We start from the raw sequence: 56,803 nt of genomic DNA, 5'->3' as shown, positions 1-56,803 counted from the left end.
TCATGTCAGAGGTTGGTGTCAGGTATAAAAGTGTCATGGTTATGTCAGAGTTTGGTGTTGGGTATAAGAGGGACATTGTTATGTCAGAGGTTGGTGTTGGGTATAAGAGGGACATTGTCATGTCAGAGGTTGGTGTCGGGTATAAGAGGGACATTGTTATGTCACATGCTGGTGTTGGGTATAAGAGTGTCATGGTTATGTCAGAGTTTGGTGTTGGGTATAAGAGGGACATTGTCATGTCAGAGGTTGGTGTCGGGTATAAGAGGGACATTGTTATGTCACATGCTGGTGTTGGGTATAAGAGTGTCATGGTTATGTCAGAGTTTGGTGTTGGGTATAAGAGGGACATTGTTATGTCACATGCTGGTGTTGGGTATAAGAGGGACATTGTTATGTCAGAGGTTGGTGTTGGGTATAAGAGGGACATTGTCATGTCAGAGGTTGGTGTCAGGTATAAGAGGGACATTTTTATGTCACATGCTGGTGTTGGGTATAAGAGGGACATTGTTATGTCAGAGGTTGGTGTTGGGTATAAGAGGGACATTGTCATGTCAGAGGTTGGTGTCAGGTATAAGAGGGACATTGTTATGTCACATGCTGGTGTTGGGTATAAGAGTGTCATGGTTATGTCAGAGTTTGTTGTTGGGTATAAGAGGGACATTGTTATGTCAGAGGTCAGGATTGGTAAATTCATATTGTATGATCAGGTGTCACATGTCATGTTCAGCACAGGAGTGGTTAATGAATGGTGTATGATCAGGTGTCACATGTCATATTCAGTTCTGGAGTGGTGAATGAATGGTGTATGATCAGGTGTCACATGTCATGTTTAGTACTGGAGTGGTAAATTAAAGTTGTATGATCAGGTGTCACATGTCATGTTCAGTACAAGAGTGGTAAATGCAGGTTGTATGATCAGGTGTCACATGTCATGTTTAGTACTGGAGTGGTAAATGCATGTTGTATAATCAGGTGTTACATGTCATGTTCAGTACAAGAGTGGTAAATTAATGTTGTATAATCAGGTGTTACATGTCATGTTCAGTACAAGAGTGGTAAATGCAGGTTGTATGATCAAGTGTCACATGTTATGTTCAGTACAGAAGTGGTAAATGAATTTTGTATAATCAGGTGTTACATTTCATGTTCAGTACAAGAGTGGTAAATGAATGTTGTATAATCAGGTGTTACATGTCATGTTCAGTACAAGAGTGGTAAATGCAGGTTGTATGATCAAGTGTCACATGTTATGTTCAGTACAGAAGTGGTTAATGAATATTGTAGAATCAGGTGTCACATGGCATGTTTAGAACAGGAGTGGTCAATGAAAGTTGTATGATCAGGTGGTAGTCTCAAGTCATGGTCATGCAAGATTTTTTTTTTAACCAAAGTAATGTTTTTTGTGTAGAATACTATGTTACGTGTAATAAAGTAAATCACAATATTTCCAGTTACGAAGTATCAGACAGCAACTCTTTGACTAACAAGGGCAATGTTTAACTGATCCACATTATATTATATAATAAATATCTGTAAAAGTGTTAAACATTTTACTTTACTTACAGAATTTCTACATTCCAAGTTAGCTCCGTTCTTTACACATAATTCTACCTCTTTTATATTCCCATCCACTGCAGCTTTAAGAAGTTTCTGTAAGCAAAACAAATCTTTTACATTTTCCTCTAGAACATACAAATGTATTATAAATGTAATAATTGAATTTAACAAGCATTATGCATCAGTTTTGAGATCAGCCTAAGTTTTTGTTGAGGTTTGTGTTGCTCGGTCTTTAGTTTTCTATGTAATGTTTTGAATATAAAAAGAAGACTAGGTATGATTGCCAATGAGACAATTCTACAAAATAGACAAAATGACACAGAAAATAACAACTATAGGTCACTGTACAGCCTTCAACAATGATCAAAGCCCATATGGCATAGTCAGCTATAAACAGTCAGAGCTCAGACATAAATAAGTCTGAATCTGCTTTTTACTCATAGAGGTCTAAATTTGTAAGTTTTAGGATTTGTCTCCCTTTAATGTAAGACAAAATATGACTTGAATAAGTCAAATATTGTTAAGCAAGAAATAATTGACCAGAATCAAAAAGTTCCAAATATCGACTCCTACAAGTCGATAAGTTATCAAAATTGGTTAACTTCAAGACCCACGCATCTTTATAACTAGAGGCTCCAAAGAGCCTGTGTCGCTCACCTTGGTCTATGTGAATATTAAACCAAGGAAGCAGATGGATTCATGACAAAATTTTGTTTTGGTGATGGTGATGTGTTTGTAAATCTTACTTTACTAAACAGTCTTGCTGCTTACATTTATCTCTATCTATAATGAACTTGGGCCAGTAGTTTCAGTGGAAAATGTTAATAAAAATTTACAAATTTTATGAAAATTGTTAAAAATTAACTATAAAGGACAATAACTCCTTAGGGGGTCAATTGACCATTTAAGTCATGTTGACTTATTTGTAAATCTTACATTGCTGAACATAATTGCTGTTTACAGATTATCTCTTTCTGTAATAATATTCAAGATAATAACCAAAAACAGCAAAATTTCCTTAAAATTACCGATTCAGGGGCAGCAACCCAACAATGGGTTGTCAGATTAATCTGAAAATTATAGGGCAGAAAGATCTTGATCTGATAAACAATTTTACACTGTGTCGGATTTGCTCTAAATGCTTTGGTTTTTGAGTTATAAGCCAAAAACTGCATTTTACCCCTATGTTCTATTTTTAGCTGTGGTGGCCATCTTGATTTTAAAGTCGGGTCACCGGACACATTTTTAAGACTAGATACCCCAGAGATGATTGTTGCCAAGTCTGGATTAATTTGGCCAAGTAGTTTCAGAGGAGAAGATTTTTGTAAAAGATAACTAAGATTTACGAAAAATGGTTAAAAATTGACTATAAAGGGCAATAACTCCTAAAGGGGTCAACTGACCATTTCGGTCATGTTGACTTATTTGTAAATCCTACTTTGCTAAACATTATTGCAGTTTACAGTTTATCTCTATCTATAATAATATTCAAGATAATAACCAAAAACAGCAAAATTTCCTTAAAATTACCAATTCAGGGGCAGCAACCCAACAAAGGGTGGCCTAATTCGTATGGAAATTTCAGGGCAGATAGATCTTGATCTGATAAACAATTGTACCCCCATGTCAAATTAGCTCTAAATGCTTTGATTTTTGAGTTATAAGCCAAAAACTGTATTTTACCCCTATGTTCTATTTTTGGCCATGGCGGCCATTTTGGTTGGTGGACCGGGTCACCGGACACATCTTTTAAACTAGATACCCCAATAACAATTGTGGCCAAGTTTGATTGAATTTGGCCCAGTAGTTTCAGAGGAGAAGATTTTTGTACAAGATTACTTTAATTTAAGAAAAATGGTTAAAAATTGACTATAAAGGACAATAACTCCTTAACGGGTCAACTGACCATTTCGGTCATGATGACTTATTTGTAAATCTAACTTTGCTGAACATTATTGCTGTTTACAGTTTATCTCTATCTATAATAATATTCAAGATAATAACCTAAAACTGCAAAATTTCAACAAAATTACCAATTCAGGGGCAGCAACCCAACAACGGGTTGACCGATTCATCTGAAAATTTCAGGACAGATAGATCTTGACCTAATTAACATTTTAACCCGGTCAGATTTCCTCTAAATGCTTTGGTTTTTGAGTTATAAGCCAAAAACTGCATTTTACCCCTATGTTCTATTTTTAGCCGTGGCGGCCATCTTGGTTGGTTGACCGGGTCACGCCACACATTTTTTAAACTAGATACCCCAATGATGATTGTGACCAAGTTTGGTTCAATTTGGCCCAGTAGTTTCAGAGGAGAAGATTTTTGTAAAAGTTAACAACGACGACGGACGAAAAGTGATGGGAAAAGCTCACTTGGCCCTTCTGGCCAGGTGAGCTAAAAAGGTCATGCATCTAAATCTAATAAAGACAACATTGAAAGACAATGCTTTGTCTTCTTAAGAAAAATATGAATGCGAGTCTAAAAAATCAGAGATAATGTTAATTTACCTTACAATGCAACCACCTGGAATCACACTTAATGAGGTAAAACATCTGTGTTTAGTAAGGATGGTCAATTAGATAATTAAATAAGGATAACTCAAGTCGTTGTGAACTCTCATACAGGTTTTTGCTGTCATAGGTGGTGTAGTTTGGCCACAAAGTAACATTAAGTTTTTTCACCAACATAAATAGACCTAAACAAGTCTGTCGTTTTCTGACTTAGATAAGTCTAAAGTTGAACTACATTTTTATAATAAATACATGTTCTGACTTATTTTTTAGTCAAAAACAAAAATCGACTTGTTTATGTCTGAGCTCTGACTGATAAATGGCACTGAAATGACTAATGTAGACCGTTGAATTTTGATTGTTTTTCATTTTGTTCCATGGCGTTGTCAGATTTTCTTCGACTTAAAAGAGTTGTGAATGTCCTACATGACATTGTCCTACAATATCTTACGTTTCTTTTTTTTTTGTCTCCTGGAATTTTGTATATTGAAATTCTGTTCACTGTAGTCATTTTGATTTCTCCTGTTCTCCCCCTGAGAATACTGCATGCCTGTATCTTTATAACATAGGTCACATGACATAGGTCACATGACATAGGTCACATGACACTGACTGACTCTGAGAATATTACACACCTGTATCTTTATGTACATTTTATAGACAACATAAGTCACATGACATATGTCACATGACATATGTCACATGACACTGACTGACTGAGAATACTGCACGCCTGTATCTTTATGTATAGTTTGTAGACAACATAGATCACATGACACATTTTATTGGTCACATGACACTGACTGACTCTGAGAATACTACACACCTGTATCTTTATGTACAGTTTATAGACAACATGGGACACATGACATAGGTCACATGACAATGACTTTTAAGAAGAAAAACTTACCTCATCCCAACTTGCCATTATATCCTGTAAAAGAAAATGAAATCATTGTATATGTATAAAAATAAGGAGATATGATTACCAATGAGACAACTATGAACTTAAGTTCAAATGAAGTGGATGTAAGCAATTATAGGCATGATAGGCAACGGTACGGCTTCAACAATAAGAACAAGAGGCTGTCAAGTGACAGCAAACCAGATTTTCCTGCATAGGTCGAACCCTGAACAGTTGAACAAGTATGGACACAACATTTAAGCTTAAAACAGCTCTGAATTTGGATTCTGATTGAATATTTATAATAGATTATTTTTTAATTAAGAGGGAATGCCACGAACCATCAAGCTTCCTCCCTAAAATTTATTGAAACTACATTTTTAATTAATAATGAAAATGATATTTGCAAATCTGAAACACAAACAGGATCATGTAAAAAAATAAACATTAACACACACAGCAAAAATGAATTACCACATAACAACTGTGACATCTACCTTCATAACACACATGACTTTAAAAAAAAGTCAAAAAGAAATGTTGATGTTATCATTATATAATTACTCAGGTCAGGAACACTACCTTATATGGAAATGCATGAATTAGCATACTTATGTTCTCGCACGTGTAATTGTTTATTTACGTGTGACGCAATTTATTGTTACCTGTTTTTTTTACGAATCCACTAAATGAGCAACAATGCATTATGGACTACTACGTGTTTACAATCAACCAAGAACACATGCTACTAACTTAAATACAACACATTTTGTCGTGCAATGCGGGATTAACAATTTCGCTTAGTTTTTCATTTTTTGTATCCACATTTATAGTTCGTGATATAAAGTATTCGTTCCATGCTCAGATTAATGAAGAGTTCTTTCTATGCGAAGCAAAAGTGTTTGATTTACCAGATATATAGCTATTCACGTGTTTGATGATGACATGCAGAATTCATGTATTTGTCCACCAGACAGCAACGAAACAAAGTTACAGTGAAAAACACAATAACACATCAGACAAACATACAAGTGTAAAGTTAGCCGTCTATTACAGCCGATGCTAATATTCATGAGTGCAGAAACTTTTGTATAGATAGTTAAAGAGAAATGTGTGATCCATGAATTTTGTGTTCATACAAAAGACGAAGACTAAGAGTTTGTCAAGGATCTGATCACGCTGATGGGGTCACTAAACTTTTTGAGTTTAAAAATATATATTGCACCTACTTTTATGTTTAAAAAGTAATTTAAATCGAGGACATAATGTGTTTATATATTTGTCTTTAAGAGACAATAGCGTATAATCATCAATCGTGGCCATTAATAGCCGACTTATAATACGGTATGGGGTTTTCCCATTGTTGAAGGAGTTACAGTTGCCTATCATTACTTACATCCACTTTATTTGTGCTTAAGTGGATAGTTGTCCCATTTGGCAATCATACCCCGTCTCCTTATTTTTGTATATAAATATCCCTCAGAAGTTCAGGTTTCCATTATAAAGTATTTACATACATGACAGTGTTTACAAAAAAGTATTGATTTTTGACATATTTCATTATTTGGCACTTTCAAACTGTTCCCTTTGCTCTGACGGTAGTGGAAAACAACTGTTGTTTCATATGGTTTTCGTCTTTGCTAAGATTTTTTTTCAAATGGAGATATTAGATTTTTTTAATTTTTAACGGACTCGTACTCAAACATTTGTCAATCTTAATAAAATCATTAATGATGTTATCCATGTTTATGTTCGACAACGTGGGAAATGTGATATGTTTTGTGAAAATTGCACCTTTACACCTAAACCTACTATATTTCTTTTATGCATTGGATATAAAAATTTCTATTTTTGTATATAAAATAAGGCCGATTTTTTTTATGTTATTTTACACAAATAATTTTTGGTCACTTTATAGCTTACTGATCGGAGATATTGCACAGGACAGCAGCCGAACAATAAAAATACCTATGACGGACTCTGCTGTTGTCTGTTCTATAGTCGGGTTGTTGTCTCTTTGACACATTCCCAATTTCCATTCTCAATTTTATGCATCGAGTGATGAAACTATACAAATTATGTTAAGCTATTTACCGTCTGAGCTTTCATGGCTTTAATAACACTTATTATTAGCATACTGAATATTATGATGTTCAGATCCTGATAAAAAGTTTACACATCCAGACTCCAGTACATATAGAAGTGTTTCTGTGCCAGTTTTTGTGTTTTTCGAGGCAGAAATGTTTTTGGAATGACATTATATATGTTTTAAAGAGATTACAAAATTTTCATACTTGACAGTAATCATTTCATACGAAAATTCACGGTTTCAAGTCGTGAAATTATTGCACAGGTACAATGCATAACAATGGAAAAAAACCTGTTTAACTACTTTTACAAGGCGAGAAAGAAAGTTGAACAGTGAAGCTCGTAAGCAATACTTTTTCAATCTGAGCATGCAAACTGAAGATTATGTGATTTTAAAGAAACGTGTTAAAGTAAAGTCCCTTACTTATTACAATACAATTAAATACCCAAAGTGAAATCTGTTGGTACGTGTTCTACAACCGTCAATATGGGATTACATGTGGGTCTTCGTCAAACTGTTATTGCAACTTCAGCATGTTATTGTTAAGTCTGTCTGCAAGGCCTTAATGCCACTTTATATTCATACCCCTTCTGCCACCAGTCAATCAGAATCTGAAAAAAAGTTTTAAAATTTAAAACATGTAAACAGATTAAACAGAATAGAGAATGGAAACAAGGAATGTGTCAAAGAGACAACAACCAAACCAGAGAGCAGAGACAGCCAAAGGCCAACAATGGGTCATCAACACAGCGAGAAAATTCCGCACCCAGAGGCACACTTGATCTGGCCCCTAAAGGGTAATCATTATCTGCTCAGCAAAGTAAAGGCAAATATGTTTGTTATTTGTAAAATAAATCATAACTATTTTAATTTTCAGTGGCCTCTAGGGAACGCTTGAAACTGTGCGCGGAAACTAAATGCATAGCCATGAATTTTTGAATCAAATTAATACATTATAATTCATTAACCATGGTAAATCAATGAGACGAGGCTTTTAAGGGATAAACTTAGCTGTTATAACAAGGCTTAGTTATTTAAGGCATGTAACTTACTATATATGAGAATCTTGGGAATTACTGGGAAGCTTGCGCAGAACCTCATTACATGCTCTGATCATATTTCTTACAATAAATTAAAATACATTGTAATTAAGCATGTATATGTCTGAGCAAATGCTTTGGAGTGATGAAGAGAAGCTGTAATAACACCCTTTAGTAATTACAGACATACATGTACTTTTTCTGTAATAACATAGGTGTACTATGCATGATTGGAAACTATGAACTGTTATATCTTTCTTTAGTTGAGTATACATAAAGACAATAGTAATATCAGAACTTGTATACATTTATACAAAACTAATGATGTATATTGTTCCTTTGAAACATGTAACATACATATGTTATCACAGTTCTTTGATTTTTTAGTCCACAATAACACATGTAAGTTATTTTTTCTGTAATAACTCTATATAGTTATATCCTTGACTGACTGAACCATGAAAATGAGGTCAACGTCGGGTGACAGCTGCCAGTTGGACATGTACATCTTATAATGATTCCATATACAAATAAATTGGGAATGTTTCCATGGGACACAGAAGTTGCCCCCGCTTGCATATCATATAAAGTTATAAAGGGACATAACTGAAGAACGGTAAAGGTCACTATCAAAATTTGGTTGAGGCTAACTTAAGTCAGAGAACGGGAACGAAATATTCAACACCTTAAAGGCTTTATCATTTTAAAGGGGCATAACTCTAGAACGGTTTAAGTGAAGCACCAAAATTCAAACTTGATCTGTGCTTTGTGGAAATTTAAGCATTGTGTATAAGTTTCATAACATTTGGTTGAGGCAAACTAAAGTTAGAGAATGGATACCACCTTTGGGACGCACAGACAATTGAAAATACTTGCTATTGCACAATACTGTGCAATTGAAGATTTCTTGCTATTGCACAATACTGTACAATTGAAGATGTCTTGCTATTGCTGAATGCTGAATACTGTGCAATTGAAAATTTCTTGCTATTGCACAATACTTAATATAATAATTTTGAATCCTGATTTGGACCAACTTGAAAACTAGGCCCATAATCAAAAATCTAAGTACATGCTTAGATTCAGCATATCAAAGCTGCCCTAGAATTTAATTTTTGTTAAAATCAAACTTAGTTTAATTTTGAACCCTTTGGACCTTAATGTAGACCAGTTTGAAAACGGGACCAAAAATTTAGAATCTACATACACAGTTAGATTTGGCATATCAAAGAACCCCAATTATTCAATTTTTGATGAAATCAAACAAAGTTTAATTTTGGACCCTGATTTGGATTAACTTAAAAAATGGGTTAATCTCGTCCTTTTTCTAAAAAAGTTCATCGGAAGGTACCAAGACCTTGTTGATAAATATTCCGTATCAACTTCTCAAATAATACACGATGGTCTTGATGTATAGATTCTGCGTACTGATGTTGTGTATCATCTTAACAACATGTTTTATTGTTCTTTTATTTGTTTTTGTTCTATTATTAAGATTACTTTTACTGTTGAATGGTTTTATGTGATATCCGTTTGACGTGGCTCGGTACTTATACATCTCGTCAATGTGTTTGTATTGGCTTTCATTTTTTGGTGATTTGTTTTGTATATGTGACTCTTTGTATTTCTTTTGTGCTTATAACGTGACTCTGTACTTTAAAAGATCCCGTCAGTATGATATTTGTCTATAATATGTCATTATGAAATATTTCTATTATGAATTACTATATACGTTGAACCACAAACGTCAAAATCAAACAATGGCGTAGTGGAATTGACAATTTTTGGATTCTCATAAATTCTATGTATAACTTTTGAACTAGTTTGAATCTCGGTCTATTTCTGTAATTTATTCTTACATACTTTTGATTTTTTAACTCTGTGTGCGTACATTGCCTATGAAAAAAATTTAAAATTGTTTGTATGCACATTGAACAACAAATTTATGTGACATATATAATTTTTCTTACGTCAGACACTCAAATCAATCCATGTGTTCTTAGACAGTAGATGTTATTGTGTCCTGTTAAATTGTTCCCTTTAAAAAGTTTTGGATTCTCATATATTCTATGTATAATTTTTGGACTAGTTTGAATCTCGGTCTATTTCTGTAATTTATTCTTACATACTTTTGATTTTTTAACCCTGTATGCGTACATTGCCTATGTAAATTTTAAAATTGTTTGTATGCACATTGAACGACAAATTTATGTGACGTATATAATTTTTCTGACGTCGGACACTCGAGTAGATCCATGTGTTCGTGGATAGGTTTTTGTGTCCTGTTAAATTGTTCCCTTTTAAAAAGTTTTGGATTCTCATAAATTCTATGTATAACTTTTGGACTAGTTTGATTTCTGTAATTTATTCTTACATACTTTTGATTTTTTAACCCTGTCTGCGCTCATTGCCTATGTAAAATTTAAAATTGTTTATAATCCAGGTACTTTTGATAACTATTGTATGCACATTGAACGACAAATTTATGTGACGTATATAATTTTTCTGACGTCAGACACTCAAATCAATCCATGTGTTCGTAGATAGTAGATGTTGTTGTGTCCTGTTAAATTGTTATACGATGATGACTGATGTTCCCATATTTTGACTATTTTATTGATTGTGACTGTTTATTTAACGCATCATGTAAATGTAACGGAATTTGATGAGACTGTTATTAAAGTGAGAGGGTTAGCGCTATAGAACCAGGTTTAATCCACCATTTTCTACATTTGAAAATGCCTGTACCAAGTCAGGAATATGACAGTTCTTGTCCATTCGTTTTTGATGCGTTTTGTTTTTTGATTTTGCCATGTGATTGTGGACTTTCCAAATTGATTTTCCTCTGAGTTCAGTATTTTTGTGATTTTACTTTTTAATAATCAAAAATCTAAATACATTTTTAGATTCAGCATATCAAAGAACCCCAAGGATTCAATTTTTGTTAAAATCAAACTAAGTTTAATTTTGGACCCTTCTGTTGGGACCAAAACTCCCAAAATCAATCCCAACCTTCCTTTTATGGTCATAAACCTTGTGTTTAAATTTCATAGATTTCTATTTACTTATACATGTTATACTAAAGTTATGGTGCAAAAACCAAGAAAAATGCTTATTTGGGCCCCTTTTTCCTAAACTATTGGGATGCTCAACTCCCAAAATCAATCCCAACCTTCCTTTTGTGTTCATAAACCTTGTGTTTAAATTTCATTGATTTCTATTAACTAATACTAAAGTTATTGTGCAAAAACCAAGAATAATGCTTATTTGGACCCTTTTTTGGCCACTAATTCCTAAACAGTTAGAACCAAAACTCCAAAAAATCAATCCCAACCTGCCTTTTGTGGTCATAAACCTTGTGTAAAATTTTGATAGATTTCTATTTACTTAAACTTAAGTTATAGTGCGAAAACCAAGAAAATGCTTATTTGGGCCCTTTTTGGCCCCTTATTTCTAAATTGTTGGGACCAAAACTTACAAAATCAATCCCAACCTTCCTTTTATGGTCATAAACCTTGTGTTTAAATTTTAGATTTCTATTTACTTAAACTAAAGTTATAGTGCGAAAACCAAAAATAATTCGGACAACGACGACGACAACGACTACGACGCCAGCGTGATACCAATATACGACCAAAAATTAAAATTTTTGCGGTCGTATAAAAATCGACTTGTTTATGTCTGAGCTCTGACTGTATAAAAGGCAATAACTCTGTAAGGGTCAACTGACCATTTTGGTCATGTTGACTTTTTTGTAGATCTTACTTTGCTGAACATTATAATTGCTGTTTACATTTTATCTCTATCTACATGTATAATAATATTCAAGATAATAACCAAAAACGGCAAAATTTCCATAAAATTACCAATTCAGGGGCAGCAACCCAACAACGGGTTGTCCGATAAATTTCAAGACAGATAGATCTTGACCTGATAAACAATTTTACCCCATGTTAGATTTGCTCTAAATTCTTTGTTGTGCTTGAAATTGCGGACCAGATGCTTAAAGTGGTATTTTTGTAATCCAAAAAATATAGAAATAAACTGTTTCTGAAAATGTCATTTTTATAATTTTTCTGCATAAACTGCATTTTGTCATGCTTTCTCCAAATATCAAATAAAAAATATATATCACTGTGCTGGATTCTATAATAAAGGAGATTTATCCTAATAATTGCGTTCCCCCTTTGTAACCTCAACGTTAACGCTAAAGTGCAAGACATCGCTGGCAGACTTTTTCGACGTAATCGCTGCAAATTACCGGCGACATTTTTCATATACATATAAATATTGCTTGTGAAGAGCTAACTAAAAATTGGTTATATTGTTTTTCGGAAATAAAATCATGTGAATCATAAATACATCTCTTTGTTTGTGGTCTAAGTGAGAAACATCTCAAGAAAAATGATTACGGACTGTGGATAATTTTTACGGCTTTTAAAATTAAAGACTCTGCAATTCAGAACTTGACATACAGGTTCATGTACTGTACACACTCGTGTATTAACTTATGTATTAATTTATACTATATCATTGCTATATGTTGTCCTTTAGATGTTGTTTTTTGTTTTGTTTTGTTTTGTTTGGTTGGCTGATGTTTCATTATAATACTCCTTTAAATCCCTCTATTCACGTTAAATCACTATTTAGAATTTCACATTTATTCATAAAATTAAACTTTTATTCGGGTCAATGATTACAATTGAATAAAATTGGAAGGCTCCTTAACAGTTTCAATGTTCACACAGTTTTTATAGTTGACAATGCAGTATGGGCTTTGCTCATTGTTGAAGACCGTACGGTGACCTATAGTTGTTATTCTGTGTCATGTTTGTCTTTTGTGGAGAGTTGTCTCATTGGCAATTGCAATTATACCACATCTTCTTTTTTATGTTGTCAGAAAACAAAAACAAAATCTTATAAAGTAGAATCTTCAATATGCTAATGGATGCTTTTGTTCAGAGAGAGAGAATCTATACCATACTCTTGAAATTATTCATTGGCAAAAACGATTGAAATTAAAGCAAGAGGACTGGACATAGCCTATGCGTAATAATTCATTGGTAAATAACTATATATATATATTTTTCTTTTCACCAAAGAGCAACGCATTGCGGGGTACATAAAATATCGCACCTTCATTCCTTTGTTTGTCCTTTCTGTCCTTATGCATGTTATAGTTAATTAGATTTTTTAAGTGTACAATTCTTGCCAAATTTCTTTAAAACTGATATCGTATTGACACGTTCGAAAATCAGTGCATGTTAAAAGAGATATATAAATGTATGCCATTTGGAAATATTAATTATATTGGAAATTGCATTCTATTTGCTGTCATACCGTAATTTCTCTAATATATTTGTAAAAACTTAAAGAACAAACTAAACAGCATGATACGCCCGTCGTCTTATGAAAAAAAAACCATAATACATATTTTTAAAATAACACTGGGCATGTACAGGAAGCATATCCTGACTCATTCCTTATTCTTGCATGTCTTGGGAGTTTGTATATCACAACATGTTTTCTATGATACCAAATTGAAGCTCAATAAATATTCAAAAACTCAAAAATGAATTAAAGAATCATCACGAAAAAGTAAACAGATCTTAAGAATAATTTAACTAACAAGTCTGTGAAATTGAATGCAATAATTATCGATAGTTTCTGAGATATGGAGTGACATGTGAAAACCCCCTCTTTTTTTCATAAACTCAATAACTCTAAAATAAAATTTGAATCATCACAAAAAAGTATACAGATCTTCAGATTCATATAACTAAGAAGTGTGTAAATTTTTACTATTATTTATCTATAAACATAAATAAATTGAATAAAATTGTTCAGTTAGAAAAATTCCTTCTTCGTGTACCTAAATTTTCGGTATTAGTTTTAAATGATCATTGTTGGTTTTCTGTGCAGTAAAAAAATAACAGAAAATCAGAGCCGGACTATATCATTGAAATAATTATGACAGTAAGGAAGGGTATATTAATGTTTCGCTTTGGCAACCCGCCTCCCTGCGACGCATGAAAGAAAAAAATATAATAGCCTTCCAAGACGTTTGGACTAGAAAAATATCATACCCCTCCAGCCTTTTGAAGTGCAAAGATCTTTCCATAAACATTTTTCTTCTAAAGTTATTATTTCATTTTAGACAAAAACTATATCATATGTAGGACATACATCCTGAACATGCATGAAATGTTTGTCACTGGACGTTAATTAAGAAACCAACAATCAATCAATATATTAGACATAGTCTTGGTATAAAGCTGTAATTTAAGGTAGCACCTTCCTTATATTAAAAATGATAATTGACATGCATTATATTAGTAACACCAAAAGGGTCAGTCATCTTCAGATTACTAATTATACGATATTTTGTTGAAGATCTCACAGAAACAGTAAATGTGTTTTATTTCTTATGATTTTATTAGACTGTTATTCTAGTAGAATAAAATGCACTAATATTAATGGTGTAGAAGTTAGCATGCGGGAGAAACAGAAATTTGAGCATCGAAAAATCCACAAACCTTTTCTTATTACGGAAAATTACACGCATAGTGATGTTTTTCGGGAATTCAAACGCGTAACGTCGCGCCAAGAGTAAACCCCCCTAGAAACTGTATCGGATGCCCTTTCTACAAAATTGTCAATATTTTGAGTTAGAGCTGGTAGAAGTTTCTATAATGTTCATATTATTTGTCCCAATAGTAGTACACTACACTGTAAAAAGGTGCAATTTTTTTAATTTGAATTTATTGTCTAAAAGAAATGCAATACGAAATAACTGTGTTCTCGGGCCATATATTATAGGTGAACAACTTGCATGTGAACGGAATATGCACCTGTACTACATCGCATGCAAATTATGCATTGACTCAATTTGTATGATCAAACCCCTTGATGCAAAGCTGTAATTGTATCATGTATATAATATGCAAACTTACGCTTTGTCTTTTTTGTAAATATGAACTCAAAATAATATAAGCATGTGATAAGAATACTACATTGTTTTATAGCTCCAATCTACATGATCTACGAAGTAGTGGTAAATAGTTATGTATCTCTCTATCTGTCTGTCTGTCTGTCCATTCTTCCGTAAGTATTCTTGGTTTTCGTATACTTAATCAAATACTTTAATCATGTTACATGTAATATTGTATTGCAACCTTCTTTGGATATATGATTACAAATTTATGAGAGGAAGGACTTCTGATCATGTTCATACATTTATATTTTTTAATATTGTCTTGTACCTGCGGAAAAGGAACCAAACTTAAGTCTAGTGCTATATATGTCTATATGTCATTTTAATTTATTGTGTCTGGCAAATTCATGAAATTCATGTCTTTTATCTTGAATAAATATAAATAATCAGTGAATACATTGTAACTGTTTTTAAATTTTCCATGGATTTTATCAATGTTTATAAGGTCTGGAAAAACCATTAATTGATGGATTATACCTCAATTTGACATATAGTGCGATAGACCAATTGAGGTACATGTATACAGGTATAATGCAGTTTTTATCATAAAAAAAATTTACAGAGATATTCAAGCATCTTTTTTCAGATATGGACTATAATTTGGTATTCGGCCTTTGGTTTCTTCATGTTCTTTTTGTATCCTTTTTTGTAAGTTCTAAAACTTTAACTTTTATTCTGTGGGTTGTGTTGGTGTTAGCAAATGGTTAGAATAGTGATAATGGAACAATTGGGTTTTTTCGAGAAAAAATTAATACATTTTGATTCACCGTTTACCTGACAGGAAACCAATCAGGAAACCAAACTTTATTTTCTTTATTTTGCACAATATCTTTCAAAAGACATACATGAACACCATTACTGGTGTTACTTACTTCATGTTTATATTTAAAATCTATTTTCAATGTTAAATTAAAGTTTTTTTTAAACGCGACAGGAAACCATAAGAAACCGAAAGCATTATTTTAGTTTTATTTTATTGCAAAATCTGCTTAAAATAATCTGAACAGTATACTTTTTCTTAAAATCCATCTTAAATGTAACAGTATTATAAAACTTCTAAATATGTCATGTCAGTCAGGGGTACTACTTGTACAAGTACTTTTTATTTACTTGAAGAAGTAAAAAAAATAAACTTATATAAGTAAATTTGTAGGATACTTATACAAGTGAATTTTATTTACTTGTACAGTCAGAGCTCAGACATAAATAAGTCTGAATCTGCTTTTGACTCATAGAGGTCTAAATTTGTAAGTTTAGGATTTATCTCCCTTTAATGCAAGACAAAATACGACTTTAATAAGTAAAATATTGTTAAGCAAGAAATAATTGACCAGAATCAAAAAGTTGCAAATATCGACTCCTACAAGTCGATAAGTTATCAAAATTGGTTAACTTCAAGACCCACGCATATTTATAAAAAGTTCATGCGTCTAAATCAAATAATGACAACATTGAAAGACAATGCTTTGTCTTCTAAAGAAAAATATGAATGTGAGTCTAAAAAATCGGAGATAATGTTAGTTAACCTTGCAATGCAACCACCTGGAACCACACTTAATGAGGTAAAAAATCTGTGTTTAGTAAGGATGTTCAATTAGATAATTAAATATAGATAGCTCATCAAGTCCTTGTGAACTCTCAGACAGGTTTTTGCTGTCATAGATGGTGTACTTTGGCCACCAAGTAAAATTAAGTATTTTCATCAACATAAATAGACCTAAACAAGTCTGTCATTTTCTGACTTAGATAAGTCTAAAATTGAAAACAAATTTTTATAATAAATACATGTTTTGACTTCTTCAAGTCAAAAACAAAACTTGACTTGTTTATGTCTGAGCTCTGACTGTTGTATAGGTAAAAAAAAAAATGACTTAGTTATGTCCCTTAGACATTCAGATTTTTTTACTTGTAGAAGTAAAAAAGTCATCTTATCTTCATTTCTTAAATTCTCAGGATTTCTTTGCTCTAATAGAATTTTAATTTGTCTGCCCATTGCAGATGTCTTTACTAATCATTTAAATGTAATTTCATGGACAATGAAAATCCCATTTGTCTGTTATCTTCAAAACACTGCTCATTTACAAGCCCCAAAGGAGCAATTTTTGAAGGCTTTGCTATAATACTAAAGATCTTTGCGCAATCAGGTTCTTTGTTGAATTAATGAGATGAAACATTGAACTCTAATCAAAAATTATGAGCTAACCTGGGAAAAATCATTAAAGGCATGATTTTTCATCTCAAAACTTGAGAATTTTGGTGGGTTTGTAATTTTTTTTTACTTGTATAAGTAAATTTTTGAGAAAATTAAGGGGAGATTATTCAAACATTATAATTTACTTATATGTATATTTTTTTATACTTTTTCAAGTAAATAAAAATTACTTGTACAAATAGTACCCCTGACTGCATGTATGTGCTTGTTTTGAAAACAATTAGTACAATTTATTCAGAAATATTTTCTTCATTGATACAGGATACCATAATCGTTGTATCTTGATGTTTTAGCCAAAAAAATGTATTCATATTGGTTTGGAAATTCCAGTTTTATACAATTTATTCCAAATCATTGGCAATGTCAAAATCCTATAAATCCAGTAAAGTAAAAAACTTTTAACTTGGAATTAAAATCTTAAAATAGGCATCATGTGATATTTTTGACCAGACACCTGTACACCATCTACATGGTTTCCACATTTTAACCTAATTGAGTGGGCTAAAATAATAAAGTACTTCCTTCCAAGTCATGCATGGTAAAAGTTTACTTCTCCTTTGACAAGTTTATTGCATTTCTGAAAAGTATTTTCAGCACAGGATTAAAAAAAAAAAAATTGTGACAAAGATACCAACTTTGTACATTCATGACATTCCAAGTGTAACGATATATTAACATGTAATCTTTATTAAATTATCTGTATTCACCTAAAATATCCAGTAATATTTACTGCTGAAGCAAAATCAATTCAACTAGCATTGGCACAATGATAAGAGACGTAATGTCGATTGAATTTTCCAAGGACCCTTTACATGTTATCCGGAAACAAAGTGTGTTACGTTATCACGTCCGTCAAATCTGAAATCGATTTTTTCAAGTCATTGGGCATTTATTTTCACTCAAGATCGTATGTAATATTATGCACATAGGAAAAATAATAGACCCCATTGCGCGATCTCTTTGAAAATTGTATTTTCCTTTTTTAAACAATATGAAACAAGTCTACAGAATATGCTTGCTGACATCCTGTTGGAAACAAAAACAATGTTTAGACCTAGTATTTTATATATCCGGCCGTAAGCGCGTGATCACATGTTAGTCACATGTTTCACGTATGACCGGAAATGATTAGAACGAAAAAAACTATTTAAATAAAAAACAAGAATGTGTCCAAAGTACACGAATGCCCCACTCGCACTATCATTTTCCATGTTCAATGGACAGTGAAATTGGATAAAAAATATAATTAGGCATTAAAATTAGAAAGATAATATCATAAGGAACATGTGTACTAAGTTTCAAGTTGATTGGACTTCAACTTCATCAAAAACTACCTTGACCAAAAACTTTAACCTGAAGCGGGACAGACGGACGAACAGACGGACGAAGAACGGACAGACAGACGGACGAACGAACAGACAGACAGACAGACGAACAGACGCACAGACTAGAAAACATAATGCCCCTCTACTATCGTAGGTGGGGCATAAAAAGGAATTAACTGGACTTCTGTTTCGTGTGAAATGTAACGCATAACGATAACGTCATTTTCTAACTTAATTATTACGAAGAACAAAACTAGAATGTAAATCATCTCTGATTTACTTGTTTGAACATCTCGCGAGAGTTTGTATTTGCATATTGTTATAAATAGTTCTATTACAACAAAGCAGATTACACCATCTAAAATTTGCGTTACGAAATTGGAAACCAAAGTAACGCTAGTGTTTTTACACCTGCTACAGAAATACTTATAGTTCTCTGCATTTTCTTCTGACTATTCTTATTTGTCGATGTTCTTTATTATTTGAAAGCAAAAGTTACGATTTTGCAGGCGACGACTATCTTTAAATGGCCAGAGTTACGCACTTCGGAAGCGAAAAGAACGCTAATAAAGGACACAGAAAAGCGGCCGGATAATCTGAAACATTTGTTTATTTCAAATTCTCTCTGGGGGAGAGTAGAAAGCACCTTTAATTTAATAGAAATAATAGCATTTGATGGTGGAGCAACAACTTCTCTCACCAAAATACAATATTTTATCACTTTTCCTATCGTTATCCGAAACGGTCCAAATACCAAATTATGGTCCATATATAGTATATATATTATATACCATCTTAAGCTTTGATGAGTACTCATTAGCAGTCTTCACGCTTAACCACAAGTCCTACGGCATTGGCTGGTAATTGAAATTGCTTTCAGACTTGTAAAATTCTTCTCTACAAGCCAACAGAATCCAACTAAAAAAAAATTAAATTGAGCTTGGGGCTTGTGAACTCTAAAAGTTAATCGTGAAGGCTGCATTAGTGACATGTAATTGCTTCTGACTTCCTCTGCTATGTTTTAAAAAATGTGGATTATAATCCACCAATTGACGGATATTCACAATTGGTTTCCTTAAGTCTGCATCAGTTCTAACTTTAAAATTTGTTAGTCGAAATGGACAGGAAGAGACTACAGAACAAAAATGAGATTTAATAGATGAAAACTCAGAATTTATCAGTAGGAAAAGGAGGGTTGCATTAGTTTTTAGGTTTCTCTAACAAATTGCAGCACGAAGTGTCAGAATCAATTACATGTCATCACTATAATGTGGTCACTATCATGATTATAATGTCAAATGGTAGATTATGTATACCTGAATTGAGTTATAATCCACCAATTAATGGTAATCCTGACCTGTTTATATTGATGCACAATTTTGATTTTAAATGCATTTATAAAAGTCTAAATGACAGGTTCACGACAAGCTTTTTATAAAAAAAATACTTGTCACAAAAAAAGTGACAAACATCAGCGCCGCCTGGTGGCTAAAAACTCTTCAACAGTTCAAATGCAACGCACCAAGTTTTACTGTCTTTCAACTTTCAAATTTGGTTTCATAAATACTTTAACCTTGAAAAAATAAAAATACTCATTTAAATGTACAATTGAAAATTTCTTCTCAGTCATCATTTAGAAAGTTTCGTCCAAATGCAAAGAAGAAGAGATATGGAAACCCGGAAATGTGTCCATCGACCTGCTACCAGGTTACTGTGTTCAAAATGTAAATAATATTTCTAAAATGAGATAAATTGAGTAGGGCCTATGTCATTTCTTCACGTGAGTCAGATATAACAGAAATATTTAAAACTTACCCTTTAAAGTCATTGAATTAACGTCTTCTTGGTCAAAAAGAATTGTTTGTAGTTTGTCGATAACAGGAACAGGAAGCTTTGTCAAAACGAGACACTGAATGACGGGATTGGGACAAGTCGTACCAGGAAAACTCAGACCGGTTTTTAAGAAACTCGGATTAGATTGAAAGATCTGACCAGTTTGAAATACTGATTGGGCCCATTTAAGGACGATACAATTTCAAAGACACCTTTGAACAATGTGAAACACTGATTGGGCCTATTTAAGAACGCTTCTCAGTGGTTGATTCTAAGGAAAAAAAGGGGGCGTAGAGGACGTAAGACGCGGCCTCCCGTTTGATCGCCAAATAAATAAGTTAATAATTTTTCACGGTATATATATAGATTTTTAGTATGAAAACGTCCAAACAGTTTTTTTATTTAATTGTCTTAAAAACTGTTCCAAGTTGTCTTAAAATTATTTTGACAAAATTTCGTTGTTTTATTCATAACACGTTCTCATCTAAAATTAGACGACACCAATGAACAACACCTGACCTTTTGCTGTTCCTGCTAATAAAGTAAAAATGGCTTCACTAGAAAAGGATGACACCTAGAAAAAGCATCAATTATTGAGTGTATATGTCATTATACACAATTTTTACCATAGTATAATGCTATAAATTCACAAATTTTCATGTCTAAGCTAGTCCAGTTAGAAACCGACTTATGATATGATAAAAAAGAAGATGTGGTTTGATTTCCAATGAGACAACTTTCCACAAGAGACCAAAATGACACAGTTATTAACAATTATAGGTAACCGTACAACCTTCAACAATGAACAAAGCCCATACCGCATAGTCAGCTATAAAAGGACCCGAAATGACAATGAAAAAAAAATCAAACGAGAAAACTAACTGCCTTATTTATATAAAGAATGAACGAAAAACAAATATGTAACACATAAACAAACGACAACCACTGAATTCCAGGCCACTGACTTGGGACAGGCACCTGCATGCATATATATATGATAATGTGGCGGGGTGAAGACAGATCATTGCAAATTGTTTAAATTACCGATAATTAAGATGCATGTACAGTACTGTACGCATGTTTGGCATGCATCTTTGTAAAGCAAATTGTCCCCCTAAAAGAATTTAAAGAAAACAAGAACTTTGGCATATACCATGTTGACAGGCAGAGATGCAAACACAATGACTTCAAAACTTTGCTGTATCACTATCTATTTAGTATGCATATTGCCATTGAATTATATCAGATTTTAAGACAGTTTCCTTTTTTCTCCATCAATTTCTAACCAAGAGTTCAAAAAGGTGAAGGTAAAATCATCCAATTGTAAATTTTACGGACAGCAATGCCATCACGAGTAGGTTGACCGTTATGCAGTGGGCGAACTCACGGGTATCATTCGGTTTAACGAGAGAAATAATCGTGAAAGAATATCTAACGGCGGTCAAGTATTGAGAGACGATCGTGAAAACTCTGGTAACGGATCGTGAAAGACATTTCATGTAAATTCTAGGTCAGAATCTTAGAAAAAATCGCTTAATTTTCAAATCCGAACAAAAAATTATGTCTGTCAAAATGGTTTAACTTTCTCATCATAACTGTGAAATAAGATAAAGAAAATATGAAGTACTTTATGAAAAAACACAAAAGGCGCAATGCATGTCTATGAAATTAATTACAAATAACACGCTTTATGTACCTATGTCATATTTCAGTTTATTATGATATATTTGAAATTTAATCTTTGGTGTATCTGATTGTACAGTAAAATTAAAGTATGTTCTTCCCTTAAAAGCATTAATTTGTATATGAAAATCTTGAATTTGTTGAATTTCCATCAAACTTGATCGTGAAAGATCAGGCAACGCATTATTTTGATCGTGAAAGATAATGCGTGACCAGACTTAATACTAGTAATCAGAAAGTTGTATTTCTTTTACCATTTGATAAACCTGCAACTGGTTGAAGCCTGTAACTATTTTGAAAAGGATGAACATTAAAACTTTTTTTTTTCTATTCAACACTTTACCCCGAAAGTTAAAAAAAACAACACCTAAAAACGTGTCTAAAGAAGTGTGAAAGATTCAGCTCTGAGAATCGATCAAGTGCAATTCAGGCAGACCGACACTATTTAGCCAATAATATGGATATGCAACGTTTAAACCAAAATGATATCCATCAAACAAAAAATTACAGCAAAACAGCATCTTTCATGAGTAATTTGAGATTGAACGATAACCAACATTTTGTGCAACAGTACTTTCTTAAGTTCTTTGTATACAACGCAGATGTGGATCAATTTAACTATATACTACAGACTATAGAATATCAGAGCGCAAATGCGTTAATGTCTCGTCTGCTTTACTAATGATAGTATATTTGTTGAACGTCTATAATATCAAGGGTTTTAATAGAAGTGTCAAATGCGCTTAAGATTGTCAATGGTTCATAAAAAGAGTTCAAGGTCAGAATAACATGCCATACAGATCTCTACAAATATCCTGTACACCAAATAAATGTGTTCCGATTCTTACAGTGCTTTAGAAACTGAAATAAAGGGAGGTAAATTAAAGTAAAAGAAGGCGCGCTTTTTCAAATAGTCAACAATTTAATTCAGATGCATAGTATTTTCTCAAATGATAAAGAATATCGTAGAAACTTACTAGAAATTCATCTAATTTATAAAAGATATCATGACATGACATTCTGAAATCTGAAAAGGGGTAAAACCACCATAGTTTGAACAAATTCAGTTAAAGGAGAAGGGGGGGGGGGGGGGGGAGGAAAACTGCTACGAAAATTTAGATATATTTATCTGGGGTCGACAACCAAAAGATGATGAGACATGCAACTAACTACTTTTTCAATTTCATTGTAAAGTAAAATGGCTGTTTTTTTGGTGGTTTTTTTTTTTGCATCTCTGTTCAAACGTTGGTCTAATATTTTCAGGTTCTCTTTGGATTGCCAAATAATATTATAATCACCTAATTGAATGTTCAAATTATTTTGCAGCGATGTTCTGTATGGAAGGAAGACTGTCATAAAATCCACCAGTTCCGGATGGTCCTTTCAACTAATTGCTTAACATCAATAACGATGTAAGATTCAAGTGTCTGATCCAGCACAAGTTTAGCCAGGTTTTCCTTGTATTTGTGGCAGAAAAACGACTAGACAGTGTCTGACATTGAAAGGGTACCAAATGGATGTTTTATGGAATGATTTTCAAGTACATATGACAATCATATGCATAGGAATGTGGAGCTAGTCTCTTTCATGCAACAATTTTTAATTTCCAATATAAACTCCGAAAAGACAAGAGCATAGAAATGTACATCAATGAGAAACATTCTTTGTGAATAAAATCATTCCAAAACTTAAATGTGTTATTAGTGTTACATTATTTATCAGTAGAGATAATTAGATTCCAGTAAGATTGCCCAACTGAAGGTTTTTGTTGGTAATGTTTTGTAAATCTTGGCTGTTTTGCAAGACAAGCTGGGCCGTGCAGGTTGCCCGGCTGCCCCTTTTAGTGTGAGACAATATTTTGTTTATTATATACGAAATCACTATCGCAAGACTGGAGCGGGCCCACTTTTAGGCAGGTAGCGCGAATCCCCTTAGGTTTCATCCATTACAGAGGGGGGGCAAGGGGTTAATAAGTTCTGTTATGCTGTTATGGGGTAATTAAATTCTTTGTTACTAGTATCTGTTATTCTGAAAATATATTTGCTGTAAACTGTTATTGTCTTATTCCTTGTTAGCTGTTATAGGACTATTATTTTTATTGTTATCTGTTATTGTGAGATTGTATTTGCTGTAAACTGTTATTGAAAATTGGAATGTTAGCATTTTGACAGCCAATTTTAAGTAGAAATTGACGAAAATTGAACATTGTGACTTGGATGGAGAGTTGTCTCTTTGGCTCTCATATCACATCTTACATCTATTGGGGTCTTTCCACTGGTGATATGGGGGTCATGTATTTGCAGAAGGATTCCAGTAACCTACATCACATAAACATATTAAAAACAGTCGGGTCTAGGACCATTTCAGTCTACATTATTATTATTCTTTGTAATAAATTCCATTGTCTGTGAACATGTTTTTAGATGTCTAATTTTGTACAAATTATAATATGTACAAAAAATGTGTTCAAATTGAAGTTTGTATTTTGACTTTGTACACATTTTGCTTACGAACTATTTATTGTATTTTGACTTTTTACACAGTTTTTGTACACATTATAATTCACTTATAACTTTTACAATAACTTATCGTATGGATTTTGTTATAAAAAAGCATTGGTACACCGCATTAAATTATAATTCAATGAGCACATAATATACCTTATGTTATACTGTTACACCACTGTCCAAGGTGAGGGGAGGGTCGGGCGCCAACTAACATGTTTAACGCCACCACACTCTGTATGTGCCTGTCCCAAGTCAGGAGCCTGTAATTCAGTGGTTGTTATTTGTTGCTAAGTTTTTCGTTCAGTAATTTGTAGATAAATTAGGCCGTTAGTTTCTCGTTTGAATTGTTTTCCGTTTGTCATATCAAGGCCTTTTATATCTGACTATGCTGTATGGGTTTGCTCATAGTTGAAGGCAGTATGATGAGCTATAATTTGTACATTTTTTTTGGTACAAATCATCATTATTTGTACAAAATCAAAACTTGTCCACAAAATATATAAAAGGTGTTCCTGTTAAGGTCGTAAAGACGTATGGACCTAGGCCTATCCTCATCCTAGCCATAGGTTTTTCTTTTTTGTGATTTTGAGAATTGTTCAAATCTGAATTTAACATATAATTATGGATAATGTTCCTTGTACCCCCATGCGTACATGTATATTTAATTCAAATCAATTATTAAAATAACTAAAAGGAAAACATATGACCAAGGATACCTGATGAGGATAATAATTAAAATGAATATATATGTCTACTCTGTTAATGCATAAATAGGTCCATACAACCAGTTATATAATAAAATTTACTGTATTGGTCCTGTATCGGACTGATTTTAAGATTTTATTTACTGTTAACTGTTATTGTCCCTATTCAATTCCTTGTTATCTGTTTTAAGCTAAATCAATTTACCGTTTTGCTGTTATTGGAACCCCTCTTGCCCCCTCATTACATGCAAAACGGGGGGAGGAAGAAGGTTTTTTTTTTTTTACCGAGCCAAACATTTTTCATAATAATAATACATTGAGATTTAACATATACTTTCCTATATGTAGTGTTTTTATTAAAGTATGCCAACAAAATTCATCAAATTTGGGATCATAATATTGTTTTAGATAAAAATCTTACATCCTGTACATTATAAAAGTACAAAGTCTTCTTTAACACACAAAATCCAATTAAAACGTTGAATGTAAATGATATGAATCTTTAAAATCTTTTATAATAGGACTCATGTTTTTCAAACATAATGTGTTGATCAATTATGTTATGATGATTTTAATAAACTTCACATTGGGTAATTTGTCACGTATATTGATTACATTATATCGAGTTGTCCCAACGATACACTTGTCGGTGTGCTCGATCAAACTTATTTACCGACATTCATATAGACAAAATCACCCAACTTTGAAAAACTTCTTGTGACGAAACTACATTTCGGAACACGGTAAAAATTGGATACTCAGAAAGCTACATTATTAAGGTTTGATATTTTTTTTTTTCAAAAAAAAAGATAAATATGCAGTCAAATCTGGCAGTTTTTTTACACACCCCTATGTTGAACAATAGATTGTTCAATTAACAGCGTGTTTGGCAATTAAAAAATCATATATTAACAAATTTAGCTTAAACATATACTTTACTTATAGTGGTTGTACAAAAGTTATATAATGGTTTTGTGTTTTAAGAGATATTCATCCCTATGCATATCGGTTTTTATGCGTAAATTGTCTCTCTTTTTTTTTACCTTTTCTTTCTCTTTCATAAGAAGAGTGACTTTTCTATTGTTCTTGTGTCATTGGAAATTCCACTGTATGGAATAACCGCTTCACAGATGATATCAGATATGTTTCTTACGTCGTAACTACAATCCCCTTCCCTTTTCATAAATGTGACTTACTGAATTAGACTATTTACTGGATTTGTAATAACATAAGCAACACGACGGGTGCCACATGAGGAGCATGATCCGCTTACCCTTCCGGAGCACCTGCGATCACTCCAGTTTTTGGCGGGGTTCGTGTTTTTCATGTCATGGTTGCTGTCAGTTTATTTTCGATTATGAGTTTGACTGTTCCTCTGGTATCTTTCGCCCCTCTAGAAGTTACTAACTTAGAGCATGATGAAAAATAATAGTTTTACAATTTAAAATATGATTACAACATACGGCTGGTTAGAATGCAAATCGTTCAGCTTGCAAAATAGCCAATAAATGCCACCAAATATGCAGAAATTTTAGACTGGAGGAAAAACCTAACACAATCACACTAGCTCATTGAACACCAGCTTGGTTTGACAATACTAACATGTATGTAAGACTATAATTCAATAGAACATAGGTGGATATACAGGCAATCAAATCTTGTATATATCCAAGTTCAAAAACAAAAAGTGTTCACTGTAAACCAGTGTTGTATGTCCTGGGTTAGGAACCACCCTTTTTAAAATGGTTGGATCCGCCCCTGTTTTCAATGTGAATACGACCATAGGTCGGTATGCCGACATTCAAACCTATGAATTCCATTTTTTACAAGAGTTTATTGAAAAGCGGGAATTTCTCGCTGCATTGAAGACCTGTTGGTGACCTTCTGCTGTTGTCTTCTCTATGGTCGAGTTGTTGTCTCTTTGACACATTCCCCACTTCCATTCTCAATTTTATTGATATACAGGAATAAACCCCTGAGTGTTGTAGTTAAGAATTGAGAGCTTTCTTTCAAATTCAAATGAAGTACTAGTATACGCATACAGTGAGAGTTTAGCACACACCAAGTCAGTATGCTGACATACTGATCTGACAACTTATAGTATACATAGATTAAGAGTTTAGCATACATCAGGTCGGTATGCAGGCAAACACACCTGAAAAATACTAGTATTTTAATAGAGTGAGAGTTTAGCATACACCAGGTCGGTATGCTGGCATACAGACCTGACAAATACTAGTATATGCATAGAATGAGGGTTTAGCATACACCAGGTTTGTATGCAGGCATACACACCTGACAAATACTAGTATATTAATAGAGTGAGAGTTTAGCATACACCTGGTCGGTATGATGGCATACAGACCTGACAAATACTAGTATATGCATAGAGTGAGAGTTTAGCATACACCAGGTATACTAGCATACCGACCTGACAAATTCTAGAATACACAGAATGAGAGTTTAGCATAAACCAGGTTGGTATGAAGGCATACAGACCTGACAAATCCAAGTCAGACACTGAATTTAGCATTCTTTTCATTGAAACATCTGAAATAAAGATGGGTGAATGCTTTGTTATGTACATACTTCAAAAATGGCATGACAGTATAACAAAAATGCAGAATGAGTATTTTTTTTTAAGGTTTATTTGCTTCAACTATTTCCTTGGTGTTGAAATAGTTTATTCTAGCATCCTATGAAAAAGGTTTATGATAAAATGATGTAGTTTTGGATTCGCATTTACAAAAAAAGACCACAAATCTTGCCAAAAAATGACACACAAATAATAATAATGCTATAAAGTGACTTTTTAACGCGAAATATATCAATCATCCCAGAAGATGTAGCTTTTTCGCTCAAAAATGAGTGAAGTGTCATATGAGAATTTCTAATTTTAGATGAGAACGTGTTCCATGAATCATGTGAATGTCTATAAAAAATAAGTCAAATGGAGCCATTGATTCACATAAATTTGCCAATGAAATTGACTGAATGCTACCATTTCCCCAATAGAAGGATCTTTTCCTTTATCTCCTCAGTGAGGGTCTGGAATTGGGAGGAGGGGTGTCGTATCTACAAATTTTAAACTGATTCACCTCAGTGACACATGCATGTAATTCAGTAAAAGGAGTCACATTTCCCTTCGTCAACTTTGTGACACATGTAATTTCAGAAAGTCAATTGGCAATGTTTTTTTTGTGTAGAATAGTTCATTTGGTTTGTACAAGTTCAACTTGTATGCGAACACAGGCATGTGCACTTTCTTGTTGGCTTTATTTCAAGAAAAAATAACTAACCTGCTCCCTTGGGAAATGCCGCAGAAATTTTCACTTCTGCATTCAAAAGTCTTAACACTTTCTGATACGTCAAATCATCTGTTTCTTATAAATTATCTTCCGGTAAAGGCTTGAAGCCTTCGATAATTTTCAGTTATTTTCTTGTTACTTGATCGTCCAACCTCGCGTGCACCCAACCCTTAGACAGTATATTTAACTGCGGAGGGTCACAGTATGGATGGGGTATATAGAATATAGAATAATTGGGGGAACAACATTGTGTCCGGGGATACAGAGGCCCGTATGTGTGGTTTAAACAAATCAGTACTAATCTGAACACAATCTTATATCTTTATATAACAAGTTGCTTTCTTTAAAAAAAAAAAAGAAAAGAAATGCATGCACCTTAGACCGCTGACTGGTCACCAACAGATTATTGCTGAATTTGTGTTTGCTTAGACGTGAAATAATTGACTTTGAATAGAAGAAGCCAGTTGAAAGTGTATATTTACATCTACTATTTGAATATACATTTTAAAGTTCGACTGTTTTATTCAATACTTGGGAATGTACATAATGTTTCCGATGATACAAACCGGTTGACTTATGCAAATTGCACAAACCAATCGCAATTTAAATTTATGCACTAAGTTTGCTTTATAATCTGGAATTCTGGATACATTTATTTTATCTATCATATCTTTTATTTTGTTTCCTGTATTGATGCCTTCATATTCTCAACTCCGCGTTATTGAAGCTGTCTGTACTCATGGTAGATGTGGTATAGATAAATTTAAAGTCCAATTTCCATGTGCGGTGAAACATGCGGCATGGAATTAATTGGGACATCTTATAAAGAGACTTTTTTTGGTCTAATAAATTAAGTAAGTAATTATGACCGTGCATGCAGGTAACATGTCAATCTCTTACAGCCGTGTCCTAAATTTAGATAAGAAAAACGAAAATGCGCATTCACGAGTGAAATTAGTATAATTGTTTTTTTGAGAACGCAAACCGATAGTGTGCGTTTGAAATGCGCACTATAACGTGAATGAATCAAGACGTGAAGGATAGGTGGGCAACACAGTGAATACAATTTTCAAAACTGTACCATAGTACACATATATATGTAGATGTTATAAGGTAATACTATTAAGTGTCAGTCTTTGTAAGAATCAGGCAATTTAGGTTAAAATCAAAACATGGTCAGAAAAAACCCACCGAGCTAATCATGCTATTTAAAACTAACCATCATTATAAGTTAAAAATAATTGGTCTTTTGTTTGTGTGTGTCTGGTAATATCAAATAACTTGGTTTGAAAATTGGTTAGAATGATAGCAAATCACAGAGTTATCTCCCCTTATTCGTTAATTTCTAGTGCATTTCAACCAAATTGTATCTTCTATTACCAGAACAGAAAAAGGAAATGAATGTTATTTTTGTGCATAACTACATTTTATGAACTTAAATCAATGCCAAATTGGGTGGTTTTTTTTTTTTGTCATGTTTTCACCACTGCCTGATTCTTAGGCAGACTGGCACTTAAAACAAACAAACAAAAATAGGGTTGAAATTTTATAATAAACATACATTCTTGTCAGTCATTTTTTTCCGAAAATTTTGAATAGATATACATGTAGTATCAATAAACACAAGCGTCAAGTATTTAAGGACGGACATGTTGTTATTCAAATGAATCTATTTTTAAATTCTACCATTCCACTATAAGAACAGATTACTATACAAAATATCAGCAAAGACTTATAAATCCATACTTAAACAGTACAAAATAATAGCAATCAGAGATCAGACGGAGATCGACGGAATATAACGACTGACATTTTTCGGGTTAGTACTCTTTTTAAATTTTGTTATGATTATTGTAAATTATTACTGGGACTATTATACTATTGTTACGTTTTTTTGTGAGCTGCAAGATTTAAAATCTTTGTGAATTGAAAACACATAAGTATTTTTATTCACGACCGTTTAAAATTTAAATATTGAATTAATTTATCTTACTTTCCATTTTATGGATATATTACAATACAAAAAAAAAATAACAATTACTTATCAAACCTTACTAAAACGATAGAAAATAGAAACATAGAAACATAAATATTATTGTTTATCAACATTTGTTTGGTATGATGCGAGGTTTTATTTAGATTTTATTATTATGCATGTTACATTACACATGAATATTTAAAGATACTAAAGCAGAGTATCTTGTGATATACATAATTATTTCTTAATTGCAACAAATATTCTGACTTCAATTTAATATTTAGTTTCTACAGAAACATAGGTACATGTAGAGTATATATTTTGTAAATATTTCTTTGATTTCTAATGAATTAATTAAATTGAATACTTTTGATAATAATGTTATCCTTCTGTTTTCCGATCTAATATAATACACATTTAAACCAGCCGAATGTTTTCTCCTTAGTCTATAATGAAAATACACACGTGGTTAAATCTTCAGATATAGTTAGTTTACATGTTATCATGACAATGCATAATACTGACACGTTATAATTGACCTAGATACACACAGTGTACAGGGCTCGTTTTAAAACAAATATAATTGTGTTGTCATAATACTTGTTTAGAAACTTTCACATCAAAGCGCTTATCAACATACACATTATTATAAACACATATGTTTTGTGAAAAATAAAAAAGGTTCTTATATGTATACGATTTATTCGCTGCAACCTAGCCTTATGGTTTACTTTCCAATTTACTTTGATTGTGTAATGTCACGTGGCAGCCTAGCCACAGAGGGACCCTTCAACGACGTAGATAACTACCTGTATAAATGATTTAAAACTTTCGAGACGTTCCGAGAATTTTATTCCGACTTCCGGCCGAAAGATATCGAGCGACCCATAGACACATCCAAAACTCGCCAATATATAACCGTGAACCCCTCAGGAGGTTCACGCACAAAACCTGTACATTTACCCCGTATTTGAACCCTCCCTTTTTCCATGCCTAAAAATTGTCAAGTCCCCCCTTATTTTGCTCCTCCCTTTTCAGGTTACAAATGACCAGTCCCTTAGTACGTATTTGCAAAAAAATTGTTTACTCATAATCAATACGGTATTGGTCTTCGGACTAGTAGTTGGAAAAGATTGGTGAAAGGTTGGTGCATACTGTGACCACATGACATTTTCTTTCTCGTTTTTTCACATGAAGACATTTGTCTCAGCCTCTCGATACATGTTTACTTTTAGAGATATGTATGCTAGAGATTAAAAGGTGTGTACAGATGAAGATATTTGACAGCCTCTCTAAACATGTTAAACTTCAGATAGATACTAGAGATTAAAAGGTGTGTGCAGATGGAGACATGTGTCAGCCTCTCGATACATGTTTACCTTTAGAGATATGGATGCTAGAGATCAAAAGGTGTACAGATGAAGACATTGGTCAGCCTCTCGATACATGTTTAACTTTAGAGATATGGATGCTAGAGATATAAGGTGTATACAGATGAAGACATTTGTCAGCCTTTTGATACATGTTTAACTTTAGAGATATGGATGCTAGAGATATAAGGTGTATACAGATGAAGACATTTGTCAGCCTCTCGATACATGTTAAACTTTAGAGTTATGGATGCTAGAGATCAAAAGGTGTGTGCAGATGAAGACATATGTCAGCCTCTCGATATATGTTTAACTTTAGAGATATGACTGCTAGAGATTTAGTGGGACGTACAGATGAAGACATTTGTCAGCCTCTTGATACATGTTTAATTTTAGAGATATGAATGCTAGAGATTAAAAGGTGTGTACAGATGAAGACATTTGCCATCCTCTTGGTACATGTTTAACTTTAGAGATATTGATGCTAGAGATTAAAAGGTATGCGCAGATGAAGACATGTGTCAGCCTCTCGATACATGTTTAACTTTAAAGATATTGATGCTAAAGATTAAAAGGTGTTTACAGATGAAGACATTTGTGAGCCTCTCGATACATGTTTAACTTTAGAGATATGGATGCTAGAGATATAAGGTGTATACAGATGAAGACATGTGTCAGCCTCTCGATACATGTTTAACTTTAGATATATAGATACTAGAGATTAAAAGGTGTGTGCAGATGAAGACATGTGTCAGCCTCTCGATACATGTTTAACTTTAGAGATATGGATGCTAGAGATATAAGGTGTATACAGATGAAGACATTTGTCAGCCTTTTGATACATGTTTAACTTTAGAGATATGGATGCTAGAGATTAAAGGTGTATACAGATGAAGACATTGGTCAGCCTCTCGATACATGTTTAACTTTAGAGATATGGATGCTAGAGATATAAGGTGTATACAGATGAAGACATTGGTCAGCCTCTCGATACATGTTTAACTTTAGAGTTATGGATGCTAGAGATAAAAAGGTGTGTGCAGATGAAGACATTTGTCAGCCTCTCGATATTTGTTTAACTTTAGAGATATGACTGCTAGAGATTTAGGGGGACGTACAGATGAAGACATTTGTCAGCCTCTCGATACATGTTTAACTTTAGAGATATGGATGCTAGAGATATAAGGTGTATACAGATGAAGACATTTGTCATCCTCTTGGTACATGTTTAACTTTAGAGATATTGATGCTAGAGATTAAAAGGTGTGTACAGATGAAGACATTTGTCAGCCTCTCCATACATGTTTAACTTTAGAGATAGGGATGCTAGAGATGTAAGGTGTATACAGATGAAGACATTTGTCAACCTCTCGATACATGTTTAACTTTAGAGATATGGATGCTAGAGATTAAAAGGTGTGTACAGATGAAGACATTTGTCAGCCTCTCGATACATGTTTAACTTTCGAGATATGGATGCTAGAGATTAAAAGGTGTGTACAGATGAAGACATGTGTCAGCCTCTCGATACATGTTTAACTTTAGAGATATGGATGCTAGAGATTAAAAGGTGTGTACAGATGAAGACATTTGTCAGCCTCTCGATACATGTTTAACTTTAGAGATATGGATGCTAGAGATATAAGGTGTATACAGATGAAGACATTTGTCAGCCTCTCGATACATGTTTAACTTTAGAGATATGGATGCTAGAGATATAAGGTGTATACAGATGAAGACATTTGTCAGCCTCTCGATACATGTTTAACTTTAGAGATATGGATGCTAGAGATTAAAGGTGTGTACAGATGAAGACATTGGTCAGCCTCTCAATACATGTTTAACTTTAGAGATATGGATGCTGGAGATTAAAGGTGTGCATAGATGAAGACATGTGTCAGTCTCTTGATACATGTTTAACTTTAGAGATATGGATGCTAGAGATTAAAAGGTGTGTGCAGATGAAGACATTTGTCAGCCGCTCGATACATGTTTAACTTTAGAGATATGGATGCTAGAGATTAAAAGGTGTGTGCAGATGAAGACATTTGTCAGCCTCTTGATACATGTTTAACTTTAGAGATATGGATGCTAGAGATTAAAAGGTATGTGCAGATGAAGACATTTGTCAGCCTCTTGATACATGTTTAACTTTAGAGATATTGATGCTGGAGAGTAAAAGGTGTGTACAGATGAAGACATGTGTCAGCCGCTCGATAGATGTTTAACTTTAGAGATATGGATGCTAGAGATTAAAAGGTGTGTGCAGATGAAGACATTTGTCAGCCTCTCGATACACGTTTAACTTTAGAGATATGGATGCTAGAGATTAAAAGGTATGTGCAGATGAAGACATGTGTCAGCCTCTCGATACATGTTTAACTTTAGAGATATTGATGCTAGAGATAAAAAGGTGTGTACAGATGAAGACATATGTGAGCATCTCGATACATGTTTAACCTTAGAGATAGGGATGCTAGAGATATAAGGTGTATACAGATGAAGACATTTGTCAGCCTCTCGATACATGTTTAACTTTAGAGATACGGATGCTAGAGATTAAAAGGTGTATGCAGATGGAGACATTTGCCAGCTTGTCTATACGTGTTTAACTTTAGAGATATTGATGCTACAAATTAGAGATATGGATGCTAGAGATTAAAAGGTGTATACAGATGAAGACATGTGTCAGCCGCTTGATATATGTTTAACTTTAGAGATGTGGATGCTAGAGATATAAGGTGTATACAGATGAAGACATTTGCCAGCCTCTCGATATTTGTTTAACTTTAGAGATATGGATGCTAGAGATTAAAAGGTGTGTACAGATGAAGACATTTGTCAGCCTATATATGCCTCTTATAGTTATCAATAGACGTTAAAAACCGACTTTGAATTCATCCATTGTTATAGTAGTAAGGAGGCTAAAATAAATGTACACGTAAAACATTAAATCATATCCTTGCGCCACGATCACCTAGCTTATCAGATACAAAAACATTAATTTCATAAGAAAAGGGGTGAACTTAAAATCAAGAGTTTACTTTCTTGATAAAATGCAAACTTCCTTTTACAGTAAAAGTTCAACGGCAAGTCAATATTGACATTAAAAGACTTCCGAACAAGAAGGGATTTTCAGAAACCCGATCCCGAAGGGCGGGGTAATTTCAATAGCCTATTTTGTGAGGAGGTCTTTTATTGTCAATATTAACTGATCATTGAACTTTCACTGACTTGCAATCCTTCAAATATTCAAGAAAATTACAGAAACAACACTTGCATTATAAAGGACAAGTTTAAATAGGATTCAATTCATATGACGGATAAACAGTACTTAGTATAAAGATTCGGGGAAGTGGGTTGATTGCCAGTGAGACAAATATCAACCAGAGTTTAAAAGAAGTGAAGGTTCAAAATTATAGGCAACCGTGTGGCCCTCGTCAATGAGAAAAAACCATACCGTATAGTCGGCTGTAAAAGGCCAAGACATGACAAATGTGAAACAATTCAAGCATACTAATAACAAAGCCATTTATTAAAACAAATACGGAAGACATGAAATAACGACAACCACCGAACTGCAGGCTCATGAATTGGCTTGGGACAGGCACATACAGATTGTGACAGGGTTAAAAATGTTTTTTTAGCGCTCAACTTTTCCATTACCTAGTATATACAAATGATAGTTAACTAATTGCATAGAAAACGGAACGATTACATAATATACTTATTCAATAGTTTAGCTCCAAATCAACACCGTGGGATGTTTCTTTTTAAAATATGAAGGGTAATTTTATATTTTTGAACATGTATGTGAAGTAAGCAGCCGGTTCGTTATTCGTTATTCGATATTCAATATCCAACCGGCTGCTAGCAGCCGGTTGGATATTCAAAATTAAGTTGAAAAAAAAAATTACTTAATAACATTAAAAGCATGATTTTCATAGTTAAAAGGACTGATATATTCTAATATTATTCAGACATTTTATTCAATAGGTAGATACAAACGTGATTAAAAGGAATTGGCGTACACTTCCTGTCTTTCATGTTTACGGAGCGCCCAAAGTGCCAGTTGGATATTCAAAGTGTATTGGGAAAACCTACCTGGGACCGCTAAAATGAGGTTGAGACCCCCTGGTCTTTCAATGTCCACACAATTTAATAAATCATAAACTCTGTACATATAAAGGTTGTATTAGAAGGATTTTCCAGAATACTGTCATATTCAATATCTATGGAGGGCTTATATTGTCACTTTTCAGGTAAAAATTATCAAAATTTTAGGACAAAGGGTACAGGGCAATGGTGAGAGCCCCCTAATCTCTCAATCGTTCTTATATTATTCAGAAATTTATTCAATAGGTAGATACAAACTGACTAAAAGGAATTTGGGTACACTACCTATTGTCTATGACAGGAAGTGTACCCAAATTCATTTAAGTCACGTTTGTATCTTCCTATCAACTAATTGTCTACTTAATATTAAGCAGATTGAGAGATAAGGGGGATCTTAACATTGCAATGCGCTCTTTGTCCTGAAATGTTGATATTTTTTTGCTGAAAAATCTAAGCCCTCCGTAGAAATTGAAGATGACATTATTCTTGGAGATCCTTTTATACAATCTTTATACATACAGAGTCTATGATTTCGTCGAAATTTATGGACAATGACAGAACAGGGGGGTCTCATCGTCCTTTAAGCTGTGTCACTATATTTTGTTTTTTTTGGGGAGGGGGCTTTTAATATATATTTTATTCATATTTCTAAATGTTTCTAAATTCTTCTCTTATCCCATCACAAGAGATCACTTACATAGGGGCATTGTTCAATTTCAAGAAGGAGATAGTTTCTCCAACTATGGAAAGAATTTTAAAATTAGAAATGTTAGTGATAAGCTTAATGAAGGGACACAATACCGCAAGAGATTATCTAATGTTGTTGGGTTTGATAGCGTCTTGCATAGAATTGATCCCCAATGCACGCCTTTATATGAGGCCTATCCAATTACATCTACTTCATTTCTGGAAACCATCTACCAGAGATCTTACTTATCGAATTCCATTTACTCAACACCTAAAAGATCATTTGAATTGGTGGTTGGACAGAGCAAACACTACCAAGGGCAAATCATTACACCAGTGGTCGGCAACCCTCACAATAACAACAGATGCTTCAAAGACAGGGTTTGGGGGTCACATGAACAATCAGATTTTTCAAGGTTTTTGGTCTGTTCAAGAACAGAAACAACACATAAATCTCTTGGAATTGGAAGCTGTAATTCGAACAGTACAACATTTCCTACCACAATTACAAAATCAAAATGTGCTACTCAAATGCGACAACACAACAGTCGTTCAATATGTAAACAAACAAGGGGGCACCAAGTCCATACACCTTTGTTACAAGACATGGTGTCTAATGAGAATGGCTATTCAGAACAATCTGACATTCAGAGCAGCTCACATAGCGGGGAAATTAAACGTTCTTGCAGATCATCTGTCTCGAAACAAAATACAACCCACAGAGTGGACACTGAACAATCAGATAGTTCAATCAGTGTTTGCAATGTGGGGAGAACCAACAATAGATTTGTTTGCCTCAGTACACAATCACAAGAGACCAGTGTTTTGTGCTTGGATACCTCATCCCAGTGCTCTAGCAGTAGACGCTCTGTCGATTTCATGGGAAAAAATGTGGGCATATGCATTTCCACCAATATGTCTAATTCCAAAAGTACTAAAACACATGAGTCAATTCAATTGTCGACTAATTCTGATAGCTCCAATGTGGCCAAGAAGACATTGGTACACAGAGCTTCTTCAAAAATCAGTAGCAAGTCCAATAAAACTACCAATAAGGCAAAATCTTCAGTATCAACCAAAAACAAACATTTACCATCCAAATCCCGAAGTGTTCACGCTAACAGCCTGGCTGCTCTCCACAAAAATTTCAGAAATAAGGGATTTTCAAGAGAAACTAGAAAGCTTCTCAGAGCATCATGGAGATCTGGCACACAGCAAGACTATGCTTGTAAATTCAAAAGATTTCATAGTTGGTGTAGTGAACGGGAAAAAGATCCCTATGCAGCTACTTTAGCAGAATGTGCAGATTTGTTATCTCATTTGTACACTTCAGGTTTACAATACCGTACTATAGCAGGTTATAGGTCAATGTTATCGTCTTTGCTATCTCCAATAGATAATGTTCCAATTGGGCAACATCCCTATATTATTAGACTACTTAGAGGGGTTTTCAATTCTAGACCGCCTAAAGTAAATTTAGTCCCAGAATGGGATTGACAAAAAGTGTTGGACATGTTGCAAAAGTCTCCTTTTGAACCTTTATTGAAAGCTGATATTAAATGCTTAACTTATAAAGTGGTTTTTCTTACAGCAATCACAACGTTCAGGAGGTGCTCAGACTTACAAGCACTGAGGATAGGAGAGGGGTTTGTGAATGTTCAGAAGAAAGGACTTGTTTTCTTGAGACCAGGTTTATCAAAACAAGATAGACCAAATCATTATGGAACTAAAATTTTTGTGCCTTACTTTGAACACAATAAAAAATTGGATCCTAAAAGAGCCATTGCGATTTATTTGAAACGCACAGAAGAAACAAGGAAAGATGAAGGAAAACTTTTCTTGTCAACGGTTAAACCATTCAAACCGGTTACATCACAAACAATTTCTAGATGGTTAGTGAATACCATCAAAATGGCATATGTAAATACAGATTTTAAAGTTAAAGCTCACAGTACGAGAGCAATTGGACCTTCGTGGGCCTTATTCAATGGGGCTAGTATGAAGAGTATTTTAGAGTCCGCTGATTGGTCTACTGATACAACTTTCATCAAGTTTTATTTGAGAAATGTAGATGTTAAGGTTTTATCCTGATGTGTATATAACAGATTGTTTTTAAAATCAACCAAAAGACTGATATATTTTAACTGTAATGTGCAGTTCGAAAAAAAAAAAAAAAAAAGATAAAAAGACTAAAGAAAAGAAGAAAAAAATAAAGACATTGTAAATATTGTATAGTGTACAGAAGAATGTTTTTAAAAATGAACAAGTGGTATAAAGTAAAGATTATACCCAGGATGAAGAGACGCAGAGCCATAGAAAATTACCCTACCACCAGAGAGGTAAGGCTTTGTAATCTATCCGTATGTATATTTCTCAGGTGGTAAGTAGAAAATGAATGAAATGAAATTCTAAATTTGTTTTCAAATTCAGATTTTATGAATGAAGTTTTCTACTTACCACCTGATAATTACCCACCCAACCTCCCCACGTAATATTCTATAGTAGTAATAAGGTTACTGAAAAAATAGAAAAAACAAAACTGGGGTACAGGTAGAGTAAAGCATGTAGGTGACGTAGTTCCGGTTGGAAGTATCTCCGTCATCTAGATGTTTTATTTTAATTGCGAAGTCTGGACTGGTAAGGAAAGGTTTTTGTTTTTGTTTTAAGAATTATTAGATATAAATTAAAGTATTGATGTAGTTTTATTGATAGAAAACTATATTACATAAAGACACATACGCAACTTACATAAGCATTGATAAGGGTTAATATTCGAGTATCACGAAAGTTTAAGACAACTTGAAGGGGTCATAAAACGATTTTCTACGTATCGTTTCACTCCTTTCAACTTTGAAAATCATTCTTTTAATGTTATCAAATATTATATTTTTTTTATGATTTTCAACTAAATTTGAATATCGAACAGACTGCTAGCAGCCGGTTGGATATTAAATATCGAATAACAAACCGGCCGCTATCATCACATCCTATAGGATTCTGATTTCACTTAAAAAACATGATTGATATCAAAGTAAGAGATGTGGAATGATTGCCAATGAAAAAAGTATCCTTCAAATCTCGAATGAAATGGATGTAAGCAATTGTAAACAAACGCATGGCCTTCAACAACGAGAAAACCCCATACTATATATACGGCTATAAAAGACATCGACATGAAACATAAAAAACTGTCTTAATCTATAACAAACCATTTTTTTAAGAAAAGCAATTGTAACAGACATGAATAATCACTGAACTACATGCTTCTGACTAAGGACGGGCTCACCAACAATGTGGCGGGGTGAATCGTGTTTAATGAAGACATCAACCATCTATCTAACCTGGCATAGTCTTGAAATAGTAAAACGTAAAAATATATTATTGAATGTTCACCTTTTTTGTTTAAATAATTGTGCATGTAATAAGTATAATAATGTGGACAATACTATTGAATTAATTAATTTGATCGAGTTGCGTATTAAACATCTCAACAGGGCGCATCAACACGCAGTTATATGTAGCGATATATCTGACCAGAAAAAAACAACATTGAAGAATATAAGAAATTCTGATTAAAAACAATCGACCAACTCTACATTTTACTCTAGAAATTAAAATTTAGAAAACATATTTTCATATAAGTACTACATGTTCACCGTGATAACAAGTATGACTTGAATGTTGACTCATCAAAACAGGAAGATATAGATCGTAAATATAAACGATTTTAACTTGACATTTTCAGATACAAGTAGAAATGTGACATCTTCAGATACAAGTAGAAACGTGAAATCTGCAGATACAAGTAGAAATGTGACATCTTCAGATACAAGTAGAAATGTGACATCTTCAGATACAAGTAGAAATGTGACATCTTCAGATACAAGTAGAAATGTGACATCTTCAGATACAAGTAGAAATGTGACATCTTCAGATACAAGTAGAAATGTGACATCTTCAGATACAAGTAGAAATGTGACATTTTTAACATTTGCTGGGTTTGTCCTTGGTTGTTTCCCCAATGCAGTCTATCATGAGCTATTATGTTCTGAATTTTAATTCAAAACAAAATATTTACGGTTTAGACGGCAATTTGTGCAGGTTGGTATATATAGGGATAAAATGTTAGGAAGACATACGAAATGAAAGTACATCAAAATTTTAATGATGCAACATTGTGGGTAAAGTTTTTTATTGGTTAATGTCACCAATTTTTATGGCATCAATTAATAGTTGATGCTTCGAAAACGTTCGTAAAAATCAGACAACGTATGACATATTTTGAATGTGTGGTTTTACGTTGTTTTCTATCATTCTCTTAAGAATGTAGATAACAATATTGTGTTTTAAGCGCCGACGGCATCAATTGGTGATTTGATACTCCACTAACATGTCACCACTAAACTTAATTTGCGACCATAAAATCACCAACTGATGCCGTCGAACTTAAAATACAATACAGCTATCTCCTAGTTACCAACACTCAACTGACACTGGTTGTCAGTAGTAATTCTAGTTAGAACGAGGTATCCTTCATATGCAAGTTTACATCATCATCTTGAAATATACAATTATTTTTTATAAAAGATTACCCTGCCGTGGACAAAAAGAACAACTAGTATATAATTTTTCAAATTAATTTGGTACCGCCTCTTACATATATCAATTCTATTCGATACATCAATACAATTTTAAAATCATCTGATGTGATAACAATATTATTCATATCAAAAACATAATTGAAATAATAGTATTGTAATATTTGCTGTTGTGTGTCTTCCAGATTTCACTGCAAACACAACAATGATTTTTTTTTTTGGGGGGGACTGTCTTAATAATTTTGTTTTTGTTTCTAATTATCATGACCATGTATTTTCTTTATTCAACTGAATTGTATATAAAAGGGTTCAACAGAATGCATCAGACCCCAGCAATCTGAAATATCTTATCAGGAACAGAAACAGTTTTGAAGCACAGACGAATACAAGTAATATAACAAAGAAGATGTGGTATAATTGCCAATGAGACAACTATCCACAAAAGACCAAAATGACACAGACATTTACAACTATAGGTCACCGTATGGCCTTCAACAATGAGCAAAGCCCATACCGCATAGTCAGCTATGAATTGCCCCGATAAGACAATGTAAAACAATTCAAATGAGAAAACTAACGGCCTTATTTATGTAAAAACAAGAACGAAAAACCCATATGTGACACATAAACAAACGACAATCACTGAATTACAGGCTCCTGACTTGGGACAGGCACATACATTAATAATGTGGCGGGGTTAAACATGTTAGCGGGATCCAACCCTCCCCAAACCTGGGACAGTGGTATAACAGTACATCACAAGAACGAACTATAAAAATCAATTGAAAATGGCTTAACTCATCAGATGGACAAATATAATGTTTACCAATTAAACACGACCAGTCTCCCAAAAAGACCACAATCGGGAAATATATGTGATAAGTCAGACTGTACATTTCTGATAGTGTTGTTCATTTAGTTCGACCTTGAAAATATGTATAAACAAGATAAGTACTACGTGGTAAAAGTATTAATTGAATGTAGACTCATCATAACAGGAAGATGAAGGGTGTGATTATTAACGATTTCAACTTGACATCATCCGGAGGTTACAAGTGGAAACATAATTTTCTCTTTATCAGCTTGGTTCGACTTTATTCACTGTATTATTCAATGTTTTCATTTTTGAGTGTAGTATACATTGACTAAATTACGGATGGGAGAGTCTGACAATTTGTACACGTTTTTATTTTAATCTTAAGTAATAACAGTAATCACGCAATGCGATAAACACAACACGTTTCGATATCTTAAAAAAGCAAGGGTTGCATATATGTATAATTTTCATTAGTAAATCAAGTTTAAGATCTTGTTTGTTCTCAGTAATAAGTTTTAACTATTGGGGCTAGTTGGCAATTCTTCCGTCAGATTTTATGTGTCCTGCGTGTTTTTCTATCTTTACATATAGGTATTAAACTGGTGTTTTGTTGGGGGCATTAGTTTGACGAGTGGGTCTTTTTCTTAATAAGATTAAAGTTTTATGCATGTGAGGGACGAGTTGACATATCTTTATTTAGCAGCAGCAGATAAATTATTCTCCATTAGCTTAGTTTTTCAATGTAGCCAGTTGTCTTCGATTCATTTGTATCGCACAGACAAGTAAGTTATTTAACGTGACACAATATGATGCAGTTAGTACATTTCATTTTATCATTTTATCATGACATATTTGGTATTGAATAGTTATATTAGTTAGGTCGACATAGCTTTATTAACTCGACATGTGACTGAATAATTGGAATATGAACAAAAAACACTTAAAATGTACTGTAAGCACGTTTTTTTATATATAATTATTCAGAAGGTAGATATAGGAAGATGTGGTATGAGTGCCAATAAGGCAACTCTCAATCCAAGTAACAATTTATAAAAAGAAGGGTTTGTTTTACTTAAGAAACTGAAAATGTTTGAAATAAGCATTCAACGTGTGTATGCTCTGATAAATCTAGGAATCAAATAATATTTTCAAAAAATGTCAATAAGGCTTCTTATTAAATCGTTGTTAAAAAAAATCGGATGTTATGTAGAAAGTAAAATAACGAAAATACCGAACTCCAAAGCAATGCACAAATCGAAAAGTGATTTATCAAATAGCAAAATCAGAAACTTAAACACAACAAACGAATGGAAAACAACTGTCATAATCCTTATTGCTTTCACAGGAATGTTTTACTGTAGAAAACAGTGGATAAAACCTTGTTTATAGGTAGCATAATATGTATGACAATAAGGTTCTACTTATGGCATATGTGTAATTATTCTTAGGCAATGTTGTTTTTTTTTAGTTATCAACATAATTTGAAAAATGTTCAAAGAAATATTTAAGTGACATGTTTTTTGAACATTTCACAACATTTTAAAATTGTATGCATGCATCTTGAAAACATTACGTATTTAAAATTGAGGAATCATATCTAAACATCATCATTATCATTTTGTTTCATAATGTGTTAACACAATTCTTTGAAAAATGTAGAAATGATATTATAACATACTCAAATAACATATTGCTGTTATCCAGATTTACTGTTATAGTGCCGACAGCGAACGTTACAAATTCAAGCTAAGGCTATTACCGACACTTTATAGACATGATGCTAACCGATTTTGGAACAAGTAACCAGAAGTTTGATTAACTGTTAAGATTTGAAAATATCTCACATTTTACAACATATAAATGCGTCTGAAGATAATCAATACAAAATAAATGAAATGTGTTGAGGATTGCAAACGAAGCAACCATCCATCAAAGGTCAAGCTGATTTTTTTTTGGTAAGCAAATACAATAAAATAGAGAGAGGGGCATACTGATTTTTATGGTGATATGCATGTCCAATGAGTATTATGATTTATATAGGAGGAATACCAGGTTATTTAGATAACATTTATCAAGTTTTAAACTTCAATTTGTATGGTCAATACTATAAGGTCCTGTGTAACCTTTCGTTATTCAAGCTTGGAATACTGTAAATTCATAAATTACTGCGTACATTTATTGTTGCAATTTTGTCATTTAAAACTAAAATTCGATTTTAATTTCTACGATATTGAGAAAAATACTGTTTTCTTCATATACAAATTTTCAAAATGGGAGTTTAAAGTGTTGCAATTATAACTCGGTTGCATATATCTCAGTAATAAAAACATCGAAATAAAATTCTTAATTTACAGTTACCAAATCATGCCAAATGATTAGGATTGCTTATTATCATTAATTTGTCAAGTGAGTATAAAAATATTAGTATCAATCGATGTAAAATACACATTCGACTTGATCGACATTAAAAATGAGTGAAAACTGAAGCGTGAAGTTCATTCCGAAATTTTGCAAAGATTACCTTAACTGGATTGCAAAACTTTTTGGAATTTTGGTCCTTAATGTTCTTCAACTTTGTACTTTATTTAGCCTTTTAACTTTTTTGGATTCGAGCGTCACTGATGAGTCTTTTGTAGACGAAACGCGCGTCTGGCGTATATACAAAATTTAGTCCTGGTATCTATGATGAGTTTATTGATAAGGTTTCAATGTTTAATCCATATATTTGTTGTTTTATGATTCGTAGGCAGTTCTTTTCTTTAGTTCTTCATTTGTTCAAGGTCGGACTAGGCGCATTTATCTCTGGTCATATTTGAAACAATCGGTACAGAATCAATAAAATTGGGCAGATAATTGTATTCAATCGGATTTGTGACTCCTATTTTCACTTTTGTGAATCCATTTGGCTGTTTAATAAGCGTTTTTAGATACTCGTAACTTATATTACATAAAAGGGCAACATCTTTTGTCCAATATCAGATGAAAATATATCTAATTAATTTAGTTTTATTTAAGATATTGAATGGCCTTGAATTGATGATTCTCTACATAATATGATAACTAAAACAGTTTTAAAAGGTGCTTAAGGTTAAACGACATTTATAACAGCAATACACGTTTGACTGGTTTATACGACGTTAGATGGTCTAACTACTGGCGCCTCTAATTTCGTCCTTAATATATACACTGTCTCCAATACATTTCGACTGGATAAAAAAAAACTACAAAGACTTGCTTTTCCTATATTACTGATTAAAAATTTTCTAGACTGGATCAAGATGTGAACAATTGCAAGTCAAAGTATGACCTTCAACATCGAGCATAAACATCTGGAAGATACTAGGTATTGTTTTACAGTTCAATTTATTGATCATAAAGGGAGATTGCATGGAGTTTAAGGGCATACGATACAGTAGAGATCCCTCGATGATTTTTTCCTAAAATTTTGATAGTAGGTCAATTTAAATGTGTACTTTCCGAATATGAAAAGAAAAAAGTACCTTTATGACTTATTGTTTGAGATTAATATTATTTGGCTCGAAATTTGCATATTTGTAAGAAAATTCCCGAAAATTCATAAATAATGACAATACTTTTAAACAAAAAGTCATAACTTCACCGGGTTTTTTGTAAAACGTTCCCTTGATCCATGGCATCAAGTTTAACAAGTTTAAGGTTAAACCAAATAATCGTTTCCCGGATTTAGATTGATAAATGCGAAATAATGAAATTGACCATATTTTTGCGTCTTTTCGGAAGTGCAGAAAAAAATTGATCGTTGATTTTTTCTTGACATTTGGGCGGAGTGTTCTTGAAACAGTACTTGACTGATTGCAAAAGAAAAAAAAATATGGGTTCATTTGCTGTTTTTTTTTCAATAAAAGCCATATACCTGAATTTTTTACGATGTCTGTCAGTATGGCGCTAAATTACGTTATATAAAGTTTTAATCGCACCAACGTCTTGAAATCATTCCCGCCGTTCCCGACTATGCTGTCAAGTATATGAAGGTGTTTTCCAAAGTATTGATACTTATCATAAAAATTCATAAGATGGTTATTCGTAAAATCGCTAAACATTTGTGCTAAACATGAGGCTATACATTTACGAAACGGAATTTGGACAAGAACCTTTTCATAATAAAAAAAAAGGATATAAAAAAGGATCCCAGCAGATCACTTTATCAGATGTACGGCAAAACAGAAAAAATCTTATAGAAGTATACTGGTGCTGCTCCGTCCGACATTAGCTTTAAATTGCTTCATGTACCGAAAGATGATAGCCAACATTATTGCAAAGGCCCTAACATGGTAAAATGTGAACCAAAATTAAAAAATTAAGTGAGGTGATACCATTAATTAACAACCGTATAACCGCCAACAATGACAAAACCTGTCAGTTTTAAAAGGCCCCGACGTACTTGGATTTTTTTCTTTTTACATTCAAAACATATTCATCTTTCAAATTTAGAATATAAGGAGTACTGTTTGTCCTATAGTTTGAGTTGTTTTGTGCAATTTCATGTCATAATTGCCTCAGTGGACTGAACATGAAGTTGTAGTATAACATTTAAAAGAAAGTACAACAGCTAGTATTAGAGAATAATATTCAAGGATGTCTTTATCAATAGATAAGTTGCATTACCTTTCATACGGCGTAACTGTATGAATATTGGCGTACTTGTTTGTCTAGAAATAGAGATATATTGAAAACACTTTATTCGTTCTTCTGTTCCATCGTCTAACTATAATTGTGTTACTTTTCTCAGAAACAACGCTACTGCATGACTTCATATTTGTTCATAAGCTTGACAGCGACGAGCTTGAACGTGTGTACACTTTCTGATCTGTATGTCTGTCTGCAATTAGTGTACATTTGTCGATACTTCAAATTATATCTCGCAATACCATGAAGTTCAAAAGGGAGATGCTTATACAAATAAGAAGACGTGGTATGATTACCAATTAGGCAAATCTCAACCAGTGACCAAATGACAAAGACGTTAACGACTATAGAACATCGGACAGCTTCAACAATGATTAAGACCCATACCACATAGTCAGCTATGAAAAGACCCTACATGACAAATGCAAAACAACTCAAACGGGAAACTTACGGCCTGAGTTAAGAACAAAACAATGTACGAAATTCAAATATGATATACAATAACAAACGACACCATTGAATTGCAAGCCCTTTTAACAGCATGTGAACGGACGTTTTCTTGTTTTGGTCTATAAAATCCAGATTGATATACACAAAAAATAAACCAAATAAACAAACTAACGTGTGACATTCTGCATCTATTTGCAACATTTTGCTTAAATTCAAAACAAAAACGATACCAATGTATTTTTTTAATCTTTTTAACGGACTTTTATTGACACCTTTTGTACATACAAATATACACATATAATATCATATATTTTTAAAAAAATCAATTAAACTCTGCAATTTTTTTTATGAACCAAGGCAAGTCCAGAACAGGATGAGAGACTTCTTTATTTACAATTTTTATTTACGAATATGGGTGTTGTACGACCTTGCCAACCTATGAGGGTCTCGCATATGCAGTCGGTTTTGTTATTTTATTGGTTGTCTGTTAAATTCGGCCGTACAATAACAATTGACCATTCAATTTGCAGTCTGCCCAATGCTATACAAGAAGAAAAAAATAAAGACACAAACTATTTTGATTCTGATTATCTTTCAATTCAAGATTGTATTATTGACTACATTATCAATGAGTGAAAATAAATGTTCTCGTAATGAAAAATATTGCACAGCTGTACCCCACGCCGTAGTAATTACTTGTTTGTATGAATTTCAAATCTCCCAACACTAGACCCGATTCAGCCACCCTTCGCGCCATATATTTTGTTAAAATTTTCTAATTAATCACGGGTTCATATGTTTTCTTTTTTCTTTTTGTTTCATTAAAATGACATGTTGATATCATAAATGCTCAATTAAATATTTGCCGCTGGACGTTAAATAGCTTTTAATAGATATAGGAAGATGTGGTATGAGTGGCAATGAGACAACTCTCAATCAAGGTAACAATTTATAAAAGTAAACCATTATAGGTCAAGGTACGGCCTTCAACACGGATCCTTGGCTCACACCAAACAGCAAGCTATAAACGGCCCTAACATTACTAGAGTACAACCATTCAAACGGGAAAACCAACGATCCAATCTATATAAAATCTATACTCATAATTAGCTATTGCAGCTTTTGTCATGTTTGTGGTGATGTTAGAAATAGCAGGTCCTTTTGTTTTGTAATGTGTCTTATTTGTTAAAATGTTATTCAACATGTTACAGTTTAAGCAACGAATAGTAGGATAGCTCCGAAATCCTTGCAATTTTTCTTTCTCTTAGTACGTTGCGCAGATTCCGTTTGGCCGTACAGTTTCGGCAGTTATTCAGTGTTTTTGCCAGAATAAAAAGCTCAAAAATTCTTCTTCCGTCTTTCCATGTTATACTGTCAGAATTCTCTGCTGTGTCTTTTACCTTTTCTTCAATTCGTCATGCAAAGCTGTATTAGATTTATGTTTGTTCATATCCAGTATTTCCTTTGATCTCACTGCTCTATGGCAGATTTTGCAGTCTTTTAGAAACGACATAGGCGCTTTTTTAGCAGGTACTTTTTTGAGATTCGCGAAACCTGATTATGACGTCAGTGAATATTCCGCGAAAATATGACCTAATTTAAAGCGACGTCGCGAAATTTAACGTTCTTATTACAAACATCGCAAAATTACAACGATCTGGTTACCAACGTCGCGAAAACAACACCAACAGGTTTTAAAACATTATCATCTGCCCCTGCTACTGTATCGTGTTCCCTTAACATAGGAGAAGAAGAAATTGATAGTAATTTTTGGCGAAAGACTTTAAACATACTTTGCATTAAATTCTGGAAGTTTTCTTGTTGCCTTAAATAGTATAATCCTCAGAAAATTCTCAATAATTTTTTGGAATGAATACAGGTTTTAAATCAAATTTTCATGGATCCACTTGTTAGCTGTCACCCTGACGAGCCATAAGAGCTGTCGGTATCCTGTTGCACCTACCGCCCGTAAACTTTCACATTTCCAGTTTTTTACCAAATTCATACGTGACAGGATTATTATGCTACTAACCGGTGTTTAAGTTAAAAAAAATTCCACAATACTATATTAATTTTGAGCGTCAATTTGTTTAGACAAAACAAAACTGCAAAAACTTCGAATACAAAAGAGTATCTTTTTTTAAATGTCATTATTTTAATTATGTCACCCAAACGACGTCACCCGATCGGCAATGTCGTGTGCCCTATTACTTTTCCTCTGTTTCTTTAATCTTATTCTTATTATTATTTTTCTTCAACCTACTTTTGTGTGGCAGTTTTCTCAGAGTTAATGGAACCAATCTTAATGATACTTTACTGTAACAAAGACCACTGACTTTAGAGTTCCAGTCCACCTTTTGAACTATAAAATGGGTGCCTTTACCATGGAAACAGCAAAAATGTGGAAAAAAATCAAAATAGCAAATCCATTCAATCTTTCATTAAAAGACCCAACCTGATGAAACTTTATGGGAATGTTGCCTGACATGCCAAGATGTGTTGACCATATTTATCAATTACAAAATGGCTGCCATTACCATGGAAACTTGATATACATTTACCATTAGACCCTATGGTAAATTCTAAAAAAGTTGCATTTACTCAATTATAATGGTAGGTCAAATCCATTGAAACTTTTATGGCATATTCTCTAACATGAACCAATGTTGCATCTGTGATTAAAAAAATTGGAATTGTCTCTGTTACCATGGAAATCAGCAAAAATGTAAAAATGCTCAAAAATTGATGAAACTTAATGTGATTGTTGTCTGTCAAGTGTGCATGATACTTTTGAAGTTTGAATTTCCAAAATGACCAACGTTGCCATGGAAACTACAAAACTGTCAAATACATGTATTGTCAAAATTCTCCGAACTTAATGAATCTTACTGTTAATTTTAACTGGCATGTATAGATGAGACTTTCGACTTTGGAATTTTCAAAATGATTGCCGTTGCCATGGAAACATGTGAAACTTTTAACAAAGCTCTAAATGACTGAAAATTTACAGAAAGATATATATAAATAAGAAGATGTGGTATGAGACAACTCTCCATCATCACAATGAATAATTAGTTATCAAAGGAACCAGAATTATAAATTATTAAATGTGTATTAAATCAAATGTATAAAATTATTATTATAAAATTATAAACAATTATAGTTCAAAGCACGGCAAGAACGTCATATTTGAATTGATCTTTGTTTATATTATCTGTCTCGTTTTGTCAAAAACAAAGATAATCAAAAGACATATAGAGGGCAGTATACAGACTCGAACAATAGAAACAATTAAAACATACAGCCAATTGTTGAGAAGTATTATTTTTTTTCAACAACTTTTTGTGTTTCAGGTTCAACCTAGTTGTGATTTCACTGCGACAACTCTATAAAACGGACGTCAATTAAAGAATCCGAAAATTGCACGTCGATTTGAGAACAACAAAAAAAGGATGTCGAATAGACGAGCAATTAGCCGTCGATTTGCAATGTTATTTTATTGTGATTTCAGATATGGACATCGATTCAATGAACGGACGTCGATTAGAGACCGGACGTCGATCTAAGTCTTATAAATATATACGGTAACACGTTGTAAAACAACCACGTAGGTTATATATTAAACTACACCCAAAATACAAAAAAAAATCCAGTCATGCAATATGTAAGATAACATTTGGCTGCTCGGTAAATGTATAAGTCAAACTTGGCAAATCTAGTACAATAATAACAATCGGCCAATTATAATCGCCTAATCTACACAATAACCACTTCGGTAATAAATAACATGAGCAGTGGCAAATCTGAAAAAAATAACCACTTGTCCGAATGGGTAATGTAATATATAACACTTCCCAATCTCCATAATTACCACTTGGGTAATATGATAGACAATACTCTGTCATTCTAAAAATTAACCCCTCTGGGAAAAAAATCAGATAACCCTCGGCAAATATACAAAAAAAAATATTACTTAGGTAATACATTAGATAACATTCAACCAATCTTCACAACAACAAAAAAACACCACTCGAGCAATATAAGATAACAATTTGCAAATCTATGGAATGACTACTCATGTATTATAAAACTCGACCAATAACTCGGACATAAAGATGGTGACACTCGGCCAATGTACAAATGACTACTCGGGTAATTTATAAGTATATTTTCATATATTCTGTCACATTACATTAAGTTCGACCTTGAACACAAGGTTTTAAATATAAGCAGCATAAGTACTGCGTGATAACATTATAAGTTGACTCATCATAACAGGAAGACATTGGTTGTAAATATAGATATTTACACTTGACATCATCCGTAGGTTTTAAGTAGACACGTTATATTCTATACATTAACTAATTTCAACCTTATATATTGTACGTTTTAATACATTTTATTATGAGTGTAGTAAATATTTAGTATATTATGGGGTAATATGAAAATAAAAAGTTATCACCAGATGCAACACCTATAAACACAACTTGTTTCGAGAACCTATCAAACAAGAGGGTTGAATCAATTAATTTCATCTCATCAAACAAGTTCATCCAACAGCAAGCTATAAAGGGCCCCAAAAATTACTAATGTAAAACCATTCAAACGGCAAAGCCAACGGTCTAATATATATAAAAAACGAGAAACGAGAAACACGTATGAACTACATGAACAGACCACAACTACAGTACATCAGATTCCTGATTTAGGACAGGTGAAAACATTTGCTGTGAAATTAAACATTTTAACGGTACCAAACCTTCTCCCTTTTCTGGTACAATAGCATATACATTGTAATCACAACATAGAAAAGACATACTATAAAATATCAATTGACTTTTCGACGGAATATATCCTTTGCTGTCCTCCCTCTGTTGTTTTCAAAAATCATTGTTCTATTACATGTTGTCTGGTGTCATGGAGACAGACAACATAAGTCATCGATGGATTTTATTATATGTTTTCTGTTGATATTGAGACAGGCAACATACGTAATCGATGGATTTTATTATATGTTGTCTGTTGACATTGAGACAGACAACATATTTAATCGATGGATGTTATTATATGTTGTCTGTTGACATTCAGACAGACAACATATTCAATCGATGGATTTTATTATATTTTGTCTGGTGTAATTGAGACAAACAGCATATTCAATCGAAGGATTTTATTTTATGTTGTCTGGTGTCATTGAGACAGAAAATATATTCAATAGACGGATTTTATTTTATGTTGTCTGGTGTCATTAAAACAAACAACATATTCAATCGATGGATTTCATTATATTTTGTCTGGTGTCATTGAGACAAACAGCATATTCAATCGAAGGATTTTATTTTATGTTGTCTGGTGTCATTGAGACAGAAAACATATTCAATAGACGGATTTTATTTTATGTTGTCTGGTGTCATTAAGACAAACAACATATCCAATGAAGGATTTTATTTTATGTTGTCTGTTAACATTAAGACATGCAACATATTCAATAGACGGATTTTATTTTATGTTGTCTGTTAACATTAAGACAGGCAACATATGCAATAGACGGATTTTATTTTATGTTGTCTGTTAACATTAAGACAGGCAACATATTCAATGGACGGATTTTATTTTATGTTTTCTGTTAACAACAAGACAGACAACATATTCAATGGACGGATTTTATTTTATGTTGTCTGGTGTAATTGAGACACACAGCATATTCAATTGCTGTGTTACATTGCATGTTGTCTGACGTCATTGCGACAGACAACATAAATAATCGGTGAATTATGTTGTATGGTATGTGACGTCATTGAAACAAACATGATAATCAATCAGTGTATCGTATTTCATGTTGTCCGGTGTCAATGGGAGGGACAACATAATCAATGGGTGGATATTATCTGGTGTCATTGAGATCCAATCATTCAATATGAAAGATAACATTTGACTACTCGGTAATATATAAGTCAAACTTGGCAAATCTACTATAATTTCAATCGGCCAATCTACACAATAACCATTTTGGTAATAAGTAAGATGAGCAGTGGCCAATCGGACAAAAATAACCACTTGTCCGAATGGGTACTGTAATATATAACACTTTCTCTATCTCCATAATTACCACTTGGGAAATATTATAGATAATACTCGGTCAATCTACAAATTAACCACTAGGGAAAAAAAATCATATAACCCTCGCCAAATATACAAAAATAAATATTACTTAGGTAATACATTAGATAACAGTCAACCAATCTACACAAAAAAACACTCGAGCAATATATAAGATAAGTATTTGCAAATATATGGAATGACTTCTCATGTTGTATATTTTATAAAACTGGAACAATAACTCGGACATATTTATGATGACACTCACCCAATCTATAAATGACTACTCGGGTAATTTATAAGTATATTTTCATATATTCTGTCATATTACATTAATTTCGACCTTGAAAACATTATTATTCATTATAAGTTGAATGTTGACTCATCATAAGAGGAAGACATAGGTTGTAAATATAGAGATTTACAGTTGACATCATCCGTAGGTTTTAGGTAGACACGTTATATTCTATACATTAGCTAATTTTAACCTTATATATTGTACTTTTTAATATATTTTATTATGAGTGTAGTAAATATTTAGTATATTATGGGGTTAAATGAAAATAAAAAGGTATCACTAGATGCAACATCTATAAACACAACTTGTTTAGAGAACTTATCAAACAAGAGGGTTGAATCCATTAATTTCATTTGTTCAAAGAAGTTCATCGAACAGCCAGCTATAAAGAGCCCCAAAAATTACTAATGTTAAACCATTCAAACGGGAAAGCCAACTGTCTAATATATATAAAACGAGAAACGAGAAAGACATAGGAAATACATGAACAGACCACAACTACTGTACATAAGTTTCCTGACTTAGGACAGGTGCAAACATTTGCAGCGGGATTACACGTTTAAACGGTACCAAACCTTCTCCCTTTTCTGAAACAATAATATATAATCACAACATAGAAAAGACACACTATAAAATATCAATTGACTTTTCGACGGAATAAATCCTTTGCTGTCCTTCCTCTGTTGTTTTAAAAAATCATTGGTCTAGTACAAGTTGTCTGGTGTCATTGAGACAGACAACATACGTAATCGATGGATTTTATTATATGTTGTCTGGTGATACTGAGACAGACAACATATTCAATCGATGGATGTTATTATATGTTGTCTGTTGACATTAAGACAGACAATATATTTAATTGATATGTTATATTGTCTGTTGTCTGACGTCAGTGAGACAGACATCATAATCCATTGGTGAAATATGTTGCATGTTGTCTGACGTCATTGAGACAGACAACATAAATAATCGGTGAATTATGTTGTATGGTGTGTGACGTCATTGAGACAAACATGATAATCAAACAGTGTATTTTATTGTATGTTGTCCGGTGTCAATAGGAGGGACAACATAATCAACAGGGGGAAATTATCTGGTGTCATTGAGACATACATGATAATCAATCAGTGTATTTTATTGTATGTTGTCTGGTGTCAATGGGAGGAACAACATAATCAATGGGTGGTTATTATCTGGTGTCATTGGGACATACATGATAAGCAATCGTTTGATTATATTGCATGTTGCCTTGTGTCATTGAGACAGACATGCTAATCAATCGTTTGATAACATTGTATGTTGCCTGGTGTCATTGAGACACATATGATAATAATGGTCTGGTAAAACAGTCGCTGAACGTCAGAGTAATCTTGGACTAGTCTAATAAGTGATTATTAGGAACTTTTTGTATCAAATGATGTAATATAGCTCTAAACTTAAAAACCTGTACATCAATGTACTTTTCGCCATTTATCTAAGAACATAAAATATTAAAGACATGTTTATTCTGACTCTTGGTTAGCAAGTTGTATCATAGGTTCGATGGTCTAGGTTTAGAATTTAGCATCTCATTTTGCAAAATGATTCACAGCCAGCTTGCCTTGTTTTATCCTAAAATGTTACCGAACAACAATATTTTAGTCTCATTTTAATTGATCAGTTAGTTGATAAACATTCTAACAAATATACAAGGTACATGATAAAATTGAAATCCCATTAAAACTTTTAAAATAAATTAAAATGACTCATCTACATTTTACAAAATATGTTCACTGTTAATCACATATAACAAACATAGCTAACTAGCACTTCGACACTGTCTGCCAAATGCTATCACGAAGTTAATGGTACAAGAAGAATGTATGCCGGTTATTAAAAACCAACGTTATAAGGATGCAAGACTATGTACCTTTTTGCGTTGAAGCACAGTTGCTTTTCAAAGGCTACATAATAGAAGAAAACATATAATAGTATATCTTTCCTAGCAACATATAGAACGAAACAATCTTACTTACCTTCTTTAGCTATTACATCTACATCACGCTAGTTGAAAATAATTTCATCGCCTTTTAAACGTAATACCTCAAATTGAATAGAAGAGCAGGAAGCAAACAGTTATTCAAAACGAGGCAATGATGAACTGCTCTTCCATCAATTGTACATACATGTACTACAAAAGTCATTTAAGTGTAATACAAAATCGTAACTGTAATTATCATAATAAATATTGAACTAAAAATGATAAAATGAATATTGAAATTCAAAGAAGGTATGGAAACACATTTTTGTTCAAACAAATGCAAATAAAAAATAATAATTATATCAATGACTTGAGTCCAATGCCCGTTTCTAAATGTCATCATTAACACTCAAACGAAAAGATGGACTAACTAATCTTCCTTAAATAACCAAGGAGTCAAAACACATGTTTCAAGAGACATAATACTATTGATAAAACATTTGGATAACACACCAGTGAACGATACGTAAAACAATGGATGTACGCACAAGGACAACGTATTGTCAGAAGCATCAAAGTATAGATATAATAGATGGTCTAGTTCACGCATCGTTATCAATATAATGGAATTTGATGCAACTCTCATACAAGTGAGATATTTAGCTAGCTATAAAACCAGGTTCAATCCACAATTTTCTACATAAGAAAAGGCCAGTACCAAGTTAGGATTATGACAGTTGTTATCCATTCGTTTGATATTTTTGAGCTTTTTATTTTGCCATTTGATTAGGGACTTTTTGAATTTTCCTTCGAGTTTAGTATTTTGTGATATTACTTTTTTTCTAGTATATGGATCTAGGATATGCAACCTTAATCTATGCATCATTGTCTATGCAGTAGACTAATATGCTAGTAACTAATAAAATGATTCTTTCTAGTCTAGTGCATTACACCCGACTTAAATAATCTTTAGTCACATTTGATTTATCTACTCCTTGTGTGTAATAATACTTGTAGTTCGAACCCAAATTAATAAATTCCCTAATGTTCATTTTTCGATAATTACGACATGAAAGGACTAGGGGCTATAAGGGCC

At 33.0% G+C, this 56,803-nt stretch overlaps 1 long non-coding RNA gene across 2 annotated transcripts; it reads right to left on the bottom strand.

The window, feature by feature from the left end:
- Positions 1-1,561: 1,561 nt before the first annotated feature.
- On the bottom strand, positions 1,562-55,916 carry LOC134719155 (uncharacterized). Of its 2 annotated transcripts, none has more exons than XR_010107522.1 (4): positions 55,763-55,916; positions 7,509-7,674; positions 4,981-5,004; positions 1,562-1,650 (listed from the first exon to the last, which is right to left on the bottom strand). It is a non-coding gene; the product is annotated as an uncharacterized LOC134719155 (long non-coding RNA). The 2 variants fall into 2 exon arrangements; XR_010107523.1 differs by lacking the exon at positions 55,763-55,916 and adding an exon at positions 20,450-20,553.
- Positions 55,917-56,803: the final 887 nt, after the last annotated feature.

The sequence above is a fragment of the Mytilus trossulus genome, chromosome 5 (genome assembly GCF_036588685.1).
Source record: "Mytilus trossulus isolate FHL-02 chromosome 5, PNRI_Mtr1.1.1.hap1, whole genome shotgun sequence".
Lineage (NCBI taxonomy): Eukaryota > Metazoa > Mollusca > Bivalvia > Mytilida > Mytilidae > Mytilus > Mytilus trossulus.
The sequence above is the reverse complement of the archived record's forward strand: the minus strand, read 5'-3'. Positions and strand labels throughout refer to the sequence as shown.